The sequence below is a fragment of the Callospermophilus lateralis genome, chromosome 1 (genome assembly GCF_048772815.1).
Source record: "Callospermophilus lateralis isolate mCalLat2 chromosome 1, mCalLat2.hap1, whole genome shotgun sequence".
Classification (NCBI taxonomy): domain Eukaryota; kingdom Metazoa; phylum Chordata; class Mammalia; order Rodentia; family Sciuridae; genus Callospermophilus; species Callospermophilus lateralis.
In genome coordinates, this window is record NC_135305.1 from 6942840 (window position 1) to 7014090 (window position 71251).

Below are 71251 nucleotides of genomic sequence, written 5' to 3' on the forward strand. Positions count from 1 at the left end.
ATACATTTATCTTATTCTCCTAAAACTATTCTTACTAGGTATCCTGAGGCTGTAGGACAATTAATACTCAAAGGAATAAAAGCAGCGAAGGGAGTGTTTGGAATTTCTTCCAATAAAACTATTACTCCATATACTATGGATCAAATTGATAAGTTAAATACTTAGGCAATAATCATGTGTAAATCTAATGTTTCATTTGATAACCACTTACCATCTAATCCTTTGTTGTCTTTTTGGTCTAAGCATCCTGTAGTTTTTCCAAAAATGACAAGAAAAACACCTATCATGAATGCTCCAAATATATTCACTGATGGGTCAAATAATGGTACAGCAGCAGTAGTTACCCCTGATCAAACTTTTACATTTTTAGTACCCAAACAATCAGCTCAAAAGGTAGAGCTTAATGCAGTATTACAAGCTTTTGTGATGTTTAAAGATTCTGTATTCAATTTATTTTCTGATAGTCAATATATGGTTAATGCTATAGCATCCCTTGAAGATGCTGGTAGGATTTCCCCTTCCTCTACTGTTTTCTCTTTGTTTTCTACTGTTCAAAGTCTAATCTGGGACAGAAAAGATCCATTCATTATAGGACATATCAGGGCACATACAGGATTGCCTGGAGCCCTTATTTTGGGCAATGATTTAGCAGATAAAACTACACATGACATACATATTTTCTCTACACTAGAAGAAGCTACAAATTTTCATAAAAGGTTCCATGTCAATGCTAATACTTTACAAAAGTGTTTTAAAATAACTAAGGAACAAGCTAGACAAATAATAAAACAATGTCAAAATTGTGTGACCTTTTTACCACAAGTTAATCTTGGAGTCAATCCTAGAGGACTGATACCTAACCATATTTGGCAGTTGGATGTCACAGACTTGCCAGAATTTGGAAAATTAAAATATTTGCATGTTACAGTTGATACTTCTTCCGGATTTTTGATGGGCTCCCTTCATGCCGGAGAAAAAACTAAAGATATTATAGCTCATTGCTTACAAAAATTTGCCATTGTGGGCATTCCAAAACAGTTAAAAACAGATAATGGTCCTGGCTATACTTCTACCTCTTTTAAACAATTTTGCTCATCATTTGGCATTACTCATATAACAGGAATCCCATACAATCCACACGGACAAGGCATAGTTGAAAGAGCTCATCAAACTATTAAAATGTACTGTGATAGTAGGAGCAAATGTGACTCCATTTTGTTTTATGACTTCATCCTGTAAAACAACCATGCCAAGTAGAAGAGTCATGACTGGAGCAAGATGTTCTTTTCCTTTTGCTATAGAATCCTTTAAGAACTTGGAACTACCTAACGGGGTATTGTTTCTGTAACTAGGGTAACGGGGCTCTGTTTCTGTAACTGGGGTGACTGGGCTAACTGTGATTGGTTAGGCTTCCCTCTGCTTGACTGCACTGTCCCCCTTCTGTAACCTGGCTTGCTTGCATTGGCTAGTCCCCCCGAACATCCCTTTTGCAGTTTTCAGGCTTATAAGGAGTGCCCTTGTAATTGTTTGGGCTGATCAGGGGAACAGCTTTATATTGTGGTCAGCTGCCACTGGTGTGCTTCAATAAAGGCTTGATTCAATTATATGTGAGTAGTCTGGAAGTCAGTTTATGAAACCCTGGGATGAAGCTTTAACTATAACAGTACTTATTAAAGCAAAAAGAGGGAATTGGGAAGGGGTATATATCCCCCAAAGATAAACTTAAAATAACCCTTTTTACTCTAAACTTTTTAAATTTGGATTCATCAGGGCTTAGTGCTGCGGAAAGCCATATGTGTCCAAAAAATGTACACAAGCCTAAGGTACTTTGGAAGGATATTCTAACAGGACAATGGAAAGGTCCTGACCCAGTGATTGTCTGGAGTCAGGGATCTGTTTGTGTGTTTCCACAGGGAGAACAGCAGCCAATTTGGATTCCAGAGAGACTAACTAAAGCGATTTCTACAGACCAAAAAGAAGATAACTTGGCTCAAATCCATAACAGCTGATATCCTTACATCTGCAACAGTGGTTCTCCCACACCTGGAGGCTATGAATAATGAACACCATTAAGGCCTATTTCAAATACAATAAAAACCTTGGGCCTTGCTTGTGGAAATACCTTCAGACCCATATGCAAGTTACAGAAAAAAGGATGGGATATCCAAAGAAGACTCAAACCCAGGTGGTAACCAGGATGCTTTTTTCAATATCTATTTTACTATTGTCTTTTCCCACATCATGAAGTTCTATTTTACTTTTTGAGCTCGTACAGACCTAGGTTAAAGTTTTTCTGATCAGTTCTATTTTTTGACTGTGGAGTTTTTAAACATTGCAATGGAGATTTCACCTGTGAAAAGCTACAAGGCCTTTACTATTATGTTATGTGTTGTATGTATTATATTATGTGTGCACACTTGTGTTTTGTGTTGTATGTCTAAATGTGCATATGTCCATATATCTCATATGAGGAGCGTTTATGAAAAAATAGATCAAATTTTTTTATTATTCACGTGATTTATATGGTTTAATTTAAATTAGGTAAACAGCTGTTGAGGATTGTTTTTAAAGGTGGTTAACAGATCTGTTTGTTTACTTTCACCTTTCCTTTTTATTATATTTAATAATTCTGTTCAGGATAATGTAAATTGTTCAGAAAATTGTTTTCTTAGTGCCTGCTGGAATGTTACATAATATTTTTTTAGCCATCATTGCCAGAATTCCTATCTTCATCCCAGTGCTGGTGAAGACAAAGATAAAACCAAACTACAGCTTCTACTTTAGCTATTACAACAAACTGTATAAACTGATGCATCAATAAATAATAACTCAACAAGTAATGCTCAATCAAGGAGTCAATTTACTTTGGGAGGAAATGGACATATTAATGGATTCCTCTGCTTTGAACTTCTTGAAGAACTTGCCTGGACTATGTATCACTTGTATGCATTGTGAACTATCTGTTGGTGCAGACAATTGTGGTAGTGCTGGGGTATCTTTGCTGATGGTGTCATCGGTCGTACAATTTTTCCAAAAGGAACCATCATTTGGCTTGGTGTTATGGCATTTTGCATCCTCCTCCCTTCTGCTTGTGATGGTCTAAAATTTGGGGGCCAACTGAGGTGAGGCTAAGAACCTCACCCCCCCACACTGGTACCAAGGCCAAATTTGGGGGCCAACAGAGGTGAGGCAAAGAATCTCACCCCCCCACACTGGCACCAAGGCCAAATTTGAGGGCCAACAGAGGTGAGACAAAGAACCTCACCCCCCCCACTGGCACCAAGGCCAAATTTGGGGCCAACAGAGGTGAGGCAAAGAACCTCACCCCCCCACTGGCACCAAGACCAAATTTGGGGGCCAACAGAGGTGAGGCAAAGAACCTCACCCCCCCACTGGCACCAAGACCAAATTTGGGGGCCAAGAGAGGTAAGACAAAGAACCTCACCCCCGCACTGGTGCAAAGGCCTATCCATTAGTATGGCTGTATGCTGGACCGGTAGTCAATGACGGGTAAGATCCAATTGCAATAGTACCAACCTAAGACAGGAGGCTGACGCCTTGAGGTCAGCTCATTCGATGACGGGTAAGGACCATATGTAGTATTGGACAATCTAAGACAGGCACGGTCCCTAAGCCACATGCTTGGTGTTTAATGAAACAGAAGCGGGGAGATGTTGAGAGCCACAGCCTAGTCGAAATGGCCCCTGGCATTTTGCCAGAAGTAATGGTTGAGAGGCGAGCCATTAAGATGATGCTGGATTGATTCAATTGTATATTAGACCTTTACTCTCCGGTATAGGGAGGATCTTGCTGCCTCGGGCGCCCCGCTACTTTGGAGTTCCCGTTGAGTTCTCGTGGGATTTGGAGAGGGGGTGCGCACGCAGCCTGGTGCGGGGAGTTCCGGTTGGTGTGTGGTGTGTTCCTGAAGGAGTTGTGTGGGTGGCGTTCGGGTGAGTTCCTGGGGAGCGTGTGTGGAGTGTGCTGGTGGAGTTTGGAAATAAAGTTTGTTCCTGCTTGAGTGGCTCATGATTTGTGCCCAGCCAGACTGTGGCAGAAATCCCCACTGCTAAGGGGAGGGTATTATGTAGTCAGGATTTGGGGAGATGTACAAGTCAGCTTCTATCAACTATGATGAAAATCCGATGCAATTCAATTATCAGAAGAAAAATTTATTTAGCTTATGGTTCTGGGGTCTATTGCTTTGGGCCTCTGGAGAGGACACTAGATGGCAATGGCAAGAAGGATGTGGTAGAGCAAGCTGCTAACAGTATGACCCAGGAAACAGAAAAACTGGGAGCTGGGGTTCTACAGTCCCCATCCAGAGTACCCGAGGGCCTCCCTAGTCCCCAGCTCTCATGGTTTCACCACTTGCCAATAGTGTGTTCTTGGGGACCAAGTCTTTAACACATGGACTTTTGGAAGACACTTGTCCAAACCACAGTAGGTGATCAGGTCTTGGGGGTGGAGACCTCATGAATGGGATTACTGCCCTTATGAAAGTACTGACAAAATCTCTCACCTCTTCAAGTATGTGAGGTTAGATTGGGAAGGCCACTCTCTGTATGGAAATGGGCCCTCATCGGACGGTGGATCTGCTGATGCCTGGACTTCCCTACCTCCAGACCTGAGAGAAGTAAAGTCCTGTGTTGAAGACCCACTCGTTTCATCTTGTTACAGCAATCCTGAACAGACCAAGACAGGGAAGTGGCTTTGGAACTGGACAGTGAGTAGAGACTGAAAGAGTTTGGAGGTACGAGCTACACTGCCACGAATGGACCATCAAGGGGTCAGAACAGAAGAGGAGAGGTTTAGAGTAAGTTTCAATTTTTTGAGAGAACACTTAGGTACTCATAAAAAAATATATTGGGGAGTCTTCAACAGAAAAGAGGAATGTGTTATTGGACAATGGGAGAGAGGCCATTCTTACTATAAAAGTGGCAAAGAACTCAACTGAATCATGTTTGTGTTCTAGTGCTTTGTGGAAGGTAGAATTTGTGAGCAATGAAATTGGATATTTGGCTAAGGAAAATTTTAAGCAAAGTGTCGGAGCTATGGTTTGACTTCACTTCCTGCAGTAAAATATGAGAAGAGAGAAATGACTTTCAAGATGGCGTTGTTAATAAAAAGGGAATGAATGTTAAATTCAGAAAATTCTCAGTCTACCTGTACTGAAATAAATAAGATGGTCTGTTCAGGGGAGAACAAGGGTAAAGCTGAGCAACCCTTTGATAAAGAGGTTACTCTGAGTTGCCTATCTCTGTGGAGGCCAGGTGCTCTTCATTAAGACAGGCTGATTAGTTGGCCATCTAAACAGAGCCCAGGACTTACTGCACGAGAAAAGGGAAGAGTAACCCCAAAGACATTTCAGAAATCAGGGCTGCCTGTGCCTTCCAAACCTAGATGCTACAAAACTGGAGACATTAATGCCCAGAGACGCCTCATATTGAAGGCTGTGCTCCTCAGAAGCCACAGCTGTGCTCCTGGGCTGCCCCACGTGCAGCTCCATTAGGCTACAGTATGGTGTGCGCTGCCCCAGTGGAAAGTACTGACAAAAATCTATGTAGGGGTGAGGCTTTCCAAAGCTGGGCAGCCGGCAAATCTTCAGAGGCAGGGCTGCTGATATTAAGGGTCCAAAAGACAGGACCCTGGGGGGAAGGTGGCTCAGTAGGGAGCACTTGTTTGGCCTGTGTGAGACTCTGGGTTCCATCCCCAGTACTGCAAAAAAAAACCCAAAACAATCAAACAAACCTCCATATCAGTGGGCTTGAGGGGCAAGGTATCAAATCAGAGGAAATAATTCTTGGGATTTAAGATTTTGTACTTGCTTGAGAATGATTACACTTTTCCTTTTTTCCAGAATGGGAATGTCTATCCCATTATAATGCCTACCATTATATTTTGGATGTGCGTAACATATATGATTTCACAAGTTCACAACTGGAAAGCAGTTTACCTCAGAATTAATTGTAACTTCTCACACCCAGATCTGATTTACATAAGAATTACCTAATACTTTGCATTTAGTTTTTAAAATTGATGCTGAAACAAGCTAAAACTTTGGGGTGAGGCTATTGGAATGGAATTGATGTTGTTTTATGAAAGAAGGACATGTATTTGGGATGCCAGGACCTGCACTATGGTTGAATGTTTACATTCCCTCCAAATTCATATGTTGAAATTCTCCCTCCCAAGGAGGTATTATTAGGAGGTTGATTCTCAGGGAGGTGATCAGGTCCTGGAGGCAGACCGCTAATGAATGAGATTGGTTCCCTTAAAAAAGTGTTACGAGGGGGCTGGGGATGTGGCTCAAGCGGTAGCGTGCTCGCCTGGCATGTGCAGGGCACTGGGTTCGATCCTCAGCACCACATAAAATAAAATAAAGATTTACGAGGGACTCTGTGTTCCTTCTTCTGAGTGAGGCTAGTGAGGTGGCTGTCCAGGAGGAAGCGGGACCTCACCAGATCTGAATGTTCCAGTGCCTTGATCTCACACTTCCCACCCTCCACATTTATGAGAAATAACTCTGTTGTTTATAAGCTGCATCATTCACTGTATGTTGTCAAAGCAGCCCAAATGGAATGAGACAACAGTCAGAAGAAACGTACTAAGCATCGAAGACACATCTGCACTCCCAAGTTCATTGCAGCATTATTTACAGTAAACAAGACATTTAGACTGCCCAAGTGCATGCACTCAGATGAATGGAAAGGGAGATGTGGCCTGCATATGTGTCCTTGCACGTTGTACCATACAATATTATCTAGGATTTTAAAAGGATATTTTTTTAAAAGATAGAGAGAGAAGGGAGAGAGAGAGAATTTTTAATATTTATTTATTTATTTTAGTTTTCGGCAGACACAACATCTTTGTTTGTATGTGGTGCTAAGGATCGAACCCGGCCCGCACGCATGCCAGGTGAGCGCGCTACCACTTGAGCCACATCCTCAGCCCTAAAAGGATATTTTTTTTTTAACTCAGTGTTCCTAAAGGAAGAGAACCAACAGGCGGTATGATCATAAAAAGCGGATTTATTAGATTGGCTTACACAACTAGAAGCTGGATAGTTCACAATGGCCATCTGCAGGCTGGAGAGCTAGAGGAACCAGTAGCTGCGCAAACTAAAGCCTCACAACAAAGGTGTCAACAATGCTACCCCAGTCCAAGACCGAAGGCTTCTGGAGAATCAGTGGCAGAGTCCACTTTGGAAGAGTGAAGGAGCAAGAGTCTGATATCCTCAGATGATCGCAGCAGTAATCAAAAACCTAGAAGAACATAAGAAGGACAGAGCTTGCATCTGCTGCTGCTTCCATTTTTTCCAACCTTTATTCCATCCAAGTCTCCAGCCTATTGGATGATGCTGCCCATCTAAAGGAGGGTCTCCTCTTTAGTTTGCTATGCCACATGCCAATCATTCTTAGACACACCCTCATTGACACACACAGAAGCCTCTTAATCTTCCACATCTCTTAATCCAATCAAGTTGACAATTCAAATCAACTGTTGCAGATATCCTGTCATTTGCAACAATATGGATAAACTAGAGGACATTATGCCAAGTGAATTGAGTTAAACACAAACACTGCATGGTCTTACATATACATGGAATCTGAAAAGTCAAAATCATAGAGGCCAAGAGTACAATGTTAGTTTCCAGGGACTAGAGATTTGTGGAAATGGGGAAATGTTCATCAAAGAGCACACATGTTAAATTATGCAGGAGGAATCAGTTCAGGAGATCTAAAGTACAACACAGTTATTGTAGTTATGATGCCATTTTTTTTAGTTTGCTAAGAAAATAGACTTTAAATTGTTTTCACTGCACTAAAAAGAAGACCTACATGAGGTGACAGGTGTATTAACTACCTTGAATCAATAATTTCACAAGGTATACATATGTCAAAACATCACACTGTATACAGTAAATATATGCAATTTTTATTTGTCAACTATATCTCCATAAATCAGGAGATGGGAAATATTGTCGTAGTCATCTTTGGAAACATACAGTAATTCACTACAGTAACAAATGGTACTAAATTAAAAGGAAAGAATGAAAATTACATTACTTCCAAAACGTATACCATACTCTTGAAATTGTCTTCAAAATTAAATTTAACACATCTTTGAATATATTCTTCTCAGCTTCTGCCCTTATATTTCTAATTTTTTCTTCATATCTCGTCATTGTTAATTTTATTTGTTCCTCCTTTTTTTCCTCTAGCTTAGTAGCATATTCCTGTTCTATTAGTCGGATTTCATTATCTCGTTCTTCAGCATAAATTTTCTTCAGAATCTCTCCACGCTTTTGCAGCTTTTCCTCTATGTTCTCATATATGCGGTGAGAAAAGTAAGCCCTTCCATTGTTCTCCACCATCTTATCTATCAGCTCCACCAGCATCTGCACTTGAACTTCCTTCTCGACCTTGTCTGCTTTGTTGCTAATGGCAAAATAGCGGTTCCCGCACTCCTTGATGATGCTTCTTAGGTTCACATCTGCACTTTCCAGGAAGCTATCAAGGCTACAGCCCTCCAAATCTTCCTTGCGAGTGAACAAGACTATCATGTTCTTTGTGACTTCCGGCCCAAAGACTGTCTTGATCAATGCAACAGTGTTCTGCTCTTCCTTTGTGTAGCGGCCCAGCTGCATGACCATGATGATGGCGTGAGGTCCTGGGCAGGAGTAAAGGACACACTGACTGATCTCTTCACACGTGGTGTTCAGACTCTGCTTGGTGTCAAAGAGCCCTGGAGTATCAACAACAAGAAGCTGTCCTCCCTTCCATGCTCGGGTTGCTCTTTGACAGGTCTTGGTAACAGCTTGGGCAGAAATCTTAGATTCAAACCTATCTTCCCCAAGGATGGTGTTTGCCGAGGCACTTTTCCCACTTCCGGTTCTCCCAACCAGAACAATTCTCAGAGTGTCATTTTGGTGGTCAGCCATCTTCCTGGAGAGAGGCCCTGGAGCTTGGGCACACACAGACCTGAAAGAGTGAAAGGAGAGAAAAACGCCAGTTTAGCTCTATGGGGACGATTCCCCTTCCCCTTTTCTTCTCTTCTTCCCCCACTGAAATTTGGAAATATTCTATCATCCTTATTTATCCCAGTAGATAAAAAGATGAAATGGTCCATTTACTGTGGAAGAAATAAAAGAAAAATAAAGAGTCCCCCACAAGAGAGTACCTGGTCCGGATGATTTCATGGGGAGGCCTGTGAAACGGACAAATCTGATCATCTCAATGCTACTTAAACTGCTCCTGATTATATAAAAAGAAGGGTGCCCCCCGACCAGCCCACATGCCAACATAGGGACTAGTGCTCATGTGCCCCTGCCCCGATGCTGTCCTGCATACAGGTATGTGCACCTGCATCCCTACCCTGCCACTTGCCTCAGTGCCAAAGCCAAGACTGAGGGCAAGCTCCTGGGCTCCAATTTCCACTGCCACTGCCACCAGTTACAGACAAAGAAGCTATGGGGAAGCTATGCTGTGCTGTTCAACTAGAACCAAAGCCAAAGTAGTTATCATGACAGCTAAAATACATCTTCAGGTCAATGCTTGTTACTACTTTAAAGCCATCCTTTAAAGATAATAGAAACAACTGATATACCAGATATGCAAGTATGATCCTACAGACAGAAGAAATGGAGAAAAGCAAAGTAACATGATTCCTTCCCAGGAACACAATGACTCTTCAGCCAGAGACCCCAAAGAATGATATTGATGAAATGCCTGATAAAGAATTTGAAAGAGCTGGGTTCATTTGCGCACATCAGTAATCCCAGCTGCTCGGGAGACTGAGACAAGAGAATTGCGAGTTCAAAGCCAGCCTCAGCAATGGCGAGGTGCCAAGCAACTCAGTGAGATCCAGTCTCTAAATAAAATACAAAATAGGGCTAGGGATGTGGCTCAGTGGTCCAGCACTCCTGAGATCAATCCCTGGTACCAAAAAAAAAAAAAAGAATATGAAAAGAATGGTTATCATGAAATTCAATGAGATACAGGAGAATACCTAGAGTCAGTTCAGTAAATTTAAGGAATTTAGCAAAGAGATGGGAATCTTGAAAAAGAACCAAGCAGAAATATTGGAAATGAAGAGCTCAGCAAGTTGCAAAATACAACTGAAAGCCTCAGCAACACACTACATCAATCAGGAGAATTTATGTAATCCCAACTACTCAGGAGTCTGAGGCAGGAGGATCACAAGTTCAAGACCAGCTCTGGCAATTTAATGAGACATATCTCAAAAGAAATCATAAATAAAAAATGTCTAAACTTGAAGTCAGGTATTTTGAAATAGCCCAACCAGACAAAAAAGAAAGAAAAATCATAAATAATGAATACATCCTCCAAACCTTGGGACATCATTAAGCAAATAGTCACATGTTGAGAGTACCTAAATGGGAAGAAAAGGAGAAAGGCATAGAAAATCTATTCATGAAATAATAGTTGTAACTTTCCCTCATCTTGTGAAAGATATGGACATCCATTTACCAAAGACCCTAGGACTCCAAATAGACATGACCTGAAAAGATTCTCAATATGGCACATAGTCATAGTCAACCTGTCAAAAGTACAAGACAAAGAAAGAATTCTAAAAGCTGCAAGAGGAAACAGCAAGTTCACCTTATAGGCCCAGAGGGAAATAAAATGACATATTCCAACTTCTGAAAGAAAATCACTGTCAACCAAAAGCACTATACCCAGAAAATCTAGGTTTGGGAAATGAAGGAGAAACAAAGGCTTTTCAAGACAAGCAAAACTGAAGGAATTCATCACCACGAGACCAGTTTTATAAAAGAAGCTGAAGGGAATCCTATGTCTAGAAGCAAAAGAAAAGGAACTAACAGCATTAGTTAGTTCCTACAGAAGTATTAAAACCACTGAAAGAGCAGATGTCAGAAGGGGAAGAGAAAAGAACCAGACGTTATCAATAAAATAGACCACCAAGCCACCAAGTTGAGTAAGGGACAAGAACAGAACAAAGTGTATTCAAAACCATTAAGCCCTTACTTGTCAGTAATGACCTTGAGTGTAAACAGAGTAAACTCCTCAAGTAAAAGACACTAGCTTCATAAAGGGGTACAAAATCACCATCCAGATATATGCTGCCTGTAAGAAACTCTTCTCACCAGTAAAGACACACAGACTAAAAGGGATAGATAGAAAAATATATTCCCATGCAAACAAGAACCAAAAGTGAATAGTAGAAGCTAATTTTATACCAGGCAAAATAAAGAAGACAACGATAAAGAGGCAACAGAGGTGATTCACCACGATCAAGTGGAATTTATCCCAGGATTCAAGAATTACTCAACATACAGAAATCAATAAATGTAATACAGCACATCAATAAATAAAAATATGTAAGGAACTAAAATAACAAAGGAACAATCTGATTTTAAATGGGCAAATGATCTGACTAGACTTATATAAAAAAAGAAATACAAATGACGAACAAATATATGAAAAAATGCTCAATATCCTTATTCACCAGGGAAATGCAAACAAAAACCACAATGCAAAATCATTTCCCTCCAGTTAGAGTGACTACTATCAATTAGACAAAAAGAACAAGTGTTGGTAAGGATGTGGAGAAAAAGGAACTCTCACACACTGTTGGTGGAAATGTAAATTAATACAACCATTATGGAGAAGAGTAGGAGGGTCCTCATAAAACTAGAATAGTCCACCATATGATCCAGATGTTGTACTTCTGGGTATGTATCTAAATAACATAAAATCAATATACAAAAGAAATACCAGCACTACCATGTTTCTTGCACCACAGGTCACAATAGCCAGGATTAAAAACCCAACCTAGCCAGGTGTGGTGGTGCACACCTGTAATCCCAGCAGCTTGAGAGACTGAGGGAAGAGGACCACAGTTCAAAGTCAGCCTCAGCAATTTAATGAGGTCCTAAGCAACTTAGCAAGACCATGTCTAAAAATAAAAAAATAAAAAAGGGCTGGGAATGTGGCTCAGTGGTTAAGCAATGCTGGGTTCAACCACTAGTATGAGGAGAGAAAGGAAGGAAGGAAGGAAGGAAGGAAGGAAGGAAGGAAGGAAGGAAGGAAGGAAGGAAGGAAGGAAGGAAGGAACTAAGAGGGGTGGGGGAGGGAGAAGGAGGAGGGGAGGGAGAAAGAAAGAAAAAAAGGGAGAAAGACAATAAGGAAAAAACCGAGGTCCCTATGAATGGATAAATGAATGAAGAGAATGTGGTATAGATTAGATGTACAATGAAATATTATTCAGCCATAAAAGGGGGGAACCTGACATTTGCATGGAAATGGATAGAACTGGAGGACATTATGTTAAGTGAAATAATTCAGACCCAGAAAGATAAATGCTGCATGTCCTCTCTCATATGTGAGAAATTAAAAGTCAGCCTGAATGTGGACTAGTGATCCCTAGAGGCTGGGAAGGTTGTGGGCACAGAGCATAAAGAGAGGATACAGAGTGAGGCCACTCGAGGTGGACAGGAGAAATGAGCTGTGGTATTCTGCAGCACAGTGGAATGATTGTCGCTCCCAAAACCTATTATACATTTTAAGAGGAAATAGAAGAGAGGAGTTCCAAGGCTCCAAGAAATGACAAGGAATCCAGGCACAATGGTGCTCAAGCCTGTGATCCAGGCAGGATTGCAGGTTCAAGCCCAGCCTGGACAACTTAGGGAGACACTGAATTTAAAAGCAAAACACTAAAAACTGGTAGGAGGTGGCTGGCGATGAAGCTCAGTGGTAGAAAGCTTACCTAACATGAGGAAGGCCCTGGGCTCTATCTCCACTACCATGAAAAATAAATAATAAAATAAAACAAAAAGGAGTTGGTGATGTAGCTCACTGGTAGAGCAAAAAGAAATGATAAGGAGATAGAAATGCTAATCATACTGATTTGATAAGTACACATTGTATACATGTGTTGAAATATCATGCTGAACCCCAAAATGTATACCATTATTTCATGTTAATCAAAAATAAAAAGAAAGAAAAAATTTAATTCCTTCCATGAGGCAAGTATACTATTGATTCCAAAAGTTGGTAAAGATTTTACCAATAAAGAAGGCTACAGTTGTATCTCATTTAATACTGATGTAAAAATCCTAAATGAGTTATTAGATGCCAATAAATAATATACCATGATTGTGATTCAATACTAGAATGGTTACTTATAAGAAAATTGACTGTTATAATACATCCCATAAATAGATTCAGAAGAAAATTACCTAGATGCAGAAAAGATATTTGACCAAATTTCACATTGATTCATGTTTAAAGCATTTTACCTAATAGTAAATTTGCAATTAATAGGCACTTCTTTTAATATGATTTAACATACATACAAATTTCAAAAATTTTATTATCATTTTTTTCTTCTGGAGGTTAAAAAAATTCATTATAAAGTTCATTTGGATGAAGAAAAGTGAGTTATCCTGAACATCAGAAAAGAAAATGATGTCTATCTGACAGAAAATGATTCCAGTCTCTGTAACTCCAGGAGGAAGACGCTTGGGCAAGAAGAGTCACAGAGAAAATTCAGAGAAAATTTCTGACTGGTTTCCGTTTATATTGATTTAACCATGCTAAGCTACATTTATATTCCATAAGGCAGCATCTCTTTTCAAGATAAACAATTTTATAAGCAACATTGGGGTAACTATATAATCTTGCAGAAAATGATTAAATTGCATTCATTTTCTCACACCACAGGACTTCCAAATAGGTTAGAAATTTAAATGTAAAAATGTTAACTTAGGTTTTCTCAAAGTGCCTTTTGAGAGATTCAAGATGACAGAGTAGAGAAAGCCGCATTCCTAGTTGCTCAGTGACTGGGCATTCAAGCAGCAGAGTGCAGCTTCTCAGTGAGGTGGGTGAAGGAGGGATTTCACTAGAATTTAATACGGACAGTCAGAACGCCTGAGAGACTCAGAAATTCAGGTGCATTGAACAAAGAAGAAGGTTCACTGGAGCCAGGCTGGTTGTGGCAGTGGCAGGGCAGCTGTGGTGGCACTGGGTCACCAGGGAGGGGAGGGAGAACAGAGAGAGAAACACAGGGATCAGAGTCGGCATGGGAACCCGAGATCAGAAAAGCAGCAGGCACTTAGCTGAACCAGAGGCTGCACCTCAAGCTGGTGTGTGAAAACTGCTGAGTTGCTCAGCTGCTGTGGAGAGCTGAGGCTGGGCCGTCCTGAGGCAGCCATGCTGCAGCTGCTGCTGTGGGAACCCTGGAGATCAGAGCAAACAGCCCCACAGTGCCCCACAGTGCCCCACAGTGCCCCAGCAGTGCCCCCCCGTGGGGCCCAGGGAGTACCTAGCAGAATGAGAGTGAAGCAGGGAGACAGAAGAGTTCATCCAACAACAGCAGAATACACTTTCTTCTCACTCTTCATCCCTCTGGGAACCTTCTCCGAGATATACCATATTTTAGACCACAAGGCAACGCTTAACAAATACAAAATAATTGTTATAATTCCTTGTATCTTATCAGATCAACAAAACTAGAAATTAACACCAAAAACCCTATGGGAAACTATATGAATACATGAAGATTGAACAATACACTTTGGGGTTTTGTTTGTTTGCTTGTTTTGCTTTTCATACTGGAGATTGATTGAACCCGGGGGCATGGCACCACTGAGCAACATCCCCACCCCTTTTTAGTTTTTATTTTGAGACAGTATCTCATTAAGTTTCTTAGAGCCTCACTAATTTGCTGAGGCTGGTCTCAAATTTGCATCCCCCCTGTCTCAACCTCTCAAATCACTGGGATTACAGGTGTGCACCAAAACATCTAGTTAGAATAATGCACTTTTGAATGATGAATGGATAATAGAAGAAACTGGGAAAATCCAAAAATTCTTAGACTCAAATGAGAATAGTGACACAACATACTAGAACCTCTTGGTCATTCTAAAGGCAGTTCTTTTTTTTTTAAATGTTTATTTTTTAGATATAGGTGGACACAATATTTTTATTTTTATTTTATTTTTATGTGGTGCTGACAATCCAACCCAGTGCCTCGTACATGCTAAGCAAGAGCTCTACCTCTGAAGTTCTAAAAGGAAATTTATAGCTATGAACACCTACATAAGAAAAATCAGAAACATCGCAAATAAACAGCCTAATGATACATCTCAAGGTCCTCAAAAAACAGAATGAAACAACTTCACAACCAGTTTAAAAAAAAAAAGGAAATAATTAAAATCATAGCCAAAATCTATGAAATTGAGTAAAAAATTACAAAGGATCAATGAAACAAAGAATTGGTTCTTTGAAAATATAAACAAGATTGATAAAAAATCTTAGCTAAAAGAGCAGAAGGAAAAAGAGAGGTGACCCAAACTATTAAAATGAAAGATGTAAAAAAAGAAATCACCACAGACATCACAGAAATCCAGTGGATCATTAGGGACTAAATTGAAAAAACTCCAAGAAATTAGAAAATCTAGAAGAAATGGATACATTTTAGTGCACATTCAATTTGCCAAGATTTAATTAAGAGGACATAAAAATGGAATAACTAGTAATGAGAAGCAGTAATAAAAAGTCTTCCAACAAAGAAAAGCCCCGGACCAGATGGATTCTCAGCTGAAGTCTATCAGACCATTAAAGAACTAATGCCAACACTCCTCAAATTATTGTGTGAAATAGAAAGGAATGGAACACACCTGAATTCATTGTATGAAGCCACATTGACACTCATACCCAAACCAGACAAGAACACATCAAGGTAAGAATACTACAGACCAAAACTTAGACTCTGATGACCTTGAATGCAAAAATACTTAATAAAAAATTAGCAAAAAATATTCAACAACATTTAAGAAGGTTTTGCATTCTGACCAACTTGGTTGTATCCCAGAGACACAAGAATGTTTTAACATATGCAAGTCAGTCAATGCAATTCATCAACTAAATAGAATTAAGAACAAAAAACTCAGTCACCTCAAATGCAGAGAAAACCTTTGACCAAATCCATCAACCATTCATGATAAAAACACTGAAGAAACTGGGATAGAGGTGACCTACCTCAACATCATAAGACAAAACCCAAAGTGGGAGAAAACTGAAAGTATTTCCTTTAAAATCCAGGGCAAGATAAGCATGTCTCCTCTTACCACCCCTATTTAATATAGTGCTAGAAATCAAGTCAGAACAATTAGGCAAAAGAAGGAAATAAAAGGAATAAAAATGGGAAAGGAAGAAGTCAAATTATCACTGTTTGCAAATAATATGATCCTTTAAAGGGAAGATCCAAAAAATTCCCCAGAAGATGACTGGAGCTAATAAACAAATCAGCAATGTAGCCGGTTACAAAAGCAACAATACAAATATCAATAAGCTCTCCTATTTGCCAACTATGAATCTGCTGAGAAAGAAATAAGGAAAACAATCCCATTCACAGTAGCCTTAGGGAAAAAATAAAACTAGGAATAAATGTAACCAAGGAGGTGAGCGAACTCTACAATGAAAACTATAGAATATTGAAGAAATTTAAGAAGACCCAAGAAGATGGAAAGACCTCCCACGTCCATTAATAGGCAAAATTAATGTTTTTAAATGTCTTCATTAAATGTTTTTATTACCAAAAGCAGTTTACACATTCAATGCAGTCCTCACCAAAGTATCAACGACATTCTTTACAGAACTAGAAAAAAGAGTCCTGAACCTCATTTGAAAAAATAAAAGACCCAGAGTAGCCAAAGTAATTCTTGTTTGTTTGGTGCTGGGGATTGAACCCAGGGCCTTGGGCATTGGAGGCAAGCACTCTACCAACTAAGCTATCTCCCTAGCCCAAGCCAAGCGAATTCTAAGCCAAAAAAGCAACCTGGAGACATCACAATACCTGCATTCAAATCATACTACAGCGTTACAGTAACAAAAACTACATGGCACTGGCATAAAAACAGACACCTGGATCAATGGCCCAGAACTAACACAGAGACGAACGTAACACAGATAGGGTCATCTGATCTTTGACAAAGGTGCCAAAAGCATACACTGGAGAAAAGACAGTGCTTTTAACAAATGGTGCTGGGAAAACCCGTGATCCATGTGCAGAAGAACGAAACTAGAGCCTTATCTCTCCCCCTGCAAAAAGATCAACTCAAAATGCATCAAATGCCCAGGAATTAGACCAGAACCCATGCAACTCCAAGAAGAAAACACAGATCAACACTCCAAAATGTAGGCACAGGACCCCTGAAGCTCAGGAGAAAATGCTAAGAGTTAGTAAATGGAAAGGAATCAAATTAAAACCTTCTGCACAGCAAACAAACAAAAAACGGTTAAGAATGTGAAGAGAGACGCTACAGAATGGGAGAAAATCTTTGCCTGCTACTCTTCTGACAGAGGATTAATAGCTAGAATATATACAAAGCTCAAAAAACTTTACCCCAAAAAGTCAAGTAACTCAATTAATAAATGGGCAAATGAACTAAACAGACACTTCTCAAAAGAAGAAACACAAATGGTGAACAAATACATAAGAAAGTGTTCAACATCAACAGCAATTACGGAAATGCAAATCAAAACCACCCTGAGATTTCATTTCACTTCAATCAGAATGGCAGTCATCAGAATACAAACAATAATAATTGCTCAAAAGGATGTGAAGAAAAAGGAAGACTCTAGCACTGCTGGAGACTGTAAATTATCACAAACACTGCGGAATTGGGATGGAGGCTCCTCAAAACACTAGGTATGGAACCACCACATGACCCAGCTAGGCCACTTCTGGGTATTTACCCTGAAGCATTAAACTCATCTCACCACAGTGATATCATGCATATCCATGTTTATGGCAGCATGCTTCACAATAGCTGAATTACGGAACCAGCCTAGGTGTCCATCAATGCATGAATGGGTAACGAAACTGTGGTCTATATGCACGATGGAATTTTATTCAGCCATAAAGAAAAATGAAACTATGTTATTTACAGGAAAATGGATGGAATTAGAGAGCATTATGTTAAGTGAAGTAAGCCAAACTCAGAAGGTCAATGGTTGTATGTTTTCTCTCATATGTGAAAGCTAGAGAGGAAAAAAGGAAAGAAAGAGTTGGAGGGGAGGGGTGCAGGGGACCTCATGAAAAAACAAAAGACCCAGCAACTTAATGAGATGGTTTCTCAAATTAAAAAAAAAAAAAATGTTAAAGGCTAGCGCAGAGTGGCTCAGAGGGAGAAAATCAAAAGGAAATCAGTTGAGGAAAGGGACCAAGGAGTAGGTGGGAGGGAGTGGGGGAGTGCTGGGAAAGGATATTGGCCGAATTACATTATTACATTGTGTACCTATTCTCATATATAAGAGCATGTGTAAGAACTATAATGCACCAATTGAAAAAAATGTGGAGAAGAAAGTTAACTCAGATTCTATGCAACCTGGGGATGATGAAAATGTTTGTAGTGTAAGACTTAAAATTGTATAAGGAAACACTGATAAATTGATTATATAAAAATAATAAAAAAAAATAATGTAAGACCAAAAAAAAAGCAGACAAATTAAAATACAAATATAAAACTACAAAAAAATCTTCCTAAATTATATCAAAGAGATTTAATTTTACTAATACACAAAGAATATCTAAAAGCAGAGAAAGAAAACATCAACAACTTGATTTTTAAAAATGGACAAGAAATGCGTAGGGTGGCATACAACTGTAATTCCAGCTAGTGGAGAGGCTGAGGCAGGAGTATCACAAGTTAGAGGCCAGCCTCAGCAACTTAATGAGATCCTTTCTCAAAATTAAACAAAATAAAAAATAAATAAAAAATTTAAAGGCTAGGGCAGAGTGGCTCAGAGGTAGGGTACTTGCCTAGATTGTATGAGGCTGTGGGTTCACTCCGTAGTATAAAAGAAAGAAAAAAGCAAACAAGAAAGGAAGGAAGGAGAAAGGAAATAAAAATAAAAATTGAGCAAGAGATATAAGTAAATTTTAAAAGATTCCAAATGCATAGAAAATGCATAAATAGAGAAAAGCGAGTCTCCTCAGCCCTGCTATTTCTTCAGAACAGCTAATTCTCCGTCCACAGCAGCCTTCCCCCACCCACAGGTCACACTGGACACAGCTTCCATCTGTTGAGTGCTGGGAAAGAGTCTGAATCCCAGCTTCCCTCTGACCTGAGTGACCTGCGGTACCCACGGAGGGTCACCAAACTTGCCGGGATCCTGGTTCTTTTTCAGTAAAAGGAAGGATTTCAACAGACAGTGTCTAAATGGATTTCCAGCCCCAAAATTCTACCTTGAGCGCACAGAACCTCCTAGGGAGAAAACCAGGCAGGCTGTGCGGAGCGAAACCCCACTGTCCGGAGCCTGCCCTGCCCAGCAAAAGTTCGCCCTGTGAATGTCTGGATGAAGGACACCACGCTAATAAATCTCCTTGCGCTCCCCCGACCCCCTGCCAGCCACTACCACCCGGAAGCACACTCCTAGGGTGCTGCTGGCGCTCAGTAGGGAGGAACCCTACCTCGCCCCTCTGCAGACCAGAGCCCACCCCGTGCAGACGCCCCTGACTGCCCCTCACAGCTCCTTGGCTCCGGGTCCTCCTCACAGCCAGCCTCACCGTCAGAGTGTGTTGATAAGTTCTCAAGTTTTCTCCAAGAAAGTTGCTTGAGTGGATGCCTCTGCTTCACCTGTGACAGAAATGTTTGCTCCCCCAAACCTCTGAGTCAGGAAACCCAATTGGGTGGGGTCAGTGAAAAGACTCTTGCCTTTAAGGAAACAGAAATACTCTCTAAAATTGAGTGGGAGCTTCTGTTTTGCCAAGTTGAATTATTTTGTCTGTGTGCCTGCTATAACACCAAAATTTTCAAAGTTATATTTTTTGTTTGAGGTCACATTAATTTTGCCCAACTGTAGACAAATGTAAGTGTCCTCAGCAGGTAGGCTATGACACTCAGAGGCTGTGTGCATTTTCAACTTATGGTGTTTTCAACATGAGATGAGTTTGTCAGACATAACCATACTGTAAGTTGAGGAGCATCTCTGTGTGTGTGTGTGTGTGTGTGTGTGTGTGTAAACACACATATCCATATATACACATATATATATTAAAAACTCAGAGCTTTTTCTGATGCTTGTTAGGTGCAGGACAGGCTGAGTAAGCTGTCTGCAGGGCATGCCAAACAAAGTTAGCTGCAGGATGACCTGGCCACTCAAACCCTCTGTCTGGTTCTTTATCGACTATTTGCTTCAAGCCCAAACGCCCAAGCCCCGGCTCAAGGCTGAACACTTAACCCCCCTTGTGCCAACAGGCAGCTTGCAGACCAGAGACCTCATTAGATTTGGGCTATAAAAACTCCCTCCTGCCGGGCCCTTCTCTCTCTTGCTCTCTCTCTTGCTTTCTCTGTCTCTCTTGCGCGCACTCCCCCCTGCCCTTTTTCTCCTCTGTTGCACTGCTGCAATAAAGCTCTCTTGGTCGCTCTGAGTGTTGTGATCACTTTTCTTTCAATGCTATGATGTAAGACAAATTCAAGTTTAACTTATTAAGACATTGCAAAAATAATACCAGGAGATGAAAAGAATAGTTTCTCAAAGCATCCTGACTCTTACACAAATGCATTCAACTGTCAGGAAAAACTACTTAGGACATATTAAAAAATAGAAAATGTAAAAAAAAACAAACACACACACACAAGTAAAGTAGTTATTGAGGTCAGTCTCAGGGTCACAGCTTCCTCTTGTGAAGTTCACATATTGTACACTTACATCACAGGTGCCCAAATATGTAAATAGAACCAAATAGCCTTCTAAAGAGGCAAAGGTGGAAAGCTTGTTAAAATCTTTACTTCATGTCACCCACACACTGCAGACAGCTTTGCCCTCCATCTCTGGAAAGCACTGCATCTTATTAAAACAAATATGAAAATTCTCGGTTACTGTTGGCTCCTGGTCCAGCAGCTCTTCCCCTGTGTGTCTAAAGACACTTCCCCCATAAGTCTGAAAAAAGGCACAAGCCACCAGCTTCTCCCAGGAAACACTCCTCCCTTCAGTCAAGCGTCAGTGTGGGGACAGACACTGCCCCTGCCCCTGCCTGTCTTCGCAGGACTGGCAGGTCACGGGTGATGAAAGCAGTGGGGGATCAGCGGGGACATCCAACCTGCCATCTAACACAGCGGCCTTAGTTCATTCCATGTTCAGCACAGCTTCCTTCTGGTTTCCTGCTCTGCTTTGGGGTATTGCTCAGGCTACCTGGATTGTCCCTCACCCTTCTCACCCAAATAGGTTCCGCATGAATAGGAAGATCTGGTGCCTGCACCTCTGGGACTATGACTAGGAATCTAGAGAGTTTGTAGCTCCACACCCATCGGTTTTTGATGAAGTAGTCTTTGGCTTCCCAGGTGTTCAGGAAAACTGTCTTCTGCAGCTGCGGTGGGGCAGACTGTAAGGAAAGAAAACGGTGCTGGGTGTGAAAACACTCTTGAAGCTGGATCCCCCAAAGAAGCACTGACCCAACTCTCAACTGAATTAAATGCCATGGGTTCTTGTTGCTGTAGTAAGACAGCCACAGACATTCAGTCTCATTACGAAACAGGTCTCTGCTTTCTGTTAATGCTTGCCTGAAGACTCCGCTATAAGCCTCCAGACAGGACTGTGTCGTCAATAGAGAAGTACTATCTTGGAGCTTCGTGCAGAGAATTGTACTAGGTCCTATACTAGTCTTGGTCCTCTAGAGGAACAGGACTTTGTATATATGACTGAAAGGGTGATTTATTAGGTTGGCGTACAGAATCAGAAGGCAGTTCCACATGGCCAACTGCAGGCTGAGATGCCAAGAAACCCGTTGACAGCTCACTCCAAGAAGCTGCAGCCTCAGAGAAAGAGGGACAATGATGCAGCCCCAGTCTGACTGAAGGCCTGCAGACCCCCTGGAGAATCGCTGATCCGAGTGGGCTTTGGAGTGCAGGGCCTGGAACCTGATGTGATCGCAGCGGCAATCCAAGCACCCTTTCAAGAAGAATCAACCTTGTGTCTGCGTCAGCTTTCTCCTTCCTCCACCTTTGTCCCATCCAGGCCCCTAGCCTACTGGACGGTGCCACCCACATTCAGGAAGGGTCTCCTCCCTCAGTTGGCTGTCCCATATGTCAATCATTTCTGAAAACACCCTGCATCTACAGTTCCAGAAGTGTCTCAGTCTTGGGCATCCATTAATCCAATGAAGTCCACAATCCAGATGAACCCTCACAGTTATCCTCAGCTATTGTTCCTTCACAGATATCCTGAACTATGGATTCTCCAGGGGGTCTGCAGGCCATCATTGGTCCCTCTTTTTCTGAGGCTCCAGCTTCTTGGACTGAGCTGCTGCTGACCCCTTGGCATCTCCAGCCTGCAGTTGGCCATGTGGAACTGCTAGGGACAGGTTTCCAAGACCACAACACTTACCAACTTTCACACTGTGCCAGTGAACTCAGCCTGGATTTCCAGGATTCTTTCCATTTGAAAGCAGATGTTCTTGAAATCAGTTTACTGACCCAAGATCTGGTAGAATAAGAATTAATAAAAAAAAAAGAATTAATTACAAAGAATTAATTACAAAGTATTGAATGAAACATTAAAGAAATATCCTTGTGGTTAGTTGTTTGGAATACTATTGGTATTATTTCTAGCAATCTATATCTCACAATTAAGAAGACTATGTACTTAGAAACATACTTTGTATACAAGCAGAGATATGAAAAATTGTGCTGTATATGTGTAAGAAGTTGTAATGCATACTGCTTTCATTTATTTTTGAAAAAAATCAATAAAAAAGAAACTACTTGTTATTGTGTGTTTTCCACTAGCTCTCAAAATTCAAAAACAAATACTTGTGCTGAGACTTCTTATTTTTCAAGGTTATATAATCATATGTTCAGTATCAGATGGGCACAATGGTGCACACCTGTAATCCCAGTTACTCAAGAGGCTGAGGCAGAAACATCACAAATTCAAGGCCAGCTTCAGGGACTTAGTGAGACCCTGTCTCAAGATAAAAAGAGCTGTGGATGTAGCTCAGTGGTAAAGCATCTCTGGGTTCAACCCCCAGTACCAAAAAAAAAAAAAAAAATCTATACTGTTTTAAGTGAAGATATAACCACACAAAGCAATTTTGCATCAACACTGTATCTAGAGTGTGATATTTGATGGACACTATGCCTATAATCTGAGTGGTTCAGGAGGCTGAGGCAGGATAATTGCACGTTCAAAACCTGTCTCAGCAACATAGCAAAGCCCTAAGCAACTCAGTGAGACCCTCTCTCAAAATAAAATATAAAATATAAAAGTTATGGGGATATAGCTCAGGGGCTACGTGCCTTTGGGTTCAATCCCTGGTATCAAAAAAAAAAATCACTCCTAAGGAACAATTGTGATGTTACTGGTGGAGCTAATGTCTCCAAGCCCCCCGTCACAAGAAAATCAATGAGGCACTTGGCTTCCAGGGTCCCAGTCTAACAGGCAATAAAGTCCACTCCATGGCAGACCTCAAGAAAAGGGAAATTCATGCAGATTTATCGAAACTGCATGCCAAATTTACTGGGGGAAAAATAGTTTCTTTCCTATATTGTGATAGAAGAACAAATAATAGAGTTTTTAAAAGCCTAATTCTAGATTTTGGAAATTTTAGAAAATTTCCAAATAGAAGTTAATTCTTTGTGCTTGGTAGTTACTTAATATTCTTTGTTGGGCCATAGCACCCACACGTCTGGCCAGATGCACCTTGAAATCTCAATGATGAGAGAGGCAACTCTGGCTTTCTCAGGAGGTCATTTTAGACCCTGCCAGAGGCTGTGCCTTAGGGACCTTGCCTTTCCCAGGTTTTCTACTCTGTAGTTGCCGCCATCCCTCTTGTTTGACTTTGACTTCCTCCTATAAATAAAGCATTCTCAGCTTTCTTACAATTGAAGGATGCTATAGATCAAAACTTAGCAAGGGATAAAGGAACCATTGCAGCATACATCTCAGCATAACACGGCATGAAAACTTTTATTTCCTATAAACCTTCATATCTTCAAGAAATGAACCACAAATGGTTTATTTTAAATTCATTTGTGCATAGAAAAACATGTATCTTAGCTTGGCCACAATCATTTCCTGCCTCACCTCCTCCCCATTCTGTCTCCTCTGTCACTCACATTTGTGGTCAGACCACAGGAAGAAATGCCAGGTAATAGGGCCCATGTCCCCTTCCTTGTACTGCTAACGCATTCAGCAGAACTGGAGGAGGAGGGTTGGGCCAAGAAGAAATACCACCATGCAGATCACACCAAACCTCACTCTGGACCCTCCACAGGTCCTCCTGAGGACAGTGCATGGGTAAAGCAGAAGACCTTTCCTGAGTCCAACCCACACAGTGACCTCATTCAGAGCAAGCACAACAGTTGAACTTCTGACTCTGACTCAAGTGCTTGTAGGTATGGGTGCCTTTCTAGGTCCTACCAATTCTGTTCTCAAAACCAAGTAGCTAGTAACCAGCTGAGCAGACTCATCATTTTTGACTACTGTTTATTGTGAAAAAAAAAATGACTTGAGGCCAGATGCAGTGGCACTGGCCTGCAATACCAGCAATTTGGGAGGCAGAGGCAGGAGGATCACAAGTTCAAAGCCAGCCTCAGCAAGTTAGCAAGGCCCTAAGCAATTTAGCAAGACCCTGTCTCAAAAATAAAAAGGGCTGGGGATGTGGCCCAGTGCTAAAGTGCCCCTGGCTTAAATTCCTGGTACCAAAATAAATAAATAACTTGAAAATAATATTTAAATGATGCATTTCTAAATGACTGTACTTGGAGATACAGACACCAGCATTCCTCTTATCCTCTGTCGGTGTAACATATTTGTTCTAGTAAAAGACCAAGGACTTCTAGATCAAGATAGCAGTGGGGCAGAGAGTGGCAGATGATAACTCCATCCCCATTAGGCAATTCTTCATTCTAACACAAAAAATCACAAGAAGAAAGGCTAAATAAATCTCCATAAAATCCATACATTCAGCAGGAAGAAAGAAGGAAGCTAGCTATTTGGCCAAAGTTTGATCTAAAGTAACCCACAGGGTTTCCGTTCCCACACTGCAGTGGGAACAGAGGTGTGACCAGGCGGGACCATAACTGGTGATGATGTGTTTTTAATTTTAAGTCTCTAAAAATTGTCTTAAGTGCATTTGGCAAAGAAAACCTATGACATCTTAGTAAGAACAGCGAGATTCTGTGACATTGGAGCCATTCCTCCCTCCCCAACCTACTCCCAACTCCACTTTACAGAAGATCCACTCTAGGCAAGTGCGTCCAACACATTGGGACTCCCTCTCCCCTCAGCTACCAATCAGGGGTGTAAGCCTCCTGCTGGGTCAGTATAGCAGCATTTCTCTTCCTCTGTGTGTGGTAGAGATTAACCTCCCGTGGACGCACCCAGGGCACTGCTCTTCCAGTCAGAGCAGGCCAAGCACACTGAGTCCCAACTACCCAGAACCGGGCTCCCAGCCCCCAGAGGGTCGAGGTCTACACAAGCCAAGAGGAGCAGAGGCTGACATTGCTTGTCCAGGGCTTGGAGCTGGGGCTCAGAAATTTCACAGAGAGAAAGGCAGCCATAATAACAGAGAAACCCAAACAACTCCTCAGAGGACACAGAATATGAAAAATTTCAAGCCAACGTTGTTTTTTTTTTTTTAAATGAAGATTTTGATAATGACTAATTTAGAGAAATCCAATAACCCTGTGAGTGCCAAAAGAGAAAGTATAGGCCAGCAATTTTACCAGAGAGAACTAGAAGAAAGACAAGTAAGAAGAGTCCTCCCAGGGTCAGAGAACACCTGAAGACCAGCTTCAAAAGCTACCCCTGCAAAGGGGAAGAAATTGAGTGAGATCAGACTGCAGCACAATAATGCCCCAGGACGCTTCAAGAACATGAGGGCCATCAACTGGCAGCCAGTGGGCCTCACAGATGGACGCAAGGCCAACAGAGGCAGGCAGGTAACCAAAAGAGCAGGGAAAGAGGTGGCACAAGAGAGCACTGCTACAGCTGCCGTCCTCCCAGAGTGACCGTGGGCATGTACCAGGCTGCACCTGCGAGGGGCAGGATCAGAGGCTTCACGCCACAGGGAAGGGCTTCATGAAAAGAGTGTAGCCGGGTTTTTAGGTAAACAAATAAACAATAAATCAACCCGAGAAAAGCAGAAGGAGAATTCATATCCTTTAATAGGGCTACACTATATCACCTAAAATGTCCAATTTTCATTAAAAACTATAAGATACACAAAGAAACAGGAAAGTGTGGCTCATACAATGGGAAAGGAAGTCAGCAACACAGGCTGCCTGTGAGAAGGTCCACTATTACAATAGGGACAGGATTTCAAAGCAGCTCTCATAAGTGTGTTCCAAAAGCTGAAGAGAACCATACTTAAAGAAATAAAGAAAGCTACAATAGTGACATCTCATCTAACAGAGAATATTAATAAAGTGGGAAATTATTTTTCTGGAATCCAAAAATACATTAATTGAAATAAAAATGTACTAGAGACCTTTAGCGGTGGATTTGAACTGACAAAAGAAAAAAGTCACAATTTGAAGAAATAACTGGTACAAACATGTATGAGCCCCCAAAACACACAAAGCAAAAATTAACAGAAGTCAAGGGGAAATACACAATTCAATAATTACAGTTGTAGAGTTCAATAGCCTACTTTCCCTAATGTCCAGAGTGACTAGAAGGAGGTCATCAGGAAATCGAAGGCGTGACCAACATTGTAAGCAACGGGACCTAACAGACATCTTCAGAACCCTACCCAGGAACCAAATACAGTCCTTCCAAGCAAACACACTGAACAGAGCATAAGCGAGGCCCAAGATAAGCCTCAATCAATGCATAAAGTTGAAATAATGCCAATTATGTTCAGAATGAAGTGAAATTAGAAACCAATAGGAGAAAAAGTGAAATTCACCAATAGGTGGATAGTAAACAGCTTACTTTGAAGAACCCATGAGTCAAAAAGAAATCAAAATAAAATCTGTTAGGGTCTGTGAACAAGTCAAGATGGCACCTGGCATTTTGCCAGAGGGAGTGGTTTGTGAAGTAACGCCAGCGAGCCATTAAGTGTGGAGATTCCTTATTGGTTGACTGCTGTATCTAGTTTATGTTAATTAGATAAGCTGTGTGGAATGTATATATACCCCTCCTGTCCTACAATAAAGGGCTCCCACTCCTGCTGTATCAATGTACACAAGTTGCTCGTCACCCCCCCGGTTAGTTTGCTGCAGCCAGACTGCGGCAGAAATCAACACAAATGGAAGTGAAGAAATAATGCAGTCAAATTGATAAGGAGAAAGCAATACTTAGAGAAAAATTTATACCTGGAAGTGTTTTTATTAAATAAAGAAGACAGATCTCAAACCAACAACTTAACATTCCACATTTAACAGAGTGATAAAATAAGAAAAAATTAAACCAAAAGCAATCAGAAAGAAGGATAGAGTAAAGTTTAGAGTAGAATAATGAAGCAGAAAATAGAAAGCAGCAGAGAAAATTTTAAAAAGTAAATGTTGCTTCTTTTAAAACATTGACAGGTCTTTAGCTAGTTTGACAAAATATAAACATAGGCTTAAACTCAAATTTCTAATGTTAGGAATAAAGGACATTACTAATGATCTTACAGACTAAAACAATTATAAGGAAATACTATGAACAACTTTATGCCCCACAATTAGATAATTTAGACAAAGTGGACAAATGACAAATTACAAAAACTGACTCAAGGACAAATAGAAAGTCTGAACAGACTTACAGCACATAAAGAAATTGAATTAGTAGTTCAAACACTGCCTACAAGGGAAAACATAGATGGAGATGCCTTTATTAATGTATCTCACCAAATATTTAATAAGAATTAATACTATTTCCTCACAAATTCATCCAAAACAATAATACAGGAGGAATACATCCCAGGTCATTCTGATACCAGCATTCTCCTGATACCAAATCACAAAAATATTACAAGAGGAGGACAATGCCTAGCAACATCTCTCATGACACATAATATCCTCATCACATACCAGCAAAGCAAAGCAAGCAATACATGGAAAGGAGTGTACAATGACAGTGTGGGCTTCCTCCCAGGAAAGCCAGGGTGGTTTAACATCCACACCAATGAACCAAGACGCCACATCAACACAGCAAAGGAGGGGAAACGCGGCGGGTCATATCTTCCTGTGAACAGAGCTTTCACCACCTGGGAAAGGATCTCTGTGAATGCCTGAAGGCTGAGACCATATTTAATGGGGAAAGACCAAGTTTTTCCCTTAAGATCAGGAACAAGACAAGGACTCTGTTGTGTGGAGGTTCTTGTAGTTATACTATAGCTCTTTCATTAAATTTTCTTACAGCTGTGTTGGTCAGAATGCCTTTATTTTATTTGTTTGTTTTAATGTGGTGCTTGAAAGGAAAGTGACCACAACACTCGGAGCGACCAAGAGGTCTTTATTGCAGCAGTGCAACAGAGGAGAAAAGAGAGAAAGAGAAGTGGGGGGGCGGGGCTGGGGAAGGCTTTTACAGCCCTTCTGCGGTGCTGCCTAAATCTAACAGGGTCTCTGGGTTTGCAAGCTGCCTTGTTGGCACCCAAGGGGGTTAAGTGTTCAGCCTTGAGCAGGGGGTCGAAGCGCCCAGCCTTGAGTGGGGGCTTGGGTGTTTGGGCTTGAAGCAAACAGGTGATAAAGAACCAGACAGAGGGTTTGAGCGGCCAGGTCATCCTGCAGCTAACTTTGTTTGGCATGACCTGCAGACAACTTATTCAGCCTGTCCTGCACCTAACAGTGCTGAGGATCAAACCCAGTGCCTCACGCATGCTAAGCAAGCGCTCTTCCACTGAGCTACAGCTCAGTCCAATTATACACTTCTTTTTTTAATGTTTATTTTTTATTTTTATTTTTAAAAAATTTTTATTATTAGTTGTTCAAAACACTACATAGTTCTTGACACATCATATTTCATACATTTGATTCAAGTGGGTTATGAACTCCCATTTTTACCCCATATAGAGACTGCAGAATCACATCGGTTACACATCCATGTTTTTACATATTGCCATACTAGTGACTGTTGTATTCTGCTATCTTTCCTATCCTCTACTATCCCCCCTTCCCTCCCCTCCCCTCCCCTCCCATCTTCTCTCTCTACCCCATCTACTGTAATTCATTTCTCCCCCTTTTTTTTCTTCCTTTCCCCTCACTTCCTCTTATATGTAATTATGTATAACAATGAGGGTCTCCTTCCATTTCCATGCAATTTCCCTTCTCTTTCCCTTTCCCTCCCACCTCTCGTCCCTGTTTAATGTTAATCTTCTTCTCATGCTCTTCCTCCCTGCTCTGTTCTTAGTTGTTCTCCTTATATCAAAGAAGACATTTGGCATTTGTTTTTTAGGGATTGGCTAGCTTCACTTAGCATAATCTGCTCTAATGCCATCCATTTCCCTGCAAATTCCATGATTTTGTCATTTTTTAGTGCAGAGTAATTCTTCTTTGTGTATAAATGCCACATTTTTAAAATCCATTCTTCTATTGAAGGGCTTCTAGGTTGGTTCCACAGTCTAGCTATTGTGAATTGTGCTGCTATGAACATCAATGTAGCAGTATCCCTATAGTACGCTCTTTTAAGGTCTTTAGGGAATAGTCCAAGAAAGGGAATAGCTGGGTCAAATGGTGGTTCCATTCCCAGCTTTCTCAGGAATCTCCATACTGCTTTCCAAATTGGCCGTACCAATTTGCACTCCCACCAGCAATGTACAAGTGTACCCTTTTCCCACATCCTCGCCAGCACTTGTTGTTTGACTTCATAATGGCTGCCAATCTTACTGGAGTAAGATCGTATCTTAGGGTGGTTTTGATTTGCATTTCTCTGACTGCTAGAGATGGTGAGCATTTTCTCATGTACTTGTTGATTGATTGTATGTCCTCCTCTGAGAAGTGTCTGTTCAGGTCCTTGGCCCATTTGTTGATTGGGTTATTTGTTTTCTTATTGTTTAATTTTTTGAGTTCTTTGTATACTCTGGATATTAGGGCTCTATCTGAAGTGTGAGGAGTAAAAATTTGTTCCCAGGACGTATTTTATTATTTCTTATTATTTCTCTTGCTGAGAAAAAACTTTTTAGTTTAAGTAAGTCCCATTTGTTGATTCTTATTATTAACTCTTGTGCTATGGGTGTCCTATTAAGGAATTTGGAGCCTGACCCCACAATATGTAGATCGGAGCCAACTTTTTCTTCTATCAGATGAAGAGTCTCTGTTTTGATATCAAGCTCCTTGATCCATTTTGAGTTAACTTTTGTGCATGGCGAGAGAAAGGGATTCAGTTTCATTTTGTTGCATATGGATTTCCAGTTTTCCCAGCACCATTTGTTGAAGATGCTATCCTTCCTCCATTGCATGCTTTTAGCCTCTTTATCAAATATAAGATGGTTGTAATTTTGTGGATTGATCTCTGTGTTCTCTATTCTGTACCATTGGTCCACCCGCCTGTTTTGGTACCAGTACCATGCTGTATTTGTTACTATTGCTCTGTAGTATAGTTTGAAATCTGATATCACTATACTGCCTGATTCACACTTCCTGCTTAGAATTGCTTTTGCTATTCTGGGTCTTTTATTTTTCCATATGAATTTCATGATTGCTTTATATATTTCTACAAGAAATGCCATTGGGATTTTGATTGGCATTGCATTAAACCTTTAGAGAACTTTTGGTAAGATCGCCATTTTGATGATGTTAGTTCTGCCTATCCATGAACAGGGTATATTTTTCCATCTTCTAAGATCTTCTCTCTCTCTCTTTAGGGTTCTGTAGTTTTTATTGTATAAATCTTTCACCTCTTTTGTTAGGTTGATTCCCAAGTATTTTTTTTTTGAGGATATTGTGAATGGGGTGGTTGTCCTCATTTCCATTTCAGAAGATTTGTTGCTGATATACAGGAATGCCTTTGATTTATGTGTGTTGATTTTATATCCTGCCACTTTGCTGAATTCATTTATTAGCTCTAGTAGTTACTTTGTAGGCCTTTTTGGGTCTGCTAGGTATAGAATCATGTCGTCCGCAAAAGGTGATAATTTAAGTTCTTCTTTTCCTATTTTTGTGCCTTTAATTTCTTTCGTCTGTCTAATTGCTCTGGCCAATGTTTCGAGAACTATGTTGAACAGAAGTGGTGAGAGAGGGCATCCCTATCTTGTTCCAGATTTTAGAGGGAATGCCTTCAATTTTTCTCCGTTCATAATGATGCTAGCCTGAGGCTTAGCATAGATAGCTTTTACAATATTGAGGTATGTTCCTGTTATCCCTAGTTTTTCTAGTGTTTTGAACATAAAGGGTTGCTGTACTTTGTCGAATGCTTTTTCTGCATCTATTGAAATTAGCATATGGTTCTTATCTTTAAGTCTATTGATGTGGTGAATAACATTTATTGATTTCCATATATTGAACCATCCTTGCATACCAGGGATGAATGCTACTTGATCATGATGTACAATCTTTTTCATATGTTTCTGTATCTGATTTGCCATAATTTTATTGATGATTTTTGCCTCTATGTTCATTAGAGATATTGGTCTGTAGTTTTCTTTCTTTGAAGTGTCTTTGTCTGGTTTAGGAATCAGGGTGATGTTGGCCTCGTAGAATGAATTTGCAAGTTCTCCCTCTTTTTCTATTTCCTGAAATAGCTTGAAAAGTATTGGTATTAGTTCTTCTTTAAAGGTTTTGTAAAACTCTGCTGTATACCCATCCGGTCCTGGGCTTTTCTTATTTGGTAGTCTTTTGATGACTTCTTCTATTTCCTCAATTGATATTGGTCTGTTTTGGGCAGATCATATGGCTTAAGAAATTTATCAATGCCTTCACTATCTTCTATTTTATTGGAGTATAAGGATTCAAAATAATTTCTAATTATCTTCTGTATTTCTGTAGTCTGTTGTGATATTGCCTTTTTAATCCTGTATGCTAGTAATTTGAGTTCTCTCTCTTCTTCTTTTCATTAGCATGGCTAAGGGTCTGTCGATCTTATTTATTTTTTCAAAGAACCAACTTTTAGTTTTGTCATTTTTTTCAATTGTTTCTTTTGTTTCAATTTCATTGATTTCAGCTCTGATTTTAATTATTTCTTGCCTTCTACTACTTTTGCTGTTGTTTTTATCTTCTTTTTCTAGGGTTTTGAGATGAAGTGTAAGATCATTTATTTGTTGGTTTTTTCTTTTTTTAAGGAATGAACTCCAAGCAATGAATTTTTCTCTTAGAACTGCTTTCATTGTGTCCCATGGATTCCGATATGTTGTGTCTGTGTTTTCCTTTATCTCCAAGAATTTTTAAATTTCCTCCTTGATGTCTTCTGTAACCCATTGATCATTCAGTAACATATTGTTCATTTTCCAAGTGATGCAGTATTTTTCCTTCCTTCTTTTATTATTGATTTCCAGTTTCATTCCATTATGATCAGATAGGATGCATGGTATTATCTCTACTCCCTTATAATTTCTAAGAGTTGCCCTGTGACATAATATATGGTCTATTTTTGAGAAAGATCCATGTGCTGCAGAGAAAAAAGTGTAGCTGCTTGATGTTGGGTGGTATATTCTGTCAATTAAGTCTAGGTTATTAATTGTATTATTGAGTTCTATAGTTTCTTTATTCAACTTTTGTTTGGAAGATCTGTCCAGTAGTGAGATAGGTGTGTTGAAGTATCCCATGATTATTGTATTGTGGTCTATTTGACTCTTGAACTTGAGAAGAGTTTGTTTGATGAACATAGCTGCACCATTGTTTGGGGCATATATATTTATGATTGTTATGTCTTGTTGGTGTATGGTTCCCTTGAGCAGTATGTAGTGTCCTTCTTTATCCCTTTTGATTAACTTTAGCTTGAAGTCTATTTTATTTGATATGAGTATGGACACTCCTGCTTGTTTCCGAGGTCCATATGAGTGATATGATTTTTCCCAACCTTTCACCTTCAGTCTGTGTATGTCTTTTCCTATCAAATGTGTCTCCTGTAGGCAGCATATTGTTGGATCTTTTTTTTTTTTTTTGGATCCATTCTACTAGTCTGTGTCTCTTGATTGGTGAGTTTAAGCCATTAACATTTAGGGTTACTATTGAGATATGGTTTGTCATATTTGTTTATTTATGTTACTTAACATGGTTTGTTTTTCCTCTTTGATTATTTTTTCCCTTTACTGTACTACCTCCCGCTGTTGGTTTTCATTGTTATTTTCCATTTCCTCTTCCTGTAATGTTTTGCCAAGGATGTTTTGAAGAGATGGTTTTCTAGTTGCAAATTCTTTTAACTTTTGTTTATCATGGAAGTTTTAATTTCATCTTCCATCCTGAAGCTTAATTTCTCTGGATACATGATTCTTGGTTGGAACCCATTTTCTTTAAGCATTTGAAATATGTTGTTCCAGAATCTTCTAGCTTTCAGAGTCTGTGTTGAAAGATAAGCTGTTATCCTGATTGGTTTACCCCTAAATGTAATCTGCTTCCTTTCTCTTGTAGCTTTTAAAATTCTCTACTTATTCTGTATGTTGGGCATCTTCATTATAATGTGTCTTGGTGTGGATCTCTTATGATTTTGCATATTCGGCGTCCTGTAGGCTTCTAGGATTTGGAATTCTGTTTCATTCTTCAAGTCTGGGAAGTTTTCTCATATTATTTCATTGAACAGATTGCTCATTCCTTTGGTTTGGACCTCTATATCTTCCTGTATCCCAATAACTCTTAAGTTTGGTCTCTTTATGTTATCCCATATTTCTTGTATGTTCTGCTCATGGTTTCTTAACAGTCTCGCTGAGCTGTCTATGTTCTTTTCAAGTTGAAATACTTTGTCTTCATTGTCTGATGTTCTATCTTCTAAGTGTTCTACTCTGCTGGTAGTACTCTCATTTGAGTTTTTAATTTGGTTTATTGCTTCTTGCATTTCTAGGATTTCTGTTTGTTTTTTATAACCTCTATCTCCCTGTATAGTTGATCTTTTGCTTCTTGGATTTGTTTATGTAATTCATTTTCAAAGTGATCTTTCATTGTCTGATTTTGCTGTCTAATGTCTTCCTTGAGACTCCAGATCATCTGAAGCATGTATATCCTGAATTCTTTATCTGATATTCCATCTGCTGCAGATATTACCTCTTCTAAAGTTGAGTTGAACTTCATTGCTTGTGGTCCTTTCTTTCCTTGTCTTTTCATACTGCTCACCTTTCTTTCTGCTTTGTGAAACTGTTGTGTTATTGATTTTCCCCCTGTATATTTATATTGCTCTTGTATAGTTGCAAAGTCTCCCTTTTGTGGAAAAAGCCAATGTTAACAGTTCTCAATATCAATAGTACATCATCTAAGCACACGTTTTCCTTATTACTACATTTATAGCTAGACTCTATGTCTAAAAATGTTGGTTTTCATTATCATTTACAAATATAGTCATTAGTTTCCTGAAAGGCATACCGTTTCTGGTAGCTTGAAGAAAACTGAATTTCAGGTGTAGGATGTTATGTTTAGGGGGAAAGGAGTGAGGGTGTGGGGTTAATCTAACTTAGTATCTTTGGAAATCTCTAACCAATAGATGGGTAATTTATGGAAGAATGTATAGATTCAAATTCCTATCTGTATTTATAAGATTACCCTAATTACAAATAGTAAAATTTAGGGGTTGCAAGTAGGATAGAGGGAGTAAGAAGGAGAAAAACAAATAACAAGGAAAGAAAGAGAAAAAAGAGCAGGAAAAAGAAAATAAGAGAAAAAAGAAAAGAAATAAAAGGGGGAGGGAGGTGGGGCATATGCAATTCCTCTATATTATATTATTCTGGTGATTCAGTTGTTAAAGACCTTTTTCATGCACAATTCTTGGTTTCACATATATTGAGGTTGCGAGGACCAGAGGGGGAAGGGTAGAGGAGACTGGATGAATGGATGAAAAGAGAGAGAGAAGAGAAAAAAAGAAAGAAAAAGAATGTCTCTCAGAACTCTGTTTTCTTTTCTTCCAGTTGGTGGCATTGTTTATTCCTAGCTTGAGTCTCTGGGTTCAGGGTGGTGGTGGTAGTCAGTGTGAGAGGACTTGAGCTTCCGCCTGTGGCCTCTCTACTCTTATTCTGAGATGTAAACCAGGTGCCTGATCCGCTGCAGAACCGAGCTGGTAGCCTCACCCACCGATTGGTGAGTTTTAAGGGTTGGTGGGATTTTCCAAGATGAGTTCCATCTTCTCATAAGGTGTTTGATGAGGTGGGGGGTGTTGGGGAAATCTTATGTTTGTCCAGAGCTCGGTCAGGTGACCGCACGGGCGGGCGGCTGGGCCCCTCCTCCAGTTGGGGTGGTCTGTCCACCGGACAGGCAGGCTGCTGGGCCCCTCCTCCTGTTGGGGTGGTCTGTCTACCGCGCCGGCGGGCCCAATACTACACTTCTTACAGTCTGTTTAAGCTGATAACAACTCCACTTTAATAGCATAAAAGAATTCGACACTTTTATGAACTTAAAAACAGCATACTAGGGGCTGGGGTTGTGGCTCAGTGGTACACCACTCGCCTGGCATTTGTGAGGCACTGGGTTTGAGCCTCAGCACCACATAAAAATAAATAAATAAAATAAAGGTATTTTGTTCATCTGCAACTAAAAAATAATTTTAAAAGAACAGCATACTATAGTGACACAGTCACTTCAATGATTGTAGCAGCTCAATTCACAAGAGCTAAACTGTTGGAGCAACATAGATTCCCTTCAATAGATGAATGGTATCCTCTTCGCTCCTGAGTCACTGGGATTACATATATACACAGTGGAATATTACTCAGCATTAAAAGAGAATAAAATTATGGCATTTGCAGGTAAATGGATGGATTTGGAATATCATGCTAAGCAAAGTAAGCCAGTCTCAAAAACCCAAAGTCCAAATGTTCTCTCTGAAAACTGGATGCGGATCCATAATGATGGGGGTGCGGTGGGGTGATGGGAAGAATGGAGGAACTTTGGTCAAAGGGGACAGTGGGTAGAGGAAGGGACATGAGGGCAGGAAAGATGATGGGATGAGATGAACATTATTACCCCAGGTACATGTATGACTGCACACATGGTGTGATGCTACATCATGTACAAGCAAAGAAATGAAAAGTTGTGCTCCATTTGTGTACAATGAATCAAAATGCATTCTGCTGACCTAACTAGAATAAATTGAAACAAATAAATAAATAAATAAAATGGAAAAAATTCATGTTTATTCAAGTCCTTTCCCCACATTTCATTTTTTATATCACAATTTATATAATTTGATATTGTGTTCTCCTGAGTTACTGTTGCTATACTTATTTTAATTCTTTCCTCTTCTAAGCTTCATACCAAAGATACAAATGGCTTCCACACCACCATTACACTATAGAATTAGAATATCCTGAACGTGACCATATATTTACCTTTACCCATGAAATTGATACTTCCTTATGTTTTCATGTCACTAAATAATGTCCTTTCATTTCACACTGAAGAATTCCAAATAGCTTTCTTCATAGGCAACTCTGGTGGTGATGAATTCCCTCACCTATTGGTTGTCTGGGAAAGTCTTTTTCTCCCCTTCCCCCTTCCCCTCCTCCCTGTCCTCCTAATTTTTGAAGGTCAGCTTTTCTGGGGGAAATATTCTTGGTTGGCATCTTCTTCTTTCAGCACTTTGATTACATCAGCGCACCCCTCCTGCCTGCAAGGAGTCTGTTGAGAGGTGATCACTGACAGCCTTATTGGCATCTCCATGTACGTGAGACTCCTTTTTCTCTTCCTGATTTCAAAATTCTCTTTGTCTTCAGTTTTATTTTCTTGTGTGTTGGCTTTTGTGTTTTCTTATTGTAAGCGGATGAACCCAGGGGTGCTATTACCACTGAGCTACAGCCTCAGTTCTTTTATTTTTTATTTTGAGACAGGGTCTCACTAAGTCCTGAGGCTGGCCCTGAACTTGGGATACTCTTAGCTCCTGAGTCACTGGGATTGCAGATGTGTGAGCCACTACCTCTGGCATGGGTAAAATCCTTGAGCTGATTCTGACCTAAGACCTGTGAGCTTCAGGTACTTAGATATTCATATCTTTCCCCATATTTCAGGAATTCTTAGTCATTATTTCTTTAAATGAACTTCAGGTGTTTTTTTTCTCCTCCTCCTCCTCCTCTCCTCCTCTTCCTCCTCCTCCTCCTCCTCTCCTCCTCTTCCTCCTCCTCCTCCTTCCCTCCCTCCCTCCCTCTCCCCTGCCTTAAAACTCCTGTAATGCTATAATGCAAATGTGAGCTCTCCTGATGAGGTTCCACACATCCCAGAGTCTTTCTTCATGCCTTTTCATTATTTTTCTTTTTTCTCCATGGACTGCACGATTTTAAATGTTCTGTCTTCCAGTTTGTTATTCTTTCTTCTGTTTTGGTTTTTCTTTTTGTTCTGTTCGATTTTTTTTTTTGAGGTGGAGTTGCACCGAGTTGCACCAGGCTGGCCTCAAACTCATGATCCTCCTGCCTTGGGCTCCTGGGACCTGGGATGACAGTGTGCACCACCAGGCCTAGTTCCTTTTTCCTGCTCAATCTAGTCTATGTTGAAGCAAATCCGTTGTGTTTCTTTTAATACTTTCAGTGTATTTTCAATTTCAGATTTGAACTTTTGTTTGCTTTTTTTCTCTTTGTTGAGTTTTTCATTTTCTTCTTGCATTGCTTTCCTGGTTTGGGAAAATGGTTTATCTGTATTCTCCCCTAACTTTCTGAGCTCCTTTGGAACATATTTTAAAGGAATTTGAATTTTTAGCAGGCAGTTAGTTCATGGATCTCCAACTCTTTGAATCAGTTGCTGGAAGGTGATTGGGTCCTTTAGTGGTGTCTTATTTTCTGGATTCTTCATGACCCTGGAAGCCCTGCACAGGTGTCTGCCCATTTGAAGAGGCACTCGCCTCTTTGGGGTCTATGGATTGGAGTTATTAAGGAAATGCCTTATGTGTGCTGGCATGGGAGAGGAGAGGCTGGAATACTGCATCATCAGGCCTAGGTGTGGCTGGTCAATTCTGGATGTGTGCAGGGGACTCAGTCTGGGGGGATGTGACTTCTCATGAGCTCATGTAGCTGGGCTCTACAACATTGTCAACTGGGTAGTCCTTGGTAGCAGGAACTAAGGGGGCTGAAAGAGGGCCATAATAGCTGCAAAGGGCACTCAGCAATGCCTCTGAACAGGAGGGGCCGCTGGGGAGCCAGTACCTGCCGTGGATCCACACTTGGTTGTGAATTTGTTGTAGGCATATGCATGTGAGAAAGCCAGAATAGGCATGAGGACAGTAGTGACGGCCAAGGGCAAAGGAATTGTTAGGACCAACTGCAAGTAAATGCATGGCAGCAGGGGCCAGGGGAGTCTGTGTGCCACCCCAGGAGTCAGGACTGGCAGTGTGCACACATCCGGCCAGAAACAAGTGCAAACACAGTGGATGAAGTGGGCACCATGGGGCAAGGTCAGCTGTGGACATCTGAACAGTTACAGAAGTCAAGACAAGCAGCGAGCCTGTGTGCATTTCCATGGACTATCTGCAGAGGCAAGCCTGCTGGTGAGGACTGATGCTGGCAGCTGCAGAGATGGATCACAAATGCACAGACCTGCTAAGTGCCAGAGCCTGTGGTGCAGGCCTGAGGTGACTTGTGGGCATGTGCTCAGTGGCTGCACTCAGCTCATGGAGCAGCAAGTGACTCCAGGTGGTGTTTAGAGAAGCTGGAGATTGAAAGAGAGAAACTAGGGCCCCTGCTGGGAAACTGTGGGTAGTATATGGGGACCACAAGGCTGTTGCAGTCCTTGGCACAGAAGAGTCCTGTGCAGCAGGCTGTTGGGGACCATGGTGGTTCCTGCCACGTGTCTATACTGACAGTCACTCTTTGTTCCCAGGTGTCTCCAGATGCCCCAGGTATCTCCAGATGCCCCAGGTATCTCCAGATGCCCCAGGTATGCCAGTCTCCCTAGGGTCCTGGGTGAGATGAAACTGAAACTGACCATTCAGGCTCTGCCCTGAAAGGCTGAGGAAGCTAATTTTCCCTCCATTCTCCTTTTTCCTGAAATTGTTATTTCTTCTCTTACTGTCTGGCTATTACCAGCATTTTCCCCTTCTACTATTTTTCAATAGCTCCTTAAGTGGATTCTTGATCTCTTCTAGTTATCCTTGCCCATAGATAGCTGTTCACCTGATCTTCTTTGCGGGAGGAAATGAAAATGAAGGCTGAGACCTCTTACTCCACCATCTTGCTGATCTTAAAGTCCATTTCAAATTAACTTTTGGTGTGAAGTGATGCAGAAGTGAGATGTATTTTTTCCATACAATTGTATATAGTTATCCCAGGATCGAAAATTCAAGGCCAGCCTCAACAACTTAGAGAGACCCTGTCTCAAAAAATAAAAAGGGCTGGGGATGTAGCTCTATGGAAGAATACCCCTGGGTTCAATCCCCAGTACCAAAATAAAAGGAAAACAAACACACACACACACACACACACACACACACACACACACACCCCACATGCATGCACATTTGAAGAGACAGCAAGCATCAGAATTAGATATGAAAGAGATATTGGAATTATCAGAGAATTTAAGACTGATAAAATTAACATGCTAAGGACCCTAATGTGATGTGCCTGGCAGGCGGTGGTACTGTCCACACTGATGCTCAGCCAGGAATTTCTCTTGGGATTCCTGTACTGAGAAAGGGGACTCGGGATACCTTTTAATAGGAAAGGACCTAAAAAGCAAAAGGCAAGAGAGAACATTAATGGTCAGAGTCTAGAAAAATAAAGACAGGCCTCAGAGACCTAAAATGTTCTTCCCCTTAAGGTGCATCTTCTGTTGGGGAGTAAAAGGCACCATCATAGGAACCTTCTGAAACAACACCTTAGTCCTAAGCAGAGGTTGGATTCTGTGATAGAAACGTCTCCTGCCCACTGCCTCACTGGTGAGGGTCTCTGTCACTTTTAAGTTGTCATCAGCAGGCCTTCCCTGAGCTTCCTGAGCTCAGCTCTGAGGTCTGAGTGACTCCTCGGTGAGGCAGAGGGAAGGTGTCTCCTGAACTCACATCAGAGGTCACTCCTGAGCCTGACCCCAGGAAAGGTGAGCCCGAGCCAGGGAAGGGGACAGACGGGCAAGAGCTGTGAGGAGATGGAGCTGCAGCAAGAGCTGCAGAGGCACTGGTCAAATGAAGTTGGCTGATGAGCACCTCTGTTCTACAAAGCAGAGGACCAGGAATTAGAGGGAATAGACTTATGCTTCCAGGGCTTCAAGAATGTTCTGAATTTCCAATGGAGTTGGTGTGGAAGACGCAGCGGGTGTCTTTGCCAGCTGAATGCACACATTCCTGGTTAGGACTAACTCCTTTCCCTTTCCCTAGTCCCCTAAGGAGTAAGAGAGCTGTTTTCCAGAATTATTAATACACTACAGAAGGTGGGAAACAGTCCCCAAATGCACATTCACAAAGGTGAAAGATATTTCTGAGGGCATATGAGCAAGTCTAACCTCTAAACACGTCTGAAAGAGAATTCTGTACATACCTGAGCTTCGAACTCTGCTTCTCCAGTCTCCTAGGCTCAGTGAATGTGGGGGTCTCCCAGGAGGCATCTGAGGTATTGAACTTGAATCTTCAAACTCTTCCCTTCACATGATACATCAGAATGTCCTCATCTGCATAATAAGAGGCTGGACTATGACAAGAGATTCCCTAACTCGCATCCATGGATGGCTGCATCTGACATACCCCAGGGGAAAGAGGGACTTATTAAAAACAAGAATTTAGGGACTTATTAAAAACAAGAAATTAGGATTATAGCTCAGTGGTAGAGCCCTGCCTCCTATGTGTGAGGCACTGAGTTCGATCCTCAGCACCACATAAAATAAATTAATAAAGATACTGTGTTCGTCTACAGGGAGCTTCTGCAGCCCAGAACACCTCAGGGTTGAACACAGCAAACCCGTTCTCACAGATCCTCAGCCAAAGGCAAGCTGTTCAGCCCTCTCTCTCTGTCCGCCTTTGTGTTGGTGCCCAGGAGACAGAACGCATGCCCTGCAGTAACCAGGGTGGCAGGCATAAGGTGGCAGAATTTGAAACCATGGGGAAATGTAGATAGAAACTCTGAAAGAAACATGGGAGAGGATGGCTGGTCATAGGAGTGAGGGCACAGAGGGGGCAAGAAAGGCCCTGAAGTTGGCTCTTTGTGGAGTAGCTGAATGAGCAGGTACTGGCTGGAGAGCTAGACTGAGGGGAGACCATGCATTTGTGCTCAGGTTTGGGAGCCACTCTGAATGATTCACCTCTTCCATTCAGGAGTGGAGAGGCTTTTGACCATCACTACATCTCGTAGTGACATGGACATTGCCCTGGTCCCACAGCTTTCAGATATAGGCGTGCCACCCCATGGATTGAACTACATTCACCTATTCCTTTGCCTGTTTGGGATAGAATGTTCCATTCAAACACCCTTTGTGCATCCCCTTCTCTTGCTCTGTCTTTGGGTGTGGCCTTCCTAGATGTCAGTCAACCTGCTGACAGCAGACATCATGAAGCTAGACTCAGCCCCTTGAAACCTGACCCCTTGCCTCATTTGGATGACTTCTCAATAAAAGGGTTCAACACGTGCTCTTTCTGCCAACCCTTAAGGTCAGAGGAGAAGTCACAGGACTGTAAAGAAAAAGGTACCTCTGTCTTTTGTGTGGTTATTTCGTGCAGCCCAGTTCACCTGGAGGGACCCTGAGTGTTTTAATGGAAAGGAACACTACACTCAGTGACTTGTGGGATCATGGAAATGTGACCAGAGTGTCCATTATGAAATAATGCTAGACTTGGGCATATCCCTTTACTTTAAAAGCTTCACACTTAGTGGTTGAGGGCGGCGTCCCAGGGCCCCCAGCCACAGAACACATGTAGATGTGTTTGGACAAGGCAGGGCTTTGGCTGGAAGTCAGCAGAAACTGACTCTGCAGGTAGGCTTGGGAGGTGACTGTCTTCCAGTTTCCAAAAGAAGGCTTCCCATTTTCTTCTTGCTCCTTCTCCAGTCCAACCACCCTAAAGTGTGTCTGTAAGTCCCTTGGTAAACTTCCCAGTCCTCAGGATTTAACTAAGTGTCTTCTGGCTGCTGAATCCCCTGAACTTATGCCATTGACCTTGATTATTATCTGGGAAAATTAATACCTGAGGCTTAGTATAAATTACACAGAGTAAATGTGATAACTTGTCCTTGGCTGTTTGCATTTGAGTCCCTGAAAAGAAAAACCCACTGAATGTTCTCATGGGTCTAAGCCACAGCCAGGTGCTGACCCTTCTGTTGTTATTCTCCAAAAAGCACTAGCACAATTTACTATAACTCACAAAATGTACCTGCCTCCTCTCTGGACACCTGCTCCTCCCCAAACCACACACCTGCATGTTCCCACCCTCAGGAGCAAGGGCCATGTCTTGTCACTGTGTCATCCCCAGCTCTTTGGACTTTTCCTGGCACGAGATAGGTGGTCATGCTATTCAGAGGGATAATACGTGAATGAGCCAATCGTGTTTGGGACTTTCAGGGACACCTGAGAGGGTGGAAGATGGCAAGAGATGAAGAAGACCCCTACGGTAAGAACAGATCCCAGCAATGCATCCTGTGGTTCAGCTCAGGGTAAGAGGGGAGTGGGCTCACTCGTGGCCAAATACACGTAAGCCCCAGAGGGGTCTCCAGCCTGGGGTGAACTGGCAAGGCCCTTGGCTGGAAAGCAGAGGAGCTGCCCAGTGGAAGTTGGTTAAACTGATGACGGATTCTAACCCTTGGTCCTCCAGGTTCAGAAGACGACACTGGGTCCCCACAAGAACTTCCTGTCCAGGCTGGGAGACACGTTGGTGACCAGAGCCTGCACCACGGCCTGAGGGCACTGGGACAGGTGGCGCGTGCACGTCATCGACACCCCCGACCTCTTCGGCTCCGACGTGCACAACACTGACCCCGAGTGCTTGCAGAGAGCGCGCTGCTACCTGCTGTCGGCGCCCAGGCCGCACGCGCTGCTGCTGGTCACCCAGCTGGGCCGCTTCACCGCCCAGGACCAGCAGGCGCTGCGCAAGGTGAAGGAGCTGTTCGGCCAGGCCGTGGTGGCGCGAGTCGTCCTCGTCTTCACCCACAAGGAGGACCTGGCCGGCGACTCTGTGCAGGACTACGTGCGCTGCACGGAGAACCGGGCCCTGAGGGAGCTGGTGGCCGAGTGCGAGGGCCGAGTCTGCGCCCTCAACAACCGCGCCACGGGCGGCGAGCGTCTGGCGCAGGTGGAGCAGCTGCTGGGCCTGGTCCAGGGCCTGGTGCGCATGCGCACGGGCGCACACTACACCAACCAGGTGTATGACCCGGCGCAGGCGCGCAGGGCGCCGACCCGGAGGAGAGGCGAGGTCTGGCTTGGTTTGCAGGAAGGGATAACCTCAGTTCCACCCATTTTGCTGAAATGGCAGAATTTATTTTTCTTCATAGCTAATGCTCCCTTGTATGTGTATATGCCACATTTCTTTATCCACCCACCTGTTATGGGCATCAGGCTGATTCTATGTCTTAGTTACTGTGAGTGGTATCACAGGACCCTGGGCAAGCAGTAACTCTTTTGCATTCTGCTTTCATTTCCCTTGGAAATACCCCCAAGAGTGGGAGAGCTGGACATGGGGTAGTTCTGGTTTTAGTTTTGTGAGGAACTTCTACACTGTTCCCCACAGGGGCCGCACAGATTTACATTCCCACCAAAGAGTAGGAGTTCCTTTTTCTCCATATCCTCTCAAGCATTTGCTATTTTGTTTTTGTTTTTATTTATAGCCATTCTAACTGGGGTGAGATAAAGTCTTAATTTGCATTTCCCTAATGGCTAATGATATTGACAATTTTTTTTCATTTATTTATTGGTCGTTTGTATTTCTTCTTTCAAAAAGGTGTTTATTCAGATCATTTGCCTAGTTTTATTATTATATTTTTAAAAATTTATTATTTTTAGATGACAGTAGAGTGTATTTTGAAATATTATACATAGATGGAGTATGACTTATTCTAATTAGGATTCCATTCTTGTGGTTGTACATGACGTGGCGTTACACTGGTCATGTATTCTTATATGACATTTGCCCATTTTTCAGTTCGAACACTTTTGAACCTAGGGAAGTACACTCTCTTCATGAGCATGAAAATCCCAGTAGAAGTAAAGGGGTTTAAAAGTATACTGAAGAAAAAAATGCACACTTATTTCCCTGTGCTTTATGAATTCCAGAGTTTTACTAATCTTAAGGAAAATGAAATTTTAAAAAAAATTATATAATGCCTATTATTCTTAAAATCTACTACTTAATAATTTGATCAAAATATGTAACACCAAGAGGTTGGGAATTGGGGAGAAACAGGGAGGAAGGATAAGAGGCACGAAAAGGGAGCCATATAATAAGATCTGGTGTTCTATAGCACAGCATAGCTCACAATATCCTAGCCTCTGTCTTATAAATAGCTAGAAGAGAGGAGCTCAAAGACTCCAAGTACAAAGACATGATAAGAAGATGGAAACATTTCCACCACTTCTTTTTTTTTTTTAAGAGAGAGAAAGAGAGAGAATTTTAATATTTATTTTTTAGTTTTCAGGGGACACAACATCTTTGTTTGTATGTGGTGCTGAGGATCAAACCCGGGCCGCACGCATGCCAGGTGAGCGCGCTACCACTTGAGCCACATCCCCAGCCCAATTTTTCTACCACTTCTAATTGCTCAAAAGGATATGAAAAACTGAGGTATAAACATAGAAAAACATTTACAAAATGTTCATGCTGAATACTAAGCAAAACTAATAAAAGAAATCAAACAAGATCAGTTAACTGTAAACGCCCAATTAGGCTGCAAGATACAACATGGTAACAAAATCAATTCTCTTCTAAACATATGTACAGCAAGATTTTTTGTAGGTATAACAAGTTTCTTCAAAGTATCATACAAAAGAGAAAAACTAGAATAGAGAATGAACTAGAATAATTCTATTTTCAAATAGAACAGTTTTTTAAAAGAATAATAAATGAGGGGAGTCAGTCTACTCAATTTTAAGACCTCCTATGTAATTAAATAATCAAAATGAACACAACAAAGAGGATTCAAAAATGCATTCTAACAAATATACCACACTGATTTTTGGCAAAGTACAAAAGCAAGTTGTTGGAGAAAAGCTCTCCTGTCAAATGGTGTTAGACAAATCTGTCTTCCATAGGCAAAGATAAATGAACCTGGACTCAGTCTCCCTGAGTTCAGCGTCAGTGACAGCCACCGTGCCTACGCTGTAAGACCTTGCCACTGTTGCTCTTCGTCTTCCTGCCTCCATTCTCTGTATTATCATTGTTATACGTTTTACATTCACCAAGAATACACTCAATGACATTGCTTTCAAGGCTCAATCATCTTTTAAAAAATCTTTTACATGATACAAGGAATGTTTTCTCTTTATAGAAATATTTACTATTTTTGGTTTCTCATTCCTTTGGGAGCCCAGTTACCTCCCTCTTCCCTTTCCGTCTACCCTGTTAGCTCATGGATGAGCCCTGAGCAGCCTGTTGTCCAATGTTGGGAGACGGTTCCTTTCTACATTTTGTCCATTTTTCTGACTGGAATGGAAGGAGGGTAAGTAGCAATCCCAGTTACTCCATCACAGTCAGAGAGCAGCTTTCATCTGTACACCCCTCCACCATTTCAAGTTCAGCCCTGCAATCACAACTTTTCACATTTTAAGTACTCAGTACCTGGATGTGGCTCATGGTTTCTGGACTGGACAACACAGGACAATCCCATCATTACAGAAAATTCTGTTGGTGCAATTGAGGAGTAAGGTGTGCAGGTCCCTTGCACAAGCAAGTTAGATAGCTCCTCCCCTCACTTCCTTTCTGCTCCTCCTCCTCCTCCTCAATATTCTGGCTTAGCATTGCCTGCAAAATCAGAAAAGGGTACAAGACCCAGATTTTCCAGGTAAGGGAATGCGGGTCTGTTTTGGGGAGGAAAATGTTAAATTTGGTGGGGCGAGGACCTCTCTGTTGGCTCTATGTCCTAAACCTTTTGGCAAACTTGTTTTCAGAATTTATTTCTTGTTAGCTCCTATTTCCTGTCTTTGCTGATTTGAGGTTGTAATCTGTTTTGAAGGCTGAGCCTTAAAAATTGATGTCTTTTTCCAGGGGTAACTGTTTAGAGGATACTTGTCTTACAAATAAATTATTCCTGCCCTGGTTGTAGAATTTATGAATAAACTTGGCTGTTCCAGGGTTAGAGTCGGGTGAGTGGACCGAATTACCTCTGAGGGGCTGGTGTGAAGAACATTGATACCTGTAAAGGGCACAGCTTGGTGTGCAGCTCCCCAGAACTGACCCGTAGTCAGGATCAGAGACTGTGTAGTCGGAGGCCTTGTGACCCCACTAACTGTCTGCTCAGAGCTGCCTGCTAGGGACCTGCTTCCTCAGAGACAGATCCTTCATGGGTTCAGCCAGAAATGAGCTCTCCCTAGGATCGGGGAGAAGGGGTATGCTTTCCTGTGTGACTCGCAGTTCAGGAGAAGCTGGGACTGATGGGTGTTTATTCTTTAGGCAGAGTAGGAGAACTTAGCTACCCAAGATCAGCACTCACAAAAGCACTTTCCTCAGTCTTGCATTTAGATTAGGGTCAGTAGAGCAGCATTAGAGAGCCCATGTGTGGAAAGCAGGACCTTAAGAAACACCCCGGCCAGATGTGATGGCACACACCTATAATCCCAAATGTGGAGAAGCCAATGGGGAGGCTTGAGACAGGAAGATCAGGAGTTCAAAGCCAGCCTTGGCAACTCAGTGAGATGCTATCTTGAAATAAAATACAAAAAAAAATTTTTTAAAGGCTGAGGATGTGGCTTAGTGGTTAAGTGCCTCTAGGCCCTGAGTTCAATCCCCGGTACCCAAAACAAAACACAAACAGCCAGAAACCCTCTGTTTTCCTAATGCTGGCCTCCTATATTCACTCCTAATACCAATCACCAAATCTGTGGTTTCAGCTTATTTTTAAAAGTTCTATGATTTCTCTTCCAGGTTTACAGGAAACATTTTCCTCTCTATTCCTAAAGAATAAAGAAATACTTACCCCCTTTTTCCTTTTTTAAAAAGAAGTGTTTGACTTTCTGTTTCAAATCTATAATTTATGGTTCCCTGTCTGGAGACCTTGTCCTTAACAAGAACATTTTCAAACTGTCCTGGCTCAAGTCTGCACCTGTGACAGTTTTTCAAAATGTTCAGAGGTAGCAGTGAAGGATAACATTTAAAAAAGAACACCATGCTTCTATGCCACCAAGAGCCGACCATCAAGGAAGGAATTGTCATTTTTACAGAGTAGACATGGGTTGGATATAATGATCAAACAGAGAGGGGCAAGAAGCTGAGAGATTATTGATCAATTCATTTATTTAGCAAACATTTATTGAGAACCACCCTTTGTCCAGTACTATGTCCCCAGAGAAAAGGGGGGTGACATATGGTCTTCCCATCACAAAGCTTATGGGGGAGGGGCAGTAGAACATCCTACAAATAGCTTCCTCTTCTGACATGAAGAGGCCCTGGAGTACAGTTAGAGCCAACAGCCAGGGAGCATACCAGCGCTGGCCTGTGGTCAGCCATGGCGCTGGGTGAGGTGTGGAAGACCTCTGAGGCCCGAGGGCTGCCCAGGCATGAGCTGGGCCCTGTCTGAATTGGGAGAAAAAGAGTCTGCAAAGGGCTAAAAGTTGAAGGACTCCAGAGGGTTCTGGGAACGTTGAAGGAGCCGCTGTGGCTAAAGCTATGAGAGAAGGAAGTTATCAGGCAGGGCTTTCCGGGTCATTCTGAGGATCTAAACTACTTTCTAAAGGCAGTAGGCAGCAAGTTGGGGATTTAAGCAAGAAAAGAAAAAAGTAAAATTTTAGCTTTAAAACTGGTGGAATTGGAGAGGGAAGGAAGACAAGGTGATCAGTTAGGAAAGTGATACGTGCAAACCAGTGGCAGAGGAGGAGCAGGGAGACACGAATATTCTGAGATTTGGGGGGCCAGAATCAACAGGATTCGGGGCGGGTGGATGCAGGTGAGGAAAGAAGAGTGGGACATGACCCTGGGTCTGGTGGGAGCCCCTGGCTGAAGAGGAGTCTTGTGGGAGGTGGAGGACCCAGGCTCCCTTTTGGCCAGCTTCTGTCTGAGAAGCCCCTGGAACAGCCAAATGAGGCCAAAGTGCAGGATGGAGGTTTGGAACACGCAGCAGGGGGTCTGCAGCCTGCAGAGGCTGGTGAGAGGCCCACATGGCAGCCCACCAGGGAGAGAGGGGCCAGGCTGGAGACGGCACCCAGGAAGCGCTGAGGTTTGTGTGTGTTGGGGGCGGGGGTGATGGAACGACCTAGAAGTGAAACCGAGAGCAGAGGGTTGAGGTGAGGTTTTGGGAAATGAGGCAGGAGCCGTCAGAGGAGAGGTTTACAGCAGGAGAAAACACTGACAGCCAGATCAGACGCTGCAGTCACTCTGCCTTCCCCACACTGCACAATTTTCTTCTTTTATCTACAGGAATCCAAACCATAATGGCAGCCCAGTACCATGATGTGGATTTCTACCACAGCAAACCAGGGACCAGCTATGGTGAGACGTGTGCAGGGCCCCAGACCTGGCCACTGGGAAGAGGGCTGGGCGGTGGGGACCCCTCTGGTTCTGACGGCCAGTCCCCACTTCAACAGGAGAGAAACGTCCCCAGCCTTGCTCCTCATTTCTCTCCATTGACTCAGATCTTTTCCTTCCCTCCACCCTCTCCATTTCCTCCTAAGATAGCCATAGCAGCTACTCAGCTACTTTGGGGAGAAACAGAAAGGGCCCCCTGTAGATCCACGGCTCAGCACCATTTCTTACTCCCTGCTTCCCACAGCACAGACACCGCACAAGAGCTGGCGAGGCCTCTCTGTTGCTCTTCTGCTCCTTTCTTCATCCTGGAGGGGGATTGAGAAGGAGAAATGTGGGAGTAATCAATCCTTTTTCCAGGTCCCTGATTTGCCTGTTGCTGGGGTCCCCTACGACCAACAAAGTCAACAGGCTGACTCAGCACATCACAAAACCCCCCTTTACTCTTTTACCCATAGAAATTGATTATGTCAGTTGAGCTGATTTATCAACCTAGCTCACAATTTAGTAGCTTACAACACCAACTATTTAGTTGGTTCTTAAGGTCAGGTGGACAGTTCTTGGGTCTGAGCCAGCTTCTGGGTCTCGGCCTTGATAGCTTCATGGACCTGTGTGTAGGTAACAAGCTCTTGGGCAGGCAAGGTGTCTTCAAGTAGGCTGGTCCAGGCGTCTTCACACAGCAGTTGCAGGAAGAGCAGAGAGAAGGTGAACCATAGTACAGGAGCACTTTTGGAGTCTCTGCTTGAATTATGCATTCCATTGTGGCATTGTCCAAAGCATGTCACTTGGACCATCTTGATTCATCAGTTGCTTTTTAGTGGGAGGAGCTGCAAATCCATATCCCAAAGAGGCGTGCACACAGGGATGGGAATGACGTGGGGCAATCAGCCCATGGATTGCCATTCATACACTGTCAACACTGGCAGACTGGGGCGGTGCTGGAGCTGGGCTCTGGTGCCCTTCCATTCCACCTGCCATGATTTTCCTGCTCCCCTTGCCTATGGCCAGCAGGCCAGTGCTCCCAGGAGATTCCAAGGAGGGTGACTTCCTCCCTGATGCTAACTAAATAACAATGTGAATGTTCACCCACGTTTTTCCTTAGATAAATTTTGCCTTCCTTTATCCTGTGTTCTCAGACATAGAACTTTTGGAAATATATTTCTTTCATCTCCCGATTCTGGAACTCAAACATAGGAAACTTTGCCATAAAATAGTGATGAGTTGTGTAACCCTGCTACTGGCTCTGTACTGGGAAGCTCCATTTGGAATATAAATTGGGAAATCAATCTCCCACTGCAGAAGCTCCAAAGCCAAGTTTTGTGTTCTTTCCTAAATTACTTTGCTGGGATATCTCTCAGCAGCAGTTCATAGTTCTCTTCTGAAACCATTTATGTCTTCCTCTATGGGCTGGGAAGCCACATATGGTCACAGTAAGGAGCTTGAGGGAATCCTGAAAAGAGAGTGAAAATGGGAGAACAAGGGATGTGCCAGTTGTCCAGGATGGAAACGGCCCAGAAGGCTATCTATAGACCCTGTGAGTACAGGGCTGGCCTCAGGGGAGAAGCCCACAGCCTGCAACAGAGAGAGCACGGGAAGCTGTCGGAGGTAGATTCTAACTCTGTGTCTATTTCCTTGATGTCCCAGGGCCCGGACACCAAGATCACAGAATTTCCCAATTGAGAATTGTATTAATTGGTAAAACTGGAGTAGGAAAAAGTGCCACAGGGAACAGCATCCTTGGAGAGAAAGCATTTAAATCTGGCATTTCAGCAAAATCTGTTACTAAGTCCTGTGAGAAAAAGTGCAGTGTGTGGAACGGAGGTGAACTCGTCGTTGTTGATACTCCTGGTATTTTTGACACCGAGGTACAGGATGCTGACACACAGAAGGAGATTGCTCGCTGTGTCCTCCTGACCTCCCCAGGGCCTCATGTTCTGGTCCTGGTGGTCCCATTAGGCCGTTATACTGTGGAAGAACAAAAGGCCACAAGGAAGATCCTGCAAATGTTTGGAGACAGTGCTACAAGTTTCATGATTCTCTTGTTCACTAGGAAAGATGACTTGGACAGCACCGATTTCCAGGATTACTTACAGCATGCTCCGGAAGGCATTCAAGAGCTGGTGGCCAAGTTCCATCATCGCTACTGTGCATTCAACAACAAGGCGACAGGAGCCGAGCAGGAGGCACAGAGGGTGGAGCTGATGACCCTGGTCCAGCAGGTGGTGAGGGAGAACGGGGGAAGATACTTCACCAATAAGATGTACCGGAGGGCTGAGGAGGAAATTCAGCATCAAGTCCTAGCAGTCCAAGAACGGTACAGAGCAGAGTTGGAGAGAGAGAAAGCACAGATAAGAGCAGAGTACGAAAGGAAAATCAGACACCTGGAAAGTGAGTTGGAGTGGGAAAGGAGAAAGGGCCAAATGGAGAGGACACTAGAGGAAACGGAGTCTGTCTATGCCTTGAGGCAGCAGAATGCCAGAATGGAGGTCGAGAACCAGAGTTGGATAATTGAATTAATCTTGAAAGCCTTGGATGTTGCTTCCTTGTTCTTCCATCTGTTTATGGATGACTAGACTTAAGAAAAATGCATTTGGCGCTGGGGTTTTGACAGCGATAAAGCGGTCACCTAGCACGTGGGATGTGTTGGTTCAATTCTCAGCACCACATAAAAATAAATAATAAAACAAAGGTATTGTGTCCAACCACAACTAAAAAAATTAAAAAATGTTAAAAAAAGAAAAATGTATTTATATTTTCTGCATATTACCTGATGACCCTCCCCATGTGACTTGTTCACTGCAGTCTGAGTGCTCTAGTTTCTGTCTCTCAGGCTCTCAGGACCAGGGAGTTCAGGAAAGTTCACCCTTGGCAATAGGCAGATGTTTGACTTAGCAGGAGAGGGGCAAATCCTCAAGTTGTGAAGCTCAAAAGCAAAAAGTAATGATGCTTGCTGCCAGGGAATTCTTCCTTAGAGACACGGAGAGAGGGATGCAGGAGACCAAAGAACATGACCCCAAGCTGTATCCAGTAGTTTCTAGTAAAACTTTCTCCCCCAAATTCTTTTAGATTGGTAGATATTCTCTGTCCGTAGCTCCTACACACTTATCTTTGCCTTTAGGGTGCTAACAATATCCTACCTGCATAGTGTGTTAGAAAGCTTAATTTTTTGTTTGCATTAGGCAATCTTATAGATGGAGATGATTCTTTCTCAGTGAACATCAAATTATTTAATTATGATTCATAAAAGGACTCGAATTGTTCCTTATCATCTGCTCTTTGAGGAACAAGGAGTTGTTTAGAAAACAGTTCTCTAAGAACTCAACTAAGTAGTGATCCCCAAAAGCCAGAAAGAGTGAAAGACAGCATTACAACAAATAAGTGCACAATGTTTGATATGCTCAGGTGTATCTGTAGAATCTCTGTCCATCTCTTCTTAACCAATTTGATGAATAACCAGATTTGTCCTTTTCTTGAGAAACAACTAACTGTTGCCACCCCACGCCTTCACATCACACCTTGAGTACTTAATGCTTGGCAGGTTATCTGTACTTCTAATAAAACTTCTCAGTTCTCACCTGTTTGTACAGCATTGGACTGTGTTTTGTCTTGGAAGATACCACTGCTACTTCTAATAAAACAGAGATGATTTTCAGTTTTTTGGTAATAGTTCAAGATGATTTTGGAGCTAGACTTGGCCGACTCTCATGGCACCTCTGTTTCTCCTTTTCTTTTCTTTTTTTTTTTTCTTTTTACCTGTCCGAGATTTTAGTAGCAGGACCATAGCGGCCAGTTGAATGGGGAGGGGGGGAGAGACAGAGAGAGAGAGAGAGAGAGAGAGAGAGAGAAGTGGGGGAGATAACGGAGAGAGAGAGTAAGAGAGAGAGGGAGAGTAAGATGGAGAGGGAGAGTAAGAGAGAGTAAGAGAGGAGAGAGTAAGAGCAAACACGAACAGGGGGTTGATATTTATGGGTTCAACGCAGGATGAGGAGGAGCAGGGCGAGTGGGCTGTTACTTCTTCAGTTTGTGCCATTCACAGGGATTGGAGGTGATGGTTCATGCACCATTCAGTGCGTCATGGACCTGAGCTCCCGGAAGAGAAGCGCTCTGGGCGCCATCTTTACCAACATTCCTCCCTTTTTTGTTTTGGTTTGGGGGCATCATACTCGATCTGGCTACTTCCTGCTGAGTAAGGGCATCGATTAGAGGGAGGGAGGGAGGTCAGTTGGTTGGAGAAGAAGGGCCAATAGGCCCCATATCCATGCACTGAAGGCATGGATTTCCTCAGGGAGAAGTCCATGAATGTGCCCTGCACCTATGAGAAGAAACAGCATTAATGTCGTCCAGTCTGTAGGGCTGGTAGAAAAGCCTGTGCCCAGGAGAAGGCAGATTAGAACATAAAGCTGAAAACCAAGGGCTTATTTCTTTGGCATGGTGGGGTAGAGATGGCCTTCGGTGGAGTTGTCATTCGATATCTTCATCTTTCAGCACTTGGTGGAGTTTTCTTGGGATGACTGGATGTGCATGTTGTCCGGCTCAATGGCAAGTAGCTGGTAATCCCTGAGGAGGAGCTGATTGAAAGTTTAGTTATAGATTTTGTTAATTTGTCCTTGAAGGAATTTTAAAATGCAAGGAAGGAAGGCACAGAATAAAAAGACTCCAACTAGAGGTCCCAGAATCGGGAGAATCCAGCGGCTGACGGGGTTTATGAAGAGATCCCAATAGGATTGTTGTGCCAGTTGCTGATTTCTAAAAAGGGTGTGGGTGTACTGTGTTGCCCTGTGTTTCTAGATCCTATCAGGAGGCCCATTCTTATGTATGTTCTTCTCCAGAATGGGATGAAGGGTGGTGCATGACTGAAAAACGGAGCTTGAGAGGGTTATCTGGGGATATCTCACAGGTAAGTCTGGGCAATTGTGGGGTCCTGCAAGGTTGAGAGCTGTGGTGGGATTGTCCTCTGGAGGGCTTGCTGCTGGTTTTAACCTAGAAATATGAATCCAGGGGGTTAGTTTCTTTCCTTCCTGTTGGAGTTTTGCAGCATGGGGTGTACACAGGACTACCTGTAATGGCCCTTCCCATTTTGGGGTTGGGGGGGATCTTTCCCTGGGGAAGAAAAGTAGACCCATTCTCCTGGTTTGAGCGGAAAGGAGGCAGCTGAGTTCTCTGGATCCGGAATCAACAAATCTTGTTGCTCCCATAGCTCAGAGCGAATAAGGAAGAGGAGGGGAAGAGCATAATGGTTGGGGAGGGGCCAAGGCTCTGGTGAGATTCCCGGGGGGAGAAGGGGGCGACCATACATTAACTCAAAGGGGGAGGCAAGGGATGGCTTTTTTGTAAAGCCCTCATGCCTAGTAGGGCAAGAGGGAGGAGTTTAACTCAATCTAAATGAGTCTCTAAAGATAGTTTTGTTATGATGTCTTTCATTGTGCGGTTGGCTCGCTCAACCTTACCTGAGGCTTGGGGGTGATAGGGACAATGAAAGTGCCATGGGATGGACAATGTCTTTGCCACATTCTGGGTTACTTGAGAGACAAACTCAGGCCCGTTGTCAGATTGGATTGAAGCGGGCATCCCAAACGGAGGGATTACTTCAGTTAGGAGGATGTTAGCAACTGTGGTTGCCCGCTTATTTGAAGTAGGGAAGGCCTCTACCCAACCCGAGAATGTATCTATTAAAACTAGTATATTTGAAGATTTTTACTCTGGGCATTTGGTAAAGTCGATTTGCCAATCTGCCCCGGGAATATGGCCCCTAGCCTGATGAGAAGGGAAGGTTCCAGGTTTTAAAGATGTATTGGAATTCACTCTTTTGCATATCTGGCATGAGGCTGTGATTTGCTATATCACTTCTTTATCCTGGGAGTCAGAGTAAAGAAAGAGTAGACAAAGGCTTTGAGAGTCTGTGGACTGGTGTGGAAAATGGAGAGGAGGTAAGTAAAGAGGGCATGTTTAGGTAATGATGGTAGAGCACGTGGCAATGAGAGATCCAGTGGGTTCTGAAAGGGAGGCTGACCTGGCTGCCTGATCTGCTTTTGAATTCCCCTGTGTGACGGGGGAGGAGTCATTCTGGTGTGATCTTCAATGGACAACTCCAAGGTTTTTAGGAAGCGGGGAGGGAGGCTTGTAGTAGCTGGGTGATGTATGTGGAGTTGGTTATAGAGGTGCCCTTTGAGTTCATGAACATAGAGAGTAAAAGGCCTATTAACATCTGGCAGGTGTAGAGCCGGTGCTTGTAAGAAGGCCTTCTGGAGGGTTCTGAAATGTGGTGCAGCTGAAAGTAACAAGGGCTCATGCTTGTTCCCCTTTGCTAGATCCTATAATGGTCTGGCAAGTAATGAGCAATTTGGTCCCCATGCCCTAAAATAGCCTGCCAGACCCAGGAACGAGAGAATCTCCTCCTTAGTTTTTGGTACTGGAAGGCTTTCAATAAGGCCTTTTCTGTTGGTTGTGAGAGCTTTCTTCCCTGGGAAAATGTGGAACCCTAAGTAAACAATTTCAGAGAGAGAGAGCTGCACCTTTTGCGGAGAAACCCTATATCCTGGGTGAGCAAGAAAATTCAGAAGGGTGGCTGTGTCAGACTTTGAGGTTTCTAATGAGGGACTACAGAGGAGGAGGTCATCAACATATTGTAGGAGGGATGAGGTGGGGCATAGAGGGATAAAATCCTCAAGATCTCCATCGAAAACTTGTCCAAAAATATGTGGGCTGTCTCGAAACCCCTGGGGCAGGACAGTCCAGGTTAACTGTCAGGCATGTCTATTTTCTGGATCAGTCCAGGTGAAGGCAAATATGTCTTGGGAAGAGACAGATAGTGGAATCGAAAAGAAGGCTTTAAGATCAATAACTGGAAAACAGGTGAAGTTTGCAGGAATGGAGGAAAGGATAGTATAAGGGTTTGGAACCAGGGGATGTGTGGGCCTGGTTGAAGAATTTATTAACCTTAAGTCCTGCACCAAATGGTATGTTCCATTAGGCTTTTTTACTGCTAAAATTAGGGTATTGAATGGAGAGTGTGTGGGACGGAGGAACCCCTTTCTTAGTAAGCTCTGAATGATTGGCTTTAGACCCTTATGACTGGCAGTTGGCAGCGGATATTGAGCCTGGTTTGGGAGTGGTTAGGGTCTTTAAGATGCACTTCCACGGGAGAGCAATTTGTAGAGGACAGGGTTTCAGTGACCCATACATTTGGATCTACCATTTTACAGAGGAGGGGAAAGTGTGTGTTCTGGTGGCCGCTGGGGTCTCCACACCAGACCTGCCACCGTCTGGCTGCAGCAAAATAACCAGGGGGGGGGGGGGTGACGAGCAACTTGTGTAGATTGATACAGCAGGAGTGGGAGTCATTTATTGTAGGACAACAGAGGTATTTATACATTCCACATAGCTTATCTTAATTACATAAACTAGATACAGCAGTCAACCAATAAGGAATCTCCACACTTAATGGCTTGCTGGCGTTACTTCACAAACCACTCCCTCTGGCAAAATGCCAGGCACCATCCAGACTTGTTTACAGACTCTAACATTTGCCAGGCGCCATCCTGACTTGTTTACAGACTCTAACACAGACCCAACGGGGTAAAGTCTCTTCTTCGTTGGGGAGTAAAGCCATGATGAAGATATAAGTAGGGGAGCACAATAAGAGTAAGGTTATGGAGGCCTTCAAGATGGATAATGTATCCCTTCCAAGCAATTACACTATCCCGTCCACGGGAGATAAGAGTGAAGGAGACGGAGGAGTTAGAAAGAGAGAATTAACCCTACGGCCCAGGCGGTGGATTCCCAGGGGTGTCCTAGCAGAGCGCCCAGGGTCCACCGCAAACCTGATGGGTCTGGGTGGGGTGCATCTCTCCCCTAAAATACCTGGAGGGATTGCTGGACACTCAATGGCCAATTCCCTCATTCTGGTGAGTTAGGTTCAGGTGCTCATGGGATGGGGGAACTCACCAATCTGCAGGCCGGTGGTGGATGTCAGGCAGGTGATCAGAGGAGTGGACTATGACAGGAATGGTTGGGCTCGGAGTTTGGGAACGGGGTTCCGCCTTGAGCGACGGGGATCCCTGTCCGGGGTTTCGGCACCAATGTAAAGGATGATGGAAAAGCTCCGTAAACTCAACAAGCCAAAACAACCGTTTACCTGTCCAAGATTTTATTAGCAGGGCCGTACTGGCCAGACGCAGAAGAGAAGGGGAGAGAGAGAGAGAGAGAATGGGGGGGGGAGAAAAGAAGGGGAAAATAAGAGGGAGAGGGAGAGTAAGAGTAAGAGAGTAAGAGAAAGTAAGAGAGGAGAGAGTAAGAGCTCTGTTTCTCCTTTTCCCTGAAAGATTAGCACTATATCCTCAACCTTTCTACTGACCCAAGACCACAGCCTGGGTTCAATCTCCAGTATGATACGCACACACAAAAATCTCTTGCTATGGTATACTTGACTACCTTTCCATTTATTAAAACTATAGATAGGGCTGGGCACAGTGGCACATTCCTGTAATCCCAGCAACTAGTGTGGGGGGTGGCTGAGACAGGAGGCTCATGAGTTCAAAGTCAGCCTCAGCTATTTAGCAAGGCCTAAGCAACTCAGTGAGACCCTGTCTCTAAATAAAATACAAAATAGGACTGTGGATGTGGCTCAGAGGTCAAGTGCCCCTAAGTTCAATCCCCAGGATCCCCCCCAAAAAAAACCCAAAACCAAACAAAAAAAAATCACTATAGATAGGGGTTTTTTTTTCTGTACACCAGAATATTGCAATTGTTATTCATGGTGAAATTTGAAACACATCTTCCAGCCTGTATGTCTTTCTCTATTCCATCATAAATACTAGCTACTTATCTGTATTTTTAATATGTTTTCATTTTTAAATTTAAAATGTTTTCACACTTATTTTTAAACTAATATTAATTGCATTATATTATAAATAAAATTATAATTAGTATTTAAATTTAATTTTCAATTTCCATGTAGCTAGGTATAATGTAACTTGTGCTATCTAGATGAAATATTTAGATATTTACAAACATTCAAATATTCAAAGACATTATTTAGTGCTTTAAAGATCATTCAGAATGAAGCAATCCATTGACACTGAGTTGTTCAGTGAATTGCTTACATTGTTTGCAGGTGAGACCAGACTCCATCCATGGGGTAACATACCTGCAGCGCTGAATAGCTCTCTCTTTAGTGACACAACAGTAGAGTGAGATATGTTTCCACCAACCCAGTGAAGTTGCGTTTTAAATTTTAAATTAATTATAACTACATAATTTCTGCATAGTACTGCAGCTTCTCAGGTGCACCAGCTCTGTAGGTGCTCAGTAACCAGGTGGATCATGGCCACTGTGTTGAATGCTGTAGTGTCCAGAAAATAAACATTTAGAACTTAAACATACACACTTCTAAATAATCCAGGAGTGAAAAAAAAGATATCATAGGGAGTATAGAACATACTTTAAATGGAATGATAATGAAAACAGAATATACAAAAATTTGTGAGTTATGCGTGGAGGGGAAATTTTACAGCTTTATATCTTTGTGTTATAAAAGAAGAATTTTTAGTAGTGTTGAAGATGTTGTTGGTAACATATTGTGGACTCTGGATACTGCTTTCTTCTGAGATTGTCCTAGCAGGCACCTAAACTCCTGGATCCCCTTGACACGGAGGACCTGGTTTCCTTGTCCTTAGCAAGGGCCTGCTTTCATTGTGCTCTTCCTCTGGTGCGGACCTCTTCCTTGCGAGGTAGGACCCCTTAGGTGTCCAGTGGAGACCTCCACGTTTCCTGAGACCTCTCACTTGGGGAACTGGAACTTCAAATTCCTGTTGCAGGGGGCTGCTGCTGACACCTGGGATCAGCTCTTTCTCTCTCCACCTGATTTTCCTCTGGATCCTCTGAGGTTGCCCTGTGCTTGTCCGGGCCCAGCCAAGGATTTGAACCTACTTCAAATACAGAATCTTCAGTCACCTTTCCCCATCTCCACCTTTGGACATTTTGGGGAAGGGGGCTTCTGCACCATTTCCTGCCTCCTCTGGGCACCCCCAAACTCCATCTTCTTGCTCTCCAGGGCCCTGAACTTTGGCCTGAGTGCTGCCTGTGCTCAGCAGGACTGGGCAGTGCCCTCAGGAAAAGCTGCCTCAGTGCTGACCTGTGAGGTCCCCTCACCTGAGGCGCCCAGTCCCTAAGTGTGTCTGCATGCCTTTGGTCACTCCCCAGAGACTCCAGAGTTATTTTTTGAGTTGTTCTTTTGCGTTTTCTATATGTTTACAGACATTATCACAGGAGGCCTGGAGACTTCCCTTGTGGCTGAGCTGACTCGACCCGCAAGCAGAATCCCTGCTTTTCCTCTTTCACTCTCCTTAGAGAAATAACATCTTTTAAAGGTTGCTATGACCACACCCTTGGCCTAGTCAACCCTTTCTCATCACACCTCCCCTTTCTTCTGAGACAGACTGTGGATTTTCTAGAACATACATAGACCTTCCCCAGGCTTCTTTGAGGCCGGAGAAGTGATAGCAATGAGTAACATTTATCTTTCTTTCTGAAATGTGGGCAGTGTCTTCCTTACTATTTAGTAAACAAAGAGAAAAAAATATATATTTGAGGTAACTAAAAAATTTATCATGAATGTCATAGTTTGAGTGACTTGCGATTTAGTTACCGTGTGAGGCAGCTTCTGTTACTATAACAAAATAACTAGGAATCCACTTATAAAGAGGGACAGCTTATCCTGGCTCCCAGGTTAGGAGTTTTCAGTTCATCATCTAAATTAAAGGAATGTATCTCCTATCCTAATGCAAATGCACATGGTGTTGGCTTTCACTGTGAAGCTGCCATGGGTGGAGAGCCTGTTGACTCAGAATCAAGATGGCTTTGAGTCTCTTGTTTTTTGTGAAATCCCCCCCAAAAATAGGACAATAAAAATGCTTTCAGAGCTCATTTTAAAATGGAGTTGGGAGGCCATTAAAGGATTGGGCTCTGCACACATGACAAGGGCTTCCCGGGAAAGGGAACTCTACCTGGGCACGAGACAGTGCCATGGGCATGCTGACCTCTGAACTGGGCCAAGGGCTGCGAAGCCATGAACCCCTTTCGCTGGAGGTTCAGCTGAATGCCTGTCACAAGGAGAAACAGCCTTTCCTCCAGACGCAGCCCTAACAGTCGACCCCGTGGGGTCCAGTGAGGCACCCTAGGGTCAGGACCGCTTCTCCGCACCGGTTACCATGCTTCTCGGCTTTTCCTTCCCTTTCCAAGTCGGACAATCTCAGTGACCTAAGAGCACTTAGCACTGACTCTAATGTCTGAATCTTTGTTTTCCCAAACTGCAGTTCTCAGATGCTGAATGAAGCTCTTTTGTGTTTACAGTTTCTGAGCTTGAGGTATTTGCCAATTCTCTCAGACTTAATAGGTAAATGGAAGATGATTCCAACTAGAATTCCAGTAGGACAGTTCTTCTTTTTCTTTTTAAATTAGACAAGTGATTTTAACTTCCATGTAGAAGAATAAATGCCTGAGAGTTAAAAAAAAAAAAATACATAAAATCGTAGTCTGGTGCACACTCATAATCCCAGCAGCTCAGGAGGCTGTGACAGGAAGATCACAATTCAAAGCCACCTCAGCAATGGGGAGGCACTAAGTAACTCAGTGAAACCCTGTCTCTAAATAAAATACAAAAATAGGGCTGGGGATGTGACTCAGTGGTCAGGTGCCCCTGAGATCAATCCCTGGTAGCCTGGTACCACTCCCCCCCCCTCCACAAAAAAAACAACAATGTAGTCTGAAGAGGAAATTGGCTCACCATAATAAATCAAAGCTACTTTCATCAAATCAATATTTTATTCAAATAGGAAAAGTAGAAGATGTGAACAGAAATAAAAACTTTGACATAAATCTTAGGAACTGTGAGAATTGAATCGGTGATAAATGCTGCCCAGTCAGTCCAGCAGGAAGTGGATGGCCGAGTCAATAAATGGTCTGGCACAAAGACTCTCTCAACTGTACACCAAAATGACTCTGTTCTGCTCTGAAAGAGCCAGGGACATATTTACACTTTCTTCGGAGGCTGCCCCTCTGGGAGAGCCTGGTGAGGCAGGTCTGAGTGGTAGGTGCAGGTCCTGGGGTCTGTGAGGACCTCCAACCAGCAGAGGAGCCACCAGGCAGATAAGGCTGTGTCTGCTGATCTCCCACGGTCCTCAGCAGGGTCACCACCACCTCCACTTCCCGCCCTTCCAGAGGAAGGCAGCCAGAGCCCTCTGCCTCAAGGCTTGAAGAATGGAGAAGGGGCTGTATTGCGAGATCTTTTCCCTGTGGCTTCCCATCAGTTGGTTAATCACAATTCCCAGGAATATCTTGAGCCTCAAAGAATTTGAGGTGCCTCTGAGACACCTCTGCTTGCTTAGGTGGTTGAACAGCTTCCTATCAGAAGCCAGAGGCAGGCTAACATCCTCCTCCCTTCTCAGCATGCCTACTGTCACTCCTGACAGCCGGTGTGCAGGAACAGCCTCAAGGGGGCTCACCCAGGAAGACACCCGTGCATTGGGAGTTCTCCTATAAACCAGACGGTGCCCCCAAGATGTTTAGGGCACCCATCACCTTCCGTTGCAGGTTCCCTTTCTTTCCTGCCTCCCTCCAGTCAACCCACCACAGATACCTTGCTGGGGAGCCCGTTCACCTGCAGACCCCCCCCACTGTCAAGGGAGAAGCTGGGCACAGGGCTGAAAACTGCCTTCACCCTCCAGTACACAGGGCAGAGCTAATGACGGGCATGGAACCCGAGGTAAGAGGGAAGTAACCTGTAACCCCAGGCTAAGTCCCCCTTGGGGGAGTCGGGCTGCCCACTCTGCCCACCTGGCACCTCGAGGGCCACCACACCCTGCAGCCAGGGCTAGGGCCCACACACTTGCCCAAGGCCAGCTTCTCGAATACTCTGACCCTGACTTCACTTGTTAGAGTTCAAGAGAAACTTTCTCCCTCTCTGCTCCTGCTCACTCTCCTCCCTGGACCCAGGCCCATCCCTCCCCATGTGTCAGAGCCCCTGTTCCTTCCTCCCTCCACACAGCAGGTGACTTAACAGCCATCTACCCACCCCTGCTGGACACCAGAGCAAAGCCCAAGAGATGGGAAGTCACCAGGCCAACAGCTACACTGGGTTGTGGCCATGCTAACCGACTCCAATGGCCAGGAAGCCCTGCGAAGGCAAAGAGCAGCAAGCCTGCCCTCAAGATGCTTTGGCTGTATTAGGGTGCAGACAAGGGCCCCCAGGAAATGCTAATGGGATGGAAGGTTCCATATGAGGACAGTGGGCTTTGGGATAGAGAGGAGGGAGGCTCTGAGCAGACACCCTGGAACAAGGCTCCACCAGATGCTGTGAACCACCAGATGCTGTGACCAGGGGACCAGGCGGTGCTCGATGAATTGAGCAAGTAGCCCTGCTGGACACAGGGGCGCGGAGCACTGAGCAAATCTCCTGCTCATGTCCAGCATTGCTCAAATGGGCCTGCTCCTCAGGAGGCACCTGTCAGTCTTCTCAATGCTTTCTGCACTTGGGAGGCACTTCCAGGCAGGACCCCCCACTGATCGCCGCCTCAGAACCCTGCTCTGGGGTCATTTGTCCTTCTGTGCTTCTTTGAGCAGCGCTCTGCTGGTGGTATTGGGGAGCCTGTTGCTGTAAGGACAGCCATCGTTTTCCCACTGGATGCCTTCCACTTGCTGCATGAGCTCCTGCAGCTGGGCCTCCTGCTCCGGCCCCTCTGCCCTGTTGTTGAAGCCGCAGTGGCGCTGCTCACACAGCACAGCCAGCGTGGCGAGGCTCTGGTTGTCGGTCTCTCGCACATATTCTTTCAAGGAGGCCCCTGCCAAGTCTTCCTTCCGGGTGAACACCAGGATGGTGTAAGCCAGGACCCCCGATCCGAAGACCTCCTGAAGGCGCCCGACAGCCTGCTGATCCTCCCTGGTGAAGCGGCCCAGCTGTGTCACCAGGAGCACCGCGTGAGGCCTCAGGGAGGAGAAGGTGCAGGCCTGACAGACCTCTGCAGCCGACGCTCCTGGCTGGACCCCAGGAGACAAAATGTCGGGGGTGTCGATCACCTCCAGTTCCATCCCTGCCCACTCTCGGCAGCCTCTCTGGAAGGTTGTGGTCACTGGTCTGCTGCTGAGTTTAGACTCAAATTCTCTCCTGCCAAGGATGCTGTTCCCTGTTGCACTCTTCCCACTTCCCGATTTCCCCACCAGGATGAGCCCCAGTTTCCTTGGAGTAGGTTCTTTATCCCTCAGACCTAGAAGCATTCAACAAATTCATAAAAACACAGGAAACAGGGTTAGGGCCCATCCTCTCCACTCATCAGGAGCTACGCCCGTAGGTGCACTCCATCCCAGAGGGCAGGTGGTCCCAGGTTGGGGTGGGAGAGACACAGGCTGAGATCTCTCTCTGCGACCTGTCCTGGACTCTCATGCTTAACCCGTGTCCTTGAAGGTGGGGCTGAACATTCTCCTCCAGTAGAATGTCAGGTCCATCGGTCAAGAGAGGAGACTTGGAGATGTGCACCTAACCCTGGGAATTTGGTACCTAGATGTTTAGCTATGACTGGGGATGGAGGCCAGGTGGGAATTCTCCTCTCCTGACTTTGCAAGGCACCAAGGCCAAATGCACATAAAGAAGTGGCAAATATTGGTTGGTTTCCAAGTCTGGTCCCCATGAAAGACACTGATGGATGTCAGATCACAGAGCTATGTGATATACTTTTTCTTGATGGCCCAGGCTCTTCAAGTTCATAAAGCAAAAAAATCATTTTGGTTACAATACATTAAAAAATCATGAGGGATTTCCTCTGGAGTGTTCAGCATTCCTAAGACTCCCCAAGGCAGCTGGACACTGTCTTCTCCTGAATCTCCTAAGCACCCATGGGCTTTGCTCCTGCCTCTGCACCCTGGGATGACCCACTCTGACCAATTCTGGCTCCCTCCAGCTTCTCAAGAGGGCAGGACAGGCATTTGAGCAAGTGAGCAGTTTCCAGGAAGTGGGTGTGGGGTACTCATTCTGGCCTCTGGCCAACACAGGGCATGGGAAGCGAGGGATTCCCTGCTGAGCAGTGGAGCTGGCTCCCATCACGGGACTCAGAGCCAGATACATCGCCTGGGATCTGGGAGGAGTTTTGAGGTAACATCGAACCGTAGCCTATGTAAGAAGAGGTAAAAAAGGCCTAATATGAAATTTCCTATATGATAGACTTTTTCCTGATGGCCCAGGCTCTTCAAGTTCATAAAGTAAAAAAATCATTTTGGTACAGTACATTAAAACACCATGAGGGACTTCCTCTGGAGTGTTCAGCATTCCTAAGTTCCGCCCTCCCAGGTGAGATGACAAGCTGAGCTTGGAGAGGGTTGAACCCTGTTACGGGCAGCAGCCTCGGAGTTCATTCTGCTTGTTCCCAGGGTCACCTGATGGCCCTGGCAGCAGTCACTCACAGCCAGATAAGCACTGACATGAGGACCGAGGGCTTTCTGGCCTTAGCCAAGGTTAGGAAGGGGAGCATGTCCCACCTGCACACCCCACGCCCCCCCTCTGCTGGGAAAGTGGCTTTACCTCCTGACAGCTCTGGTGTAGGTTCCCGGCACAGCTCTTTTGGAGAAGTCTCTCGGGGAATCTGGACATAGTCTTCCTCCACCTAGAGAAAGCAATGATCCATTTGACTGATTTTTCAATTGCATTTTAAGGGACGCTGCCTTTTGCCTTCCTTTGCCAGACAGAAGATGTCTGCGTTGGTTTAAGGTTGGGGAGGACTGCATGAGAAGAGGGCCTAGCCCCCTGCCCTGGCCGACTCATGGTGGTCTCCATCATGAGTTGAAGAGATTTCCCAGAGAAAAGGGCTGCTGGCCTGGAGCCCGAAGTGGGTGGGTGGACAGGGTCCAGGAGCTGTTGTGCAGGGAGAGAGGAGGGGTGGAAGAGACACCAAGGCAGGCGTGACCCTAACGCTGTGTGTCCTGGAGTGGCAGGTAGGTTCCTATGGCTGAGTGGCCTGCAGGACTTGGGCAGGAAGTTGTGGGGAGGGGCTGACTCTTGGGGACAGACAGAGCCATCTGGGCTTGATCTTTGGAGAAGGCGCAACAGTGAAGGCTGGGAGGGCTGAGAGCTGGCCCAGAAGACAGCTATGGGACCTTCACAATGCCCTGCTGTGAGCCAGACACCTCAGTGTCAGTGATGTGGCCATCAGTTCACAGCCTGTGCCTCAATGTCCCTTCACGGTGAAGGTTGGGCCTGACATGGAAGATACCATGAAGGCCCCTCCCCACATGCTCCCAACATGTTTATAACCTTTTTAACTCCTAGACCTCTTTGAAAATCAGAGTCACATTATCTCAACCAGGACTTCCATGAGCCACACGAGGAGAGCGCTGAGCACTTCTGCAGGGCTTAATGTGGTCCTGTGTGACAAGAGCCCATGTGCTGTGTCTGGGTCATTTTCTCTGGATTGAGGAGATTACAAGGCTCTTGACTGCTTTTCCAGAACATGGGAGGATAGGCACAGCCCCGTTAATCTAGGGGAACCGTGGAAGCCCAGTTACAGAGACCTTGACCAACATGGCTTTCTCTCCACACAGCACTGCGGGCTGTCTCTCCTGCTCTGTTCACCTGCAGATTATTTAGTCCTCCAGCAAATCCCAAGGGCTAGCCAGTGGAGAAGCACTGTGGACAGGGCTTTGTAGCAGTGACTTCATTTAATGAACGCTAGCTCTCACAGGATAGGCTGGAATGGAGGTGGCCCAGGAAGATTTCGTGACTTCAAGGAGAGAGGAAGCTGGACAGGTGGACAGCCACACTGGGTCATGGCCAGCCCCACGCTGGCAAGAACAGAGTCCTCCCCTAGTCAGCAGGCCCCAGGGGACAAGCAGGCCACTGCGTCCACCCCTGAGAACGTGGCTGGCTAACTGTAGACCCTCCCAGGCGCTTTGTCCCCAGCTTCCCTACATCCAGTGGAAACTGAAGCACCTCTGTGCCATTGCAACCTCATTCCACTGTAAGGACACAGGCGGCTTAGGAGAGGCCTGTGGCCAGCAGGACAGGGCGGAGGGAGTGAGGAGCACCTGAGGCACTGCGAGCAGGACTTGTGGTTTGCACCGTGTCCAGCACAGCCCAAGGACGGGTCTGCACCCTCTGAACCAGGCAGCCTCCCCAGGGCCCTGCTCTGAGCAGCACCAACCCTGCTGGTCCCCCTATGTTTATTGTCTCCAGAAGATGGAGCAGATGTCACCAGCTTGTTGTGCTGCTCTGGAAGAAAGAGAAACACACAGAAGCAGCTTGACACACACCAAGCAGGGAGCCGGTCACAGGGCACACAGTGCTCCTAACTTCTGAGTCACAGTTCTTCCTATAATACCTCAAACACACACAGAGCACACACAGAAACACAAAGGCACACACACAACACAGGAACCACTCCCACACACCTGCACACATACACACAGAGAAGGGTACACACAACCACAAACACAAAGATTCCTAACACACATACACAAACAGCTCTCACACACAACATACACAAATATGGAAATGGATACACACACCCGCCCATAACACACACATACACACAAACAAAATACAGGCAGACACAAGAATGTACACACAAGCAGACTCACCACCAGGCCGGCCAACAGACAAGAGGAATGGCCTCCTTTCTGGTCTTCTGTGGCCACACAGCCCTGTGCACTCCTCTCTATCTCTTCTGCTGGGGTCCACACATGCTCATCTCCTTGGGAGAGTAAATCAAGGAAGCGGGAAAGTGCAAAGATGAGGGAATTCATGGAGAACATCTGCTGTTCACTTTTCAGCAAAATGCTAGCCAACTCCAGGACACCCTCGAAAGGACTGCTTCAGCTGTGAGGCCCAGAGCAGGAAGTGGGCAGGAGCCCAGGGCAGGAAACCAGGCGCTTGTACTTGTAACCTCAGAATAGAACAAACCAGAATTCCCCTGCTGAAGCCATTGAACCCTGACCCGGAATAACGAGCACAGAGGCTGGAGGAGCAGTGGGTCGCTCAGAAAAGTCTGTGCCAGAGACACAATGGCTGGCCTCTCCTTCTGGAGGCTTGTCCACGTCCAGGGCTCCTGCTTCAGGCCTGGGCAAACGTTCCCTGTTTCTGTTCTTTCCCAGGTCGCTTCTTCCTTAGATACCTTCTTGCAGGAAAGACCCGGTTCTCATTCTTTCTAAGGCTTAAGTGTCTGGGAAGAATTTTGATGTTGCTCTGACAAGAGGAAAACTGCAGTAGGCTTGTGGAGAACAATGTTATGAGGAAGGACAGTACTTTAGAGACAAACTAAGGAAGAAAAAACCTAGGAACTTCAAAGATATGTTTTTGTATGATTTTTTTCATTTATTTTTTATTAGTTTTAATCAGTTATACATGACAGTAGAAAGCTCTTTGATTCATTGTAAAGAGGGAGCCGAATTTTTCACTTCTCTGGTTGTTCAGGAAGTAGAGTCACACCATTTGTGCAATCATACATGTACCTAGGGAAATGTTGTCCATCTCATTCCACCATCATTCCTACCCCCCTCCCCTTGCCCCATCCAAAGTTTCTACACTCATTCTATGCCCGCCCCCCATTATGGTTTTTGGATTGGCTTATTTCACTTAGCATGATATTCTCCAATTCCATCCATTCTTCTGCAAATACCATAATTCTACTCTCTTTTAGTGCTGAGCAATATTCCATTGTGTATAGATACACCACAGCTTCTTTATCCATTCTTCTATTGAAGGGCTGGTTCATCTATCTAGGTTAGTTCCACAGTTAAGCTATTGTGAATTGTGCTGCTATAAACATTGATGTGGCTGTGTCCCTGCAGTATGCTATGTTTAAGTCCTTTGGGAATGAACCTAGGAGTGGGAGAACTGGGTTCAATGGTGGTCCCATTTGCAGTTTCCCAAGGATTCTCCATGTTGCTTTCCAGATTGGTTGCACCCATTTGCATTCCCACCAGCAATGTATAAGTATACCTTTTCTCCCACATCCTCGCCAACACTTATTGTTGTTTGTATCCTTAGTAGTTGCCATTCTGACTGGATTGAGATGAAATCTTAGAGTACTTTTGATTTGTATTTCTCTAATTTACTAGAGAAGTTGATCATTTTTTCATACATTTATTGATTGATTGTATATCTTCTTCTGAGAAGTATCTGTTCAGCTTCTTAACCCATTTGTTGACTGGGTTGTTTGTGGGGTTTTTTGGTGTTATTTTTTTGAGTTCTTTATATATCCTGGAGATTAGTTCTCTATTTGATGTGCATGTGGCAAAAATGAGCTCCCAAATTGTAAGCTCTCTTCACTCAATCATTGCTTCTTTTGCTGAGAAGAATTAGTATTGTAAAAAATGGCCATACTAACAAAAGTGTTATACAGATTCAATGAGATTCCAATTTCATTCCTTATAGAAGTAGAAAAAGCAGTCCCAAAATTCATTTGAAAAAATAAGAGACCCAGAATAGCCAAAGCAATCCTTAGCAAGAAGAGTGAAGCAGGAGGCATGATAGTACCAGACCTTAAACTATACTACAGAGAAACAGTAACAAAAACAGCATGATATCAGCACCAAAATAGGCATGTAGACCAACAGTACAGGATAGAGGACACAGAGACAAATATAGTTAACAAATAGTTATCTCATACGAGACAAAGGCGCCAAAGCCATACATTGGAGAAAAGATAGCCTCTTCAACAAATGGTGCCGGGAAAACTGGAACTCAAAGTGGCTCAAGGACCTAGGAATTAGACCAGAGACCCTATGCCCAATTGAAGAAAAAGTGGGCCCAAATCTTCATCATGTTGGATTAGGCTCTGACTTCCTTAACAAGACTCCTAAAGCACAGGAAATAAAATCAAGAATCAATAAATGGGATGGATTCAAACTAAAAAGTTTCTTCTCAGCAAAAGAAATCATCAAAAATATGTTTTCTAAGACATTCCCCACAGATCTGACCACAGTAATCAAAAGGAGGCCATTGCAGGAAAGACCTGAGACCCTCTGAGCGTAGGTTACCATGTAATTTAGGTTGTGAAGATTCTCCCCAAAATGTTAGTCTAAGACAGTGGTTCTAATTTTCTTGTTCTCTTCTGATTGAACAAAGTGTTTGCCACAATCATTACACAGTATGTAAATCGTCTAATCATCTAATTTAAATTATTCTGCAAATGCCTTCACTTGGTCAATTCTTAAAGGTATTATATAGCTATTTACCATGTCTTCTATTGCCTAAGTAATGAAAATGTTGTTGCTTAGCCCATAATTGAAACAGTCATCTAATTTTAATTCCAATATTTGGCATTTTCTGCAAGCTGAACTTGGAGTTACCCAGACCTGCAACAGAGCAGTGCAAAGATCAGGCTAGCATTCAGACACTGAGAGTTTGGAAGTGTTTATTACTGCAGCATAATTGGACCTAACCTGACTGATACAGAATGTAAATCTAATGTTGAATGTTTTTCCAGCTTGTCACTTTATTTTCTTTCTTTTCTTTGGCACCGGGGATTGAACCCAGGGGCACTCAACCACTAAGGCACATACCCAGATGTGTTTTGGGGTATTTTATTTAAAGACAGGGTCTCACTGAATTGTTTAGGGCCTTTCTAAGTTGCTGAGGCTGGCTTTGAACTCACATCCTCCTGCCTCAACCTCCGAGGTACAGGAGTGAACCACCAGGCCCAGCTCAGACTCTCACTTTTGACGATTTCTTTTCTGGAAGAACTTATTGTAAATTCAATATGGAAATTCCAGGGACTGAAATCAAATGACTTTACTCCGGGGAGGGTTTGCATAAGTAAGAGGCAGGTGCTGGTGCTATTGTAGGAGGCCACATTAGCCCCATCCTGGGATCTCTGGCTCCATCTGCAACTTAGGTCCCAGAGGGCATGGCAGACATCTTCATTTGCAACTAGCCTTCACTTCGAGTTTACAGCTCACAGGTCCCATTTCACTTTACGTTCTGTTGTGTTATTGATTACGTTTTGTATTTGGCCCTCATTTCCTGCCATCCAAGTCACATTGTTTTGTTGAGGAAGCACCCCTGTGTGTTAAGCTCTTAAACAGAACACATCTACACAGAACCTGAGCTGTGGCCTTTCTCGTTGCCTGTTTCTTAATCCACATCTCTTGACCAGAACCTGGATACCTGGCCCAACTAACTGCAAGAGCAGTGAGGACTGGAGGAACACATGGTTTTTGGTGAACACCCACAGCTTTGGATTCACCATCCAACCTGGGGTTTTTGCAAGAAAAGGTCAGTCCCAGTTACAGAGAAATAGCTACAGAAAAACAAAAATGTGGTTTACAGAAAGAATGATCAATAATGACTAATATGCAAAGAGCACTTTCTGTGTACCAGGCACTGCTTTAAGAACTTTACATAAGTTAACTCATTTAAACCACATAGGAGTCCTGGGATGGGGAGCATACCCTATCCTTGGTTTTTGAAGTGGAGGACTGGAGGCAGTGGACCGTCACACTTCTTAGCCAAGGCAGAGCTGCAGGCTGTCCTCCTGGGATTTGAACCCACAGCCCAAATCTGAACAGTCTGAAGTGCTGAACACAGTGCACGGGTCCCACCAGGAGCACCCTGTGGTTCAGAAAGAATGACCCCAAGTTCACAGCACCCGATGTTACTACTCTGTCCAAAGCAATAGTAAGAGCTGAGCAGCAGCAAGGAGCAGTTTTTAATTTGCAATGCCATAAAAACCCTTCACCCAGACATTTCCTACAGGCCCTTGCTTACTGGACAAGATTCTCTGTTCTTTTTTCACATGCGTGTTACTTCTGTAGGAGTGGGAGCAGTCTGCTGATTCAGGAAAAGGACAAATGACACAGAGCAGAGGGACCCCAGACAGCCCACATGTGATGTGATGGTTGGCTTAGTGTGCCAACTTGTCTAGGCTGCTGTACTCAGGTATTGGGTCAAATATTCCCCAGATGCTTGTATGAAGGTACTGTTAGCTGCAATCGACAAGAAGCCAGGAGGCTTTGGGTAAAGCAGGTCACCCTCCATGATGTGGGTGAGCATCATCCAATCCGTTGAAAGTCTTAAGATCAGAGACTGAAGTTTCCCAAAGAACAAGGAATTCAGCCTCAAGACTGCAAAGTAGAAGCCTTGCCTGAGATTAAGACTGCTGGCTTGCCCTGTGGACTGTGGACTCAAGACCTTAACTCTGAGCTGCTTTCCAGCCTGACACTTGACAACTTGTGGGTTGGACCTTGTACTTGCCAGTCCCCACCATTGTGTGAGCTAATTCCTTTAAATAAGTGTCTCTCTTTCTCTCCCTTCTTTCTCTTCATCTTCCTGTCTCTCTCTCTTTCAATACAGATAAGAATAAAAATAAATAAATGAGAAAAAAAATTGTTCCTTGGTATCTGCCGAAAATTTTTTGTAGGTGTTCAGTCCTTTATATAAAATGGCATTGCATTAAAAAATGACAAAATCATAGAATTTGGAGGGAAATGGATGGCATTAGAGCAGATTATGCTAAGTGAAGCCAGCCAATCCCTAAAAAACAAATGCCAAATGTCTTCTTTGACATAAGGAGAGTAACTAAGAACAGAGTAGGGACAAAGAGCATGAGAAGAAGATTAACATTAAACAGGGATGAGAGGTGGGAGGGAAAGGGAGAGAGAAGGGA

General features: G+C 43.4%; 3 protein-coding genes and 1 pseudogene across 4 annotated transcripts; 2 read left to right on the forward strand and 2 right to left on the reverse strand.

Annotated features, from left to right (window-relative positions):
• Window positions 1–7322: 7322 nt before the first annotated feature.
• Window positions 7323–19628, reverse strand: Gimap7 (GTPase, IMAP family member 7). The gene is made up of 2 exons (XM_076859564.2): window positions 19558–19628; window positions 7323–8981 (listed from the first exon to the last, which is right to left on the reverse strand). Exon 2 carries the CDS (start codon window positions 8939–8941, stop codon window positions 8063–8065), a length of 879 nt encoding a protein of 292 aa, XP_076715679.2. The 5' UTR covers window positions 8942–8981; window positions 19558–19628; the 3' UTR covers window positions 7323–8062.
• A 22911-nt stretch (window positions 19629–42539) lies between these two features.
• Window positions 42540–43438, forward strand: LOC143391498 (GTPase IMAP family member 1 pseudogene; annotated as a pseudogene).
• A 2475-nt stretch (window positions 43439–45913) lies between these two features.
• Window positions 45914–51181, forward strand: LOC143402087 (GTPase IMAP family member 4-like). 2 transcript variants are annotated; one of them, XM_076859568.2, is made up of 3 exons: window positions 45914–45936; window positions 48504–48575; window positions 50253–51181. In XM_076859568.2, exons 2-3 carry the CDS (start codon window positions 48518–48520, stop codon window positions 51179–51181), a joined length of 987 nt encoding a protein of 328 aa, XP_076715683.2. In that variant the 5' UTR covers window positions 45914–45936; window positions 48504–48517. The 2 variants fall into 2 exon arrangements, with proteins under 2 accessions (XP_076715683.2, XP_076715684.2); XM_076859569.2 differs by lacking the exon at window positions 45914–45936 and adding an exon at window positions 46155–46237.
• An 11014-nt stretch (window positions 51182–62195) lies between these two features.
• LOC143402104 (GTPase IMAP family member 6-like) lies at window positions 62196–66414 on the reverse strand. The gene is made up of 3 exons (XM_076859575.2): window positions 66225–66414; window positions 64174–64255; window positions 62196–62866 (listed from the first exon to the last, which is right to left on the reverse strand). Exons 1-3 carry the CDS (start codon window positions 66396–66398, stop codon window positions 62196–62198), a joined length of 927 nt encoding a protein of 308 aa, XP_076715690.2. The 5' UTR covers window positions 66399–66414.
• Between the last annotated feature and the right edge of the window lie 4837 nt (window positions 66415–71251).

What these genes read in the sequence shown, in the direction of transcription:
- Gimap7 (XM_076859564.2), bottom strand. Translation starts at nt 8,941, where the DNA reads ATGGCTGACCACCAAAATGACACTCTGAGAATTGTTCTGGTTGGGAGA.
- LOC143402104 (XM_076859575.2), bottom strand. Translation starts at nt 66,398, where the DNA reads ATGTTCTCCATGAATTCCCTCATCTTTGCACTTTCCCGCTTCCTTGAT. An exon ending in GTCTGTTGGCCGGCCTGGTG is followed by an intron (nt 64,256 to 66,224) that starts GTGAGTCTGCTT and finishes TGCTTTCTCTAG; the next exon opens with GTGGAGGAAGACTATGTCCA. An exon ending in TACACCAGAGCTGTCAGGAG is followed by an intron (nt 62,867 to 64,173) that starts GTAAAGCCACTT and finishes GAATGCTTCTAG; the next exon opens with GTCTGAGGGATAAAGAACCT.
- LOC143402087 (XM_076859568.2), top strand. Translation starts at nt 48,518, where the DNA reads ATGGCAGCCCAGTACCATGATGTGGATTTCTACCACAGCAAACCAGGG. An exon ending in CAAACCAGGGACCAGCTATG is followed by an intron (nt 48,576 to 50,252) that starts GTGAGACGTGTG and finishes TTGATGTCCCAG; the next exon opens with GGCCCGGACACCAAGATCAC.